This window comes from Hemitrygon akajei, unplaced genomic scaffold (genome assembly GCF_048418815.1).
Source record: "Hemitrygon akajei unplaced genomic scaffold, sHemAka1.3 Scf000033, whole genome shotgun sequence".
NCBI classification, from domain to species: domain Eukaryota; kingdom Metazoa; phylum Chordata; class Chondrichthyes; order Myliobatiformes; family Dasyatidae; genus Hemitrygon; species Hemitrygon akajei.
The window spans coordinates 9595661-9667749 of NW_027331919.1; the positions used below are offsets into that span (position 1 = coordinate 9595661).

General features: G+C 51.5%; 1 protein-coding gene across 1 annotated transcript; it reads left to right on the forward strand.

The window, feature by feature from the left end:
• The first annotated feature begins 18165 nt into the window (after positions 1–18165).
• On the forward strand, positions 18166–29371 carry LOC140719906 (NACHT, LRR and PYD domains-containing protein 3-like). Its single transcript, XM_073034832.1, has 10 exons — positions 18166–18268; positions 18846–19012; positions 20110–20281; positions 20382–20447; positions 22026–23760; positions 27256–27342; positions 27498–27668; positions 27824–27994; positions 28150–28317; positions 28482–29371. Exons 2-10 carry the CDS (start codon positions 18971–18973, stop codon positions 28567–28569), a joined length of 2700 nt encoding a protein of 899 aa, XP_072890933.1. The 5' UTR covers positions 18166–18268; positions 18846–18970; the 3' UTR covers positions 28570–29371.
• The last annotated feature ends 42718 nt before the right edge of the window (positions 29372–72089 follow it).

Sequence of the window (72089 nt, forward strand, 5' to 3'; positions counted from 1 at the left end):
TGGGGAAATCACCCTCTACACTGCCCAGTAGGACATCGTATCTGTCAAGTATTTTGGATATTATTTAAGAGTTCACTAGGGAGTTGGGTGAAGTTGTGCAGTGATGTTGTTTATCTGAACTTTGTTAAAGTCTGTAACATGATCCCGCATGGCAGCTGATCGGGAAGGTTCGGTCACGTGGGATTCACGGGGAGCTGGCGAGGAGGATTCACTCCGGGCTCGAGAACAAGAAGCAGAGGGAGATGATTGAAGATGGTTTTAGCGAATGGAGGGTGTGTGTCAGTGTTGAGACCTCTGTAATTCACTATTCATGCCATTGATTTGTGTATGAATCAACATGGCTACACAGAGTATTATGTACAGTTGTGTTCACCCTACTGTAGTAAATATATTTACAAACTGGAGAGGGTGCGGAAGAGATTACTGAAGATGTTGCCTGGACTACTGGGCCGAGTCATAGGAAGCGTTTGACCCAACTGGATCTTTATTCCAGAGGAGAATGAGGGTGACATTGTAGGAGCTGATGGAATCAAGAGGGAGTTTAGATAATGTGGATGGTCGTGGTATTCTCCCCAGGGTTCCAGATCCAAAATTGTTTTATGTCACTCCAGTACACAAGTCTGAAGGAGAAGAAAATAATTGTTACTCTGGATCCAAAGCAAGACAGAAAAAGAAAAATGATGGAGACCACAATAATAGACAAAACACGATACATAAAGTATGATCGTTTAAAAATATTGATTGTATGTCCATAAAGTGAGGTTAAGCACAGGAGTGTCTGGACATCTGAGACTGACATTGATTCTTCTTCTGCATGTGACTTGCGCCTTACATGCCTGGCCGATCATGACTCTCCACATCCAATGATCCCTCACAGCGTCGATGATACCTCGCACACTTAGATCTGTTAATCACACTTAGCACACTTAGATCTGTTAATTCTTTCACAGTGTCCATATATTTTCTTCTTTGCCTTCCTCTGTCACGTTTCCCAGGCATACGGTCTTGCAATGTAAGACATTCTATTTCTCCCTTTCTAATGACATGGCCCAGGAATTGAAGTTTCCTCTCAGGTAATATCCTCATTAACGATCTTTTTGTCTGGGCATGTTGAAGTACTGTCTCATTAGTTACCCCATCTCTAGATGATATTTTCAGAATTCTTCTGAGAAACCACATTTCTGTTGCTTCTAAGTTTCTTTGGAGTTCTGATGTTACAGTCCATGTTTCGGAAGCATACAGTAAGATTGACCAGATGTAGCATTTTAGTAGCCGAAGCCTTCTTGTCACAGAAATGTGTCTGTTGGGAAAAATAGATTTCATTTTTTGGAAGTTGTTTTTGGCAATGGCAATTCTTCTTTTTATTTCTACTTTACTTCTAGCATCTTGTGATATAAAGCTACCATGGTAATTACAGCTGGTCTTTTGTTCAATCTCTTTTGTTACCGATGGACAATTGGCACTTGGGAGAATTCTGCTCTTCTGATGTGACGATATATTTGGATTTTTTTTTACAATTGATGGTCAGACCAAAATCTGCACTTGTTTGTACTACTTTGTCCAGGAGTATTTGTAGGCCTTCTGCAGCACTTGCTATTCGGGTGGTATCATCTGTATATCTCATATTGTTGATGTTAACACCTCCAATTTCTATCCCATTTAGGTCTTCTATTTCTTTGAAAATCATTTCAGTATAGATATTAAATAATTTCAGTGAGGCAACGCATCTCTAACTCCTGTTTGAATTTTGGTGCAAATGCTTATTAAATCATCAATTTTTACCTCCACCATTTGATTCCAATATACCGGTACATTTTGAAGAGATTATTGGTCCCTTCCGTCAATGTTTAGTTTAGTGAGAATTTGAAATAATTTTTCACGCTGATTTTGTCGAATGCTTTAGTGAACTCAATAAATCATAAAAATACATCATTTTGATATTCAATTGCCCTTTCTGAAAGTATTCGTAGTATGACAATTGCGTTCCTAGCTCCTCTATCATAAATAGACCCTTATTGCAGTTTAGAAATGTCTGGCCTTAACTTGTTTTTGATTCGACTCAGAACAATTCTCAACAAAATCCTTATTATGTAATTCACAAGACTGATTCTTCTATAATTTTCACAGTCAATAGTTCCAGGAATTTTGGGCAGAGTTATAAACACTGATTTCAAGAGATCGTCAGGGAATACACCAGACTCATATACGCCATTAAACACTTCAGAAAGAATGTCTATGCCCAGATCTTCTTGGGCGTGTATCAGTTCCATTGATATTTCATCAGGTCCAGTGGCTTTACCATGATTCATGCTTTTCATTGCTTTAGTTATTTCTTCTTTGGCAATCGGTGGGCCAGAATTAGAGTGTTTAATATCTGGGGGTTCCCCTCTATTATCTTCAGAAAAAGCTGCTCTCTATACTGAATCCAGCTCTCACATACTTTATTGATCTGTTATGCATCCTGTAGAGGAGGTTTCCTTAATCCCAGTAATTTCCTTTTTTTGTGCATATCTTTGCTGTTGTTAATATAGCCTTCTACTCGATTGCATTTTTGAATCAGCGATTCTTCCTTTGCAGTATTGCACAATTGTCTGGTCTGTGACATTGATTCTATGTTCATAAGTTGACGTTGGGTACAGGAATGTCTGGACATACGGAGAGTGACATTGATTGTCTGTCCATAAAGTGACGTTAGGCACAAGAATGTCTAGACATATGGAGACTGACATTGATTGTCTGTCCATAAAGTGGCGTTAGGCACAGGAATGTCTGGACATACGGAGATGGACATTGATTGTCTGTCCATAAAGTAACGTTAGGCACAGGAGTGTCTGGAACTGTCATGAAATATTAAACTGGTAGTGGGTGAGGTGTGGAGCGTGGGTTGGTGAGTAGAGGTGTTGATCAGGCTTACTACTTGGGGAAAATAACTGTTTTGAGCCTGATTGTCCTGGTGTGGGTGTTATAGATCCACAAATCCTTTAAGGTAGCACCAGAGTCACAAAGAGAGTTTTGGGCAGATTGACCTTCACAACGCAGGCTATTACGAAGAGGGGTTGAGATATTAATGCTAAAGTTGTAAAGGGTACCGTGATTCTAAAATAGGCAGAATTGTCTGCAGTTCTGGTCAGCTACTTGGAGGAAAGTTACCGATAAGCGTGACAGAGTGCAGAGAAAATTACACGGACATTGCTGGTATTTCAGGAATTAATTAAAGTGATAGTTTGAACAGGTGAAACTTTATTACATGGAATACAAGGGAATGACGGGGTACCCTAGCAGGGTTCCAACTTTTCTAAGCCATTTGCCCCTACAATTAAAGGAAGGGTCTATGGACCCCAAGTTGGGAACCCCTGCTAGAGATACAGAAATCTATGATGCTATAAGCTGGGTGAATGCAGGGAGACATTTTCCCCTCAGGCTGGGTAAGATCATGGATTTGGGGCAAAAACTGACCCATTGAAGGGGAATCTGAGGGGGAACTACTTCACTCACTGGGTGGTGCGAATGCGGAACAAGCTCCCAGCAGAAGTGAGAGATGAAGGTTCGATTGTGGTATTTGAGCGATGTTTGGTTGGGTATCTAGATGAGAGAGGTATAGAGGGCTGTGGTCTGTGTACAGGGGGATGGGACCACACCGAACATGGCACGGACTGGATTGGCTAACAGTCCTGTGTCTGTGCTCTAAGGACTCTGCGAATCTCAATTGAAACTTCTGCACATCATCGACATTTGTTGCAGAAGGGTCGTATCCAACAATTTGCTTTTATGTTGGACCAGCATCTGCGCCGCTGAGAGTTCTGTAGAGCTGGAATCACGATGAGATTTACCGAATTCACCTCGACAGGGTAAAAACAACCACCGGAATTTTAGTGTCACCATTACAAAATGGCTGAATGTTCAGTTAATCTTCGTCACAATGAAACTGAGAACATGTCACACTGAGTTTGTTATTTCCCCGCTCGGTTATCTTTGCGAGCCACTTCCTCCGTCGCCAGGGCAACAGCTCACCAGAGCTGCAGAGAGTGTTGAACATGTTTCTCGCTCTCTGGTTGCTGACTCTCAGAGGAGAGAGAGTGGCCTCAGAGACGAGGATGCTTTGAGCATTTACTGTCCGGGATGGAATGAAGAAGATTGCAGGGATAGTATTTATGCAATTCTGTTCTGGGTGTCAAACGTCTTGCAGTCAGTGAATCGTTTCTGCGTCAAAAGAACAAAAAAAATCTCCTGTACTGAGTGCTATATTTTCAATTTTATATTTAAAACATTTTGTTCCTGTTACACGACGAGGAAAGGGGCTGCTAATTGTCCTGGGCTACACCGCACTCAACAGTAAAATAATGAACAACTGTGCTCAATGTAACTGCGGAGACAAGTACCAGCGCCCTCTTTGTGACCCAATGCCCACGTTTCCCGGCTGATCCCCGTCCAGACAAAGGATCATCAGGCTCCAGTTCTGCCATGGGTTGGTGTGGGAGTGTACGTTTTTGAACTGGGATTAGCTGAGACACTGCCGCATAATACCGGCAGCAAAGAGCCCTGAGAGAGTTGGTGCTTGAGGTACAATCTTGGGATGGGGGCTCCAAGAATATGGAACTGGCAGTGTCTGGACTTCGGTCTGCGTCGAGCTTTTACAGACGCGGCTTGATGTTCCTCCTTCCGCAATGACGCAGACGTCTCCGGGGGCTGGATATTAGTAGCATGAATCTCTCATTGTGAGATGTGGGAACTCCCAGTGTGAGGTGTGGGAAAGATGAGAGAGTCTCTCGGTGTGAGATGTGGGAACTCCCAGTGTGAGGTGTGGGAGAGATGTGAGAGTCTCTCGGTGTGAGATGTGGGAACTCCCAGTGTGAGGTGTGGGAAAGATGTGAGAGTCTCTCAGTGTGAGATTTGGGAACTCCCAGTGTGAAGTGTAGGAACTCCCAGTGTGAGGTGTGGGAACTCCCAGTGTGAGGTGTGGGAACACCCAGTGTGAGGTGTGGGAAAGATGTGAGAGTCTCTCGGTGTGAGATGTGGGAACACCCAGTGTGAGGTGTGGGAAAGATGTGAGAGTCTCTCGGTGTGGGCTGTGGGAACTCCCTGTGTGAGGTGTGGGAAAGATGTGAGAGTCTCTCGGTGTGGGCTGTGACCCTCTGAGGTTGGACCTGGGATACCACACCTGATCTGATCCAGATAAAATGAGTCAGGGGATCAAGCTGTCCGGGTTTATGAGATGCGGAGCGAGTATTTCTGTTCTGTGCTCAGGTGTTTGGTTGTGAAGTTCCTTTGGAAGCAAAGCAGAGAACGAGTCCCCATTCCATCCCTCACAGGGAGAGGCTGTGGTTAAATACGCTGTTTTGTGTTTGCACCGGTGGAATGAGACCGGGGTTTCAGAATTCAATTCGTATATGGAAATTCCCCCTGACTGTCACCTGTCCATCTGCCAGTGGGAGTCAAAGAGAAACTCAAAATGCTGAAGATAGAACAGAACATGGAACAGTACATCGCAGGAACAGGCCTTCCCGCCACAATGGTGTGTCAAACCAGCGGAAAAGTAAATCAACACCCCCCGAAATATAGTAATGACTCCCTCCTACACAATGTCCATAACCTCTCAATCTTCGTCACACCCATGTGCTTATCTAAACTTCACTTAAAAGCCCCCATTGTATTTGCTTCCACCTCCATAACAGACAGGGCAATCCAGCCATCCACATCACTTTGAGTAGAACAACTTACCCACTGTCTGAATCAGAGTTTCCATTGACTCACTCAGGAGGAAGTTTGGTGAGTCTCATTTACTCAAACGCTAGTTCTTTAGACATTACATTTCTGTACCAAGGAAGGTAGAAAATAGCTGGAGTCAGACTGAATAAGCCTAGAAATACCATTTATGCCTCTATCAGTCTCATTCGCAATCATTGCAGATGTCAGCATCAGCTCTGCGAAGCCACGCACATTCCCTCACATTGCTTGTCCATTTCCAACATCACCTCTGACCTTTCCTTGCTTCGTCTGTGTTACGTCACAATTATCTCAAAATGCGTGGAGAATCTCCTCCCGTCAGGAGACGCCGCTGTTGTTTCCTGCTGCAGTGATTGCAGAAATGTGGAATCACCATGAACTACAGCAACATGTCATTGACTCCTCCGTCTATTGCAAGCTGCAATGATATACTTGCCCTCGAGTATATCGGCGTGCGAGCCTCTGCTGAGAGCAAACCCCCTTGAAGCCAAATGTCCCAACACTACATTTCATTCAGTCCTAACTAGCAAATGCCAACCAATAATTTACATTTCAATACCCTGTCGTCATCAAGTGCTTTTCTACTAATAAATTTTCAGAACCTGCGAATCTGTGATTAAGCAGAATTACGTTTTACAATGAAGTTATGTTCCTGTTTGACCCTGTACCAAAGGCCTGAAAATTAGGACCATCTCAGTGCACACTGTGGTCAGCATTGTCTCGATGGGCTGAAGGGTCAGTATCCGTGATCTGTTGCTCTGTGCCTCTATCGGAAGGATGCTCCAGATATCACTGGACAGACATACAGACATGGTTTGGGAGTTGATGCGAACTGCGGCTCTGATACAGAGAATGGCTGTACTGTCACATTTGCAAAGTAATCCAACTCTCTCTGACTCACTGTCTGCTTGTTGTGTGTAATTCAGGTCATCACCAGCAGGTGGGGCTGTCCAGCACCGGGATCAGAGTGTAAACAAGACAACGACAATTAACAACCGTCAGTCAGAATCAAAATGGCTACAGGTATGTTCACCTGGATCTTTATAACTAAACTTCTGCCCTGTTGGTGCACAATAGTTCAGATGAAGAACCTTACACAGGCGCTAACAGGGCAGAGAAAAAGTTTCATCAAGCAGTGTTATTGATCCCACTGGTAAAGTGCCTTTGTGTAATCGATCGGTCCAACAGTTCCAGCGAAGGGACCTGACACCAATAATGGTCGAATGACTCCACTCACCAGGCAAAGCTTCACCTGAGTGAAAGGAGCCGGAGACCCTGAATCAGCAGGTTGAGAGTGAAACACGAACAGGAATGTGACAGCGGTGTTGTTTGTTACGTAAAAGTCTACAGACAGACGGACATACTTTATTGATCCCGAGGGAAATTGGATTTCGTTACAGCCGCACCAACCACGGGTAGTGTAGAAGTATAGCAATATAAAACCATAAATAATAATAATTTAATCATGCCAAGTGGAAATAAGTCCAAGACCCGCCTATTGGCTCAGGGTGTCTGACACTCCGAGGGAGGAGTTGTAAAGTTTGATGACAACAGGCAGGAATGACTTCCTATGACGCTCAGTGTTGCATCTCGGTGGAATGAGTCTCTGGCTGAATGTACTCCTGTGCCTAACCAGTACATTGTGGAGTGGATGGGAGATATTGTACAAGAGGGCATGCAACTTGGACAGCATCCTCCTTTCAAACACCACCGTCAGAGAGTCCAGTTCCACCCCTACAACATCACTGGCCTTATGAATGAGTTTGTTGATTCTGTTGGTATCTGCTATCATCAGCCTGCTGCCCAAGCACACAACAGCAAACATGATAGCACTGGCCACTGTCTGGTATGGAGGGGCAACTGCACAGGACCGAGAAGCTGCCGGAAGTTGTAAATATTCAGGGAGCGGTGTCTCAGAAAGGCAGCATCCATTATTAAGGACGTCCAGCACCCAGGGCATGCCCTTTTCTCACTGTTACCATCAGGGAGCAGGTACAGAAGCCTGAATGCACACACTCAGCGATTCAGGAACAGATTCGTCCTCTCTGCCATCCCATTCCTAAATGGACATTGAATCTTTGGACACTACCTTACTTTGTTCAAAATATACAGTCTTTCTGTTTTTGCACATTTAAAAAAAATCTATTCAATATACATAATTGGTTTACTTGTGTACTTATTTTTTTAAATTTTAATCATTATTATTTTTTCCCTGCTAGATTACCTATTGCATTGAACTGCTGCTGTTAAGTTAACAAATTTCACGTCACATGCCGGTGATAATAAACCTGATTCTGATTCTGTTTTACGTGTGCAAGTTTACCCTTCAAGCTCCCGTGTTCCGGGGCAAACTGTCCCAGCCGAACCAGATAACAAACAACCCCATCCGGTAACGTACTTGTGAATCTCCCCGACACTCTTTCCAGCTGAGTCACATCCATCCTGTAGATTGTTAGCAACTGCATCCTTAGCAAATGCAAAGCTCTCTCAGCGAGACTTTGTTTAGCTACTGGAACTGCACGCAAGACTCTCCCTTTGCCAATGACTTGTATAGTTGCTACGTGACAATTATTATCCAGGAGACGTGATGGGACCCAGGGGACCAGGCATCCTGGGCTTCAAGGTTATGTTCAATCTGTAACCCAGGGGACTGAACGTTGTCCATCTCAAGGCAGAGGTCAGTCTTTGACCCAGGGGACAAGACAGTGTGTGACATAGCAACCGGAGAACGTGTGATCTGGAGGATCGGACCACGAGTAATCCAGTGGCTTGTCTGTGAGTGATACAGGTGACTGGACAGTTTGTGATCCAGGGAGATTTATGTTTGTGGGAGATAATCCCAGTGATAATTCCCGGTATCTGCTGATGCCATTCCATTAATAACCGCTGGTTATTGGTGTGTTCAGTTAATGCGTAGTCGGGGATCAGTATTACTGTGTCTATCCAGTTCTTTGACTGGGAGTGGATGTGTCCACTCACTGGCAAATCGGGGTAGTCACCTGGCAGGAGGTATGGTTCACATTCACCAGCACAGTCCCACTCCAAATCCGGTCAGCCGGAGTCCTGGCTCCATTGCAGACACCTGTTGTGAATCCTTGTTCGAGTATAAATCACTCTAAACCTGCAATTCATCATTTACTGCAGGTGCGAAATTAAATCTGGTACAGAAAGTACTCAAGAGGCTTTTACCAGGCAGCTCATCTAGGGAAGATGATCCGGACACGGGAAGCAAGGATCCAAAGCAGGGTCAGATTGAGAGCAATGTCCCAATGGAATGCGGTCCGGCCGCAGAGGAGGAGGAGCAAATTCAGCCCAGAGTCAGTGACGTCAGAGACACTGAGCAGGACCCTGGACCCAGCACAAGTGAGGCGACTGTCTGTCAGCCCAGAGACAGTGACGTCAAAGACACTGAGCGGGACCCTGGAACCGGCACAAGTGAGGCGACTGCCTGTCAGCCCATAGACAGTGACGTCAGAGACACTGAGCGGGACCCTGGAACCGGTACAAGTGAGGCGACTGTCTGTCAGCCCAGAGACAGTGACGTCAGAGACACCGAGCAGGACCCTGGAACCGCTACAAGTGAGGCGACTGACTGTCAGCCCAGAGACAGTGACGTCAGAGACACTGAGCAGGACCCTGGAACCGGCACAAGTGAGGCGACTGCCTGTCAGCCCAGAGACAGTGACGTCAGAGACACTGAGCGGGACCCTGGAACCAGCACAAGTGAGGCGACTGCCTGTCAGCCCAGAGACAGTGACGTCAGAGAAACTGAGCAGGACCATGGAACCGGCACAAGTGAGGCGACTGCCTGTCAGCCCATAGACAGTGACGTCAGAGACACTGAGCGGGACCCTGGAACCGGTACAAGTGAGGCGACTGTCTGTCAGCCCAGAGACAGTGACGTCAGAGACACCGAGCAGGACCCTGGAACCGCTACAAGTGAGGCGACTGACTGTCAGCCCAGAGACAGTGACGTCAGAGACACTGAGCAGGACCCTGGAACCGGCACAAGTGAGGCGACTGCCTGTCAGCCCAGAGACAGTGACGTCAGAGACACTGAGCGGGACCCTGGAACCAGCACAAGTGAGGCGACTGCCTGTCAGCCCAGAGACAGTGACGTCAGAGAAACTGAGCAGGACCATGGAACCGGCACAAGTGAGGCGACTGCCTGTCAGCCCAGAGACAGTGACGTCAGAGACACTGAGCAGGACCCTGGAACCGGCACAAGTGAGGCGACTGCCTGTCAGCACAGAGACAGTGACGTCAGAGACACTGAGCAGGACCCTGGAACCGGCACAAGTGAGGCGACTGTCTGTCAGGCCAGAGACAGTGACGTCAGAGACACAGAGCGGGACCCTGGAACCGGCACAAGTGAGGCGACTGCCTGTCAGCACAGAGACAGTGACGTCAGAGACACTGAGCAGGATCTTGGAACCAGCACAAGTGAGGCGACTGCCTGTCAGCCAAGAGACAGTGACGTCAGAGAAACTGAGCAGGACCATGGAACCGGCACAAGTGAGGCGACTGCCTGTCAGCCCAGAGACAGTGACGTCAGAGACACTGAGCGGGACCCTGGAACCGGCACAAGTGAGGCGACTGCCTGTCAGCACAGAGACAGTGACGTCAGAGACACTGAGCAGGACCCTGGAACCGGCACAAGTGAGGCGACTGTCTGTCAGGCCAGAGACAGTGACGTCAGAGACACAGAGCGGGACACTGGAACCGGCACAAGTGAGGCGACTGCCTGTCAGCACAGAGACAGTGACGTCAGAGACACTGAGCAGGATCTTGGAACCAGCACAAGTGAGGCGACTTCCTGTCAGCCCAGAGACAGTGACGTCAGAGACACTGAGCGGGACCCTGGAACCGGCACAAGTGAGGCGACTGCCTGTCAGCCCAGAGACAGTGACGTCAGAGACACTGAGCAGGACCCTGGACCCAGCACAAGTGAGGCGACTGCCTGTCAGCCCAGAGACAGTGACGTCAGAGACACTGAGCAGGACCCTGGACCCGGCACAAGTGAGGCGACTGACTGTCAGCCCAGAGACAGTGACGTCAGAGAAACTGAGCAGGACCCTGGAACCGGCACAAGTGAGGCGACTGTCTGTCAGGCCAGAGACAGTGACGTCAGAGACACTGAGCAGGACCCTGGAACCGGTACAAGTGAGACGACTGCCTGTCAGCCCAGAGACAATGACGTCAGAGACACTGAGCAGGACCCTGGACCCAGCACAAGTGAGGCGACTGTCTGTCAGGCCAGAGACTGTGACGTCAGAGACACTGAGCGGGACCCTGGAACCAGCACAAGTGAGGCGACTGTCTGTCAGCCCAGATACAGTGACGTCAGCGACACTTAGCAGGACCCTGGAACCGGCACAAGTGAGGCGACTGTCTGTCAGCCCAGAGACAGTGACGTCAGAGACACTGAGCGGGAACCTGGAACCAGCACAAGTGAGGCGAATGTCTGTCAGCCCAGAGACAGTGACGTCAGAGACACTGAGCGGGAACCTGGAACCGGTACAAGTGAGGCGACTGTCTGTCAGCCCAGAGACAGTGACGTCAGAGACACTGAGCGGGACCCTGGAACCGGTACAAGTGAGGCGACTGCCTGTCAGCCCAGAGACAGTGACGTCAGAGACAATAAGCGCGACCCTGGAACCGGTACAAGTGAGGCGACTGCCTGTCAGCCCAGAGACAGTGACGTCAGAGACAATGAGCGGGACCCGGGAACCGGTACAAGTGAGGCGACTGCCTGTCAGCCCAGAGACAGTGACGTCAGAGACACTGAGCGGGACCCTGGACCCGGCACAAGTGAGGCGACTGCCTGTCAGCCCAGAGACAGTGACGTCAGAGACACTGAGCGGGACCCTGGAACCGGCACAAGTGAGGCGACTGCTTCTCAGCCCAGAGACAGTGACGTCAGAGACACGTAGCAGGACCCTGGAACCAGCACAAGTGAGGCGAAAGCCTGTCAGCACAGAGACAGTGACGTCAGAGACACTGAGCGGGACCTTGGAACCGGCACGTGAGGCGACAGCCTGTCAGCACAGAGACAGTGACGTCAGAGACACTGAGCGGGACACTGGAACCGGCACAAGTGAGGCGACTGCCTGTCAGCACAGAGACAGTGACGTCAGAGACACTGAGCGGGACCCTGGACCCAGCACAAGTGTTGCGACTGCCTGTCAGCCCCGAGACTGTGACGTCAGAGACACTGAGCAGGACCCTGGAACCGGCACAAGTGAGGCGACTGCCTGTCAGCCCAGAGACAGTGACGTCAGAGACACTGAGCAGGACCCTGGAACCGGTACAAGTGAGGCGACTGTCTGTCAGCCCAGAGACAGTGACGTCAGAGACACTGAGCAGGGCCCTGGAACTGGTACAAGTGAGGCGACTGTCTGTCAGCCCAGAGACAGTGACGGCAGAGACACTGAGCAGGACCCTGGAACCAGCACAAGTGAGGCGACTGCCTGTCAGCTCAGAGACAGTGACGTCAGAGACACTGAGCAGGGCCCTGGAACCAGCACAAGTGAGGCGACTGCCTGTCAGCTCAGAGACAGTGACGCGTGACCCTGGAACCGGCACAAGTGAGGCGACTGCCTGTCAGCCCAGAGACAGTGACGTCAGAGACACTGAGCAGGACCCTGGACCCGGCACAAGTGAGGCGACTGACTGTCAGCCCAGAGACAGTGATGTCAGAGACACTGAGCTGGATCTTGGAACAGGCACAAGTGAGGCGACTGTCTGTCAGCCCAGAGACAGTGACGTCAGAGACACTGAGCAGGACCCTGGAACCGGTACAAGTGAGACGACTGCCTGTCAGCCCAGAGACAATGACGTCAGAGACACTGAGCAGGACCCTGGACCCAGCACAAGTGAGGCGACTGTCTGTCAGGCCAGAGACTGTGACGTCAGAGACACTGAGCGGGACCCTGGAACCAGCACAAGTGAGGCGACTGTCTGTCAGCCCAGATACAGTGACGTCAGCGACACTTAGCAGGACCCTGGAACCGGCACAAGTGAGGCGACTGTCTGTCAGCCCAGAGACAGTGACGTCAGAGACACTGAGCGGGAACCTGGAACCAGCACAAGTGAGGCGAATGTCTGTCAGCCCAGAGACAGTGACGTCAGAGACACTGAGCGGGAACCTGGAACCGGTACAAGTGAGGCGACTGTCTGTCAGCCCAGAGACAGTGACGTCAGAGACACTGAGCGGGACCCTGGAACCGGTACAAGTGAGGCGACTGCCTGTCAGCCCAGAGACAGTGACGTCAGAGACAATAAGCGCGACCCTGGAACCGGTACAAGTGAGGCGACTGCCTGTCAGCCCAGAGACAGTGACGTCAGAGACAATGAGCGGGACCCGGGAACCGGTACAAGTGAGGCGACTGCCTGTCAGCCCAGAGACAGTGACGTCAGAGACACTGAGCGGGACCTTGGAACCGGCACGTGAGGCGACTGCCTGTCAGCCCAGAGACAGTGACGTCAGAGACACTGAGCGGGACACTGGAACCGGCACAAGTGAGGCGACTGCCTGTCAGCACAGAGACAGTGACGTCAGAGACACTGAGCGGGACCCTGGACCCAGCACAAGTGTTGCGACTGCCTGTCAGCCCCGAGACTGTGACGTCAGAGACACTGAGCAGGACCCTGGAACCGGCACAAGTGAGGCGACTGCCTGTCAGCCCAGAGACAGTGACGTCAGAGACACTGAGCAGGACCCTGGAACCGGTACAAGTGAGGCGACTGTCTGTCAGCCCAGAGACAGTGACGTCAGAGACACTGAGCAGGGCCCTGGAACTGGTACAAGTGAGGCGACTGTCTGTCAGCCCAGAGACAGTGACGGCAGAGACACTGAGCAGGACCCTGGAACCAGCACAAGTGAGGCGACTGCCTGTCAGCTCAGAGACAGTGACGTCAGAGACACTGAGCAGGGCCCTGGAACCAGCACAAGTGAGGCGACTGCCTGTCAGCTCAGAGACAGTGACGCGTGACCCTGGAACCGGCACAAGTGAGGCGACTGCCTGTCAGCCCAGAGACAGTGACGTCAGAGACACTGAGCAGGACCCTGGACCCGGCACAAGTGAGGCGACTGACTGTCAGCCCAGAGACAGTGATGTCAGAGACACTGAGCTGGATCTTGGAACAGGCACAAGTGAGGCGACTGTCTGTCAGCCCAGAGACAGTGACGTCAGAGACACTGTGCAGGACCCTGGAACCGGTACAAGTGAGGCGACTGTCTGTCAGCCCAGAGACAGTGACGTCAGAGACACTGAGCGAGACCCTGGAACCGGCACAAGTGAGGCGACTGCCTGTCAGCCCAGAGACAGTGACGTCAGAGACACTGAGCGGGACACTGGAACCAGCACAAGTGAGGCGACTGCCTGTCAGCCCAGAGACAGTGACGTCAGAGACACTGAACGGGATCCTGGAACCGGCACAAGTGAGGCGACTGTCTGTCAGCCCAGAGACAGTGACGTCAGAGACACTGAGCGGGACCCTGGAACCGGTACAAGTGAGGCGACTGCCTGTCAGCCCAGAGACAGTGACGTCAGAGACACTGAGCAGGACCCTGGAACCAGCACAAGTGAGGCGACTGCCTGTCAGCCCAGAGACAGTGACGTCAGAGACACTGAGCGGGACCCTGGACCCGGCACAAGTGAGGCGACTGACTGTCAGCCCAGAGACAGTGATGTCAGAGACACTGAGCAGGATCTTGGAACAGGCACAAGTGAGGCGACTGTCTGTCAGCCCAGAGACAGTGACGTCAGAAACACTGAGCAGGACCCTGGAACCGGCACAAGTGAGGCGACTGACTGTCAGCCCAGAGACAGTGACGTCAGAGACACTGAGCAGGACCCTGGAACCGGCACAAGTGAGGCGACTGCCTGTCAGCCCAGAGACAGTGACGTCAGAGACACTGAGCGGGACCCTGGAACCGGTACAAGTGAGGCGACTGCCTGTCAGCCCAGAGACAGTGACGTCAGAGACACTGAGCGGGACCCTGGACCCGGCACAAGTGAGGCGACTGACTGTCAGCCCAGAGACAGTGATGTCAGAGACACTGAGCAGGATCTTGGAACAGGCACAAGTGAGGCGACTGTCTGTCAGCCCAGAGACAGTGACGTCAGAAACACTGAGCAGGACCCTGGAACCGGCACAAGTGAGGCGACTGTCTGTCAGCCCAGAGACAGTGACGTCAGAGACACTGAGCAGGACCCTGGAACCGGCACAAGTGAGGCGACTGCCTGTCAGCCCAGAGACAGTGACGTCAGAGACACTGAGCGGGACCCTGGAACCGGTACAAGTGAGGCGACTGTCTGTCAGCCCAGAGACAGTGACGTCAGAGACACTGAGCAGGGCCCTGGAACCGGTACAAGTGAGGCGACTGACTGTCAGCCCAGAGACAGTGACGTCAGAGACACTGAGCAGGACCCTGGAACCGGTACAAGTGAGACGACTGACTGTCAGCCCAGAGACAGTGACGTCAGAGACACTGAGCAGGACCCTGGAACCGGTACAAGTGAGGCGACTGTCTGTCAGCCCAGAGACAGTGACGTCAGAGACACTGAGCAGGACCCTGGAACCGGTACAAGTGAGGCGACTGTCTGTCAGCCCAGAGACAGTGACGTCAGAGACACTGAGCAGGACCCTGCAACCGGTACAAGTGAGGCGACTGTCTGTCAGCCCAGAGACAGTGACGTCAGAGACACTGATCGGGACCCTGGAACCGGCACAAGTGAGGTGACTGTCTGTCAGCCCAGAGACAGTGACGTCAGAGACACTGAGCAGGACCCTGGAACCGGCACAAGTGAGGCGACTGTCTGTCAGCCCAGAGACAGTGACGTCAGAGACACTGAGCAGGACCCTGGAACCGGCACAAGTGAGGCGACTGTCTGTCAGCCCAGAGACATTGACGTCAGAGACACTGAGCAGGACCCTGGAACCGGCACAAGTGAGGCGACTGCTTCTCAGCCCAGATAGAGTGACGTCAGAGACACTGAGCAGAACCCTGGAACCGGCACAAGTGAGGCGACTGCTTCTCAGCCCAGATAGAGTGACGTCAGAGACACTGAGCAGGACCCTGGAACCGGCACAAGTGAGGCGACTGCTTCTCAGCCCAGAGACAGTGACGTCAGAGACACTGAGCAGGACACTGGAACGAGCACAATTGAGGCGACTGCCTGTCAGCCCAGAGACAGTGACGTCAGAGACACTGAGCAGGACCCTGGAACCAGCACAAGTGAGTCGACTGCCTGTCAGCCCATAGACAGTGACGTCAGCGTCACTGAGCAGGACCTTGGAACCAGCACAAGTGAGGCGACTGCCTGTCAGCCCAGAGACAGTGACGTCAGCGTCACTGAGCAGGACCCTGGAACCTGCACAAGTGAGGCGACTGCCTGTCAGCCCAGAGACAGTGACGTCAGAGTCACTGAGCAGGACCTTGGAACCAGCACAAGTGAGGCGACTGCCTGTCAGCCCAGAGACTGTGTCGTCAGAGACACTGAGTAGGACCCTGGAACCAGCACAAGTGAGGCGACTGCCTGTCAGCCCAGAGACAGTGACGTCTGTGTCACTGAGCTGGACCTTGGAACCAGCACAAGTGAGGCGACTGCCTGTCAGCCCAGAGACAGTGACGTCAGAGTCACTGAGCAGGACCTTGAAACCAGCACAAGTGAGGCGACTGCCTGTCAGCCCAGAGACAGTGTCGTCAGAGTCACTGAGCGGGACCCTGGAACCGGCACAACTGAGGCGACTGCCTGTCAGCCCAGAGACAGTGACGTCAGAGACACTGAGCGGGACCCTGGAACCGGCACAACTGAGGCGACTGCCTGTTAGCCGGGAGACAGTGACGTCAGAGACACTGAGCAGGACCTTGAAACCAGCACAAGTGAGGCGACTGCCTCTCAGCCCAGAGACACTGACGTCAGAGATACTGAGCAGGATCTTGGAACCGGCACAAGTGAAGTGACTGCCTGTCAGCCCAGAGACAGTGACGTCAGAGACACTGAGCAGGACCCTGGAACCGGCACAAGTGAGGTGACTGCCTGTCAGCCCAGAGACAGTGACGTCAGAGACACTGAGCAGGACCTTGAAACCAGCACAAGTGAGGAGACTGCCTGTCAGCCCAGAGACACTGACGTCAGAGACACTGAGCATGACCCTGGAAACGGCACAACTGAGGCGACTGCCTGTCAGCCCAGAGACAGTGACGTCAGAGACACTGAGCATGACCCTGGAACCGGCACAAGTGAGGCGACTGCCTGTCAGTCCAGAGACAGTGACGTCAGAGACACTGAGCAGGACCCTGGAACCGGCACAAGTGAGGCGACTGCCTGTCAGTCCAGAGACAGTGACGTCAGAGACACTGAGCAGGACCCTGGAACCGGCACAAGTGAGGCGACTGTCTGTCATCCCAGAGACAGTGACGTCAGAGACACTGAGCAGGACCCTGGAACCGGCACAAGTGAGGCGACTGTCTGTCAGCCCAGAGACAATGACGTCAGAGACACTGAGCAGGACCCTGGAACCGGCACAAGTGAGGTGACTGCCTGTCAGCCCAGAGACAGTGACGTCAGAGACACTGAGCAGGACCTTGAAACCAGCACAAGTGAGGCGACTGCCTGTCAGCCCAGAGACAGTGACGTCAGAGACACTGAGCAGGACCCTGGAACCGGCACAAGTGAGGCGACTGTCTGTCAGCCCAGAGACAGTGACGTCAGAGACACTGAGCAGGACCCTGGAACCGGCACACGTGAGGCGACTGTCTGTCAGCCCAGAGACAGTGACGTCAGAGACACTGAGCATGACCCTGGAAACGGCACAACTGAGGCGACTGCCTGTCAGCCCAGAGACAGTGACGTCAGAGACACTGAGCAGGACCCTGGAACCGGCACAAGTGAGGCGACTGTCTGTCAGCCCAGAGACAGTGACGTCAGAGACACTGAGCAGGACCCTGGAACCGGCACAAGTGAGGCGACTGTCTGTCAGCCCAGAGACAGTGACGTCAGAGACACTGAGCATGACCCTGGAAACGGCACAACTGAGGCGACTGCCTGTCAGCCCAGAGACAGTGACGTCAGAGACACTGAGCAGGACCCTGGAACCGGCACAAGTGAGGCGACTGTCTGTCAGCCCAGAGACAGTGACGTCAGAGACACTGAGCAGGACCCTGGAACCGGCACAAGTGAGGCGACTGCCTGTCAGCCCAGAGACAGTGACGTCAGAGACACTGAGCAGGACCCTGGAACCGGCACAAGTGAAGCGACTGCCTGTCAGCCCAGAGACAGTGACGTCAGAGACACTGAGCAGGACCCTGGAACCGGCACAAGTGAGGCGACTGCCTGACAGCCCGTAGACAGTGACGTCTGAGACACTGAGCAGGACCCTGGAACCGGTACAAGTGAGGCGACTGCCTGTCAGCCCAGAGACAGTGACGTTAGAGACACTGAGCAGGACCCTGGAACCGGCACAAGTGAGGCGACTGCCTGTCAGCTCGGAAACTCATTAAACACGGAATTGTCAAGTGCCCAACAGGGTGTGGGTGAGTGAAACATGAGGGTGATGTGTTCGCGGAATGAGTTGGGAAGTGGGTAAATGTGATTCCTTGTTGGATCAAGGAATCTTGATTGGTCAGAGAGAGGAAAAGTGTGGGCGTGGTGCATGCGGTGTAGTGTGGCACCGGTTACCGCACTACAGGAAATGTCCTACGTGTTCTGAGGATTTCCAGGATGTGTATCGGAGGAAATACAGCTCTCCGGATAAGAGAGAATTTCCAGGATATGAGTTATGGGAAATGTATTTGCCAAGATAGAGAGAGTATCTCTGGAAAGCGACAGTCCCAACATTTATTGCCCATTTTAAACTGAAATCGGTGAGTGGATTGCACGGTGGGAGAGACAGGTTTCTGGTGAATGGGTTCCTTCTGGGAACGTCTAGCCCAGCGCATTGATGGGTCGGTTTTTTAAGGCCAGTGTTGGAGATTAGGGCAAAATGCTTGTTTCCAGCTTAAAGCAGGTAAACACTGAGGTTCAAGACATGACTGGTTTGTTGAGTTGGGTGAAGCAGTGGAAACAAGCGATATTTGAGTTTGTGACTACATTCTCATTTTATATTCACAGAGACAGAGTTTACAATCTCTGACCTCCTGGCAGAGGGGGGCGAGTATCGACTGTACCAACTGACCAAGTTCTACAGGGACAGACTCAAACATGCAATTGAAGAAAAAGTTGAAAGGCTCGGTTGGATGCTGACAAAGGAGGGACATTTCAGTAGAGAAGAAAATGAGGTGAGTGTATTTAGTGTATTGTCACCGAACTGTTGGTATCAGAGGGAATAGTGATCGATATTAATCTCTGCACGTTCTAGTTGTTCTACATGGCAATAGAGACTTTGATCTGTGACTTGACTTCGGAAGATCTGTTTCAGGTGGAGTTTAATGCTGTTAAGTGTGAGGTGCTATATTTTTGTAGGACTAATCAAAGTAGGACAAGCATGGTAAATGGTAGGGCATTGAAGAGTGCAGTATGACTGAGTGATCTAGTAATAATGGTGTATAGTTCCATGAAGGTGGAATATCATGCGGATAGGGTGGTGAAAAAAAGCTTTTGGTATGCTGGCCTTTATAAATCAGAGCATTGAGTACAGGAGTTGGGAAGTAAAGTTAAAATTGTACAAGGCATAGGTAAGGCCAAATTTGGAGTATTGTGTACAGTTCTCGCCATCGAATTATAGGAAAAATGTCAACAAAATATAGAGTGTACAGAGGAGATTTATTGGAATGTTACCTGTGTCTCAGCACCTAAGTACAGAGAAAGGTTGAACAAGTTAAGTCTTTATTCTTTAGTGCGTTGAAGTTTGAGGGGAGGGGGTCTTGATAGAGGCATTTAAAATTATGAGGGGATAGGTAGAGTTGACGTGGATAGGCTTTTTTCCATTGAGAGCAGGGGAGATTCAAACAAGAGGACATGAGTTGAGAGTTGGAGGCAGAAGTTTAGGGTTAACACGAGGGGGAACTTCTTTACTCAGAGAGTGGTAACTGTGTGGAATGAGCTTACAGTAGAAGTGGCAAAGGCAGGTTCAATATTGTCATTTTAAAAATTGGATATGTAAATGGACAGGAAAGGAATGGAGGGTTATGGGCTGAGTGCAGGTCGGCACAGACTGTGTTACTGTGCTGTAATAGTCATATCGTTGTATGACATAAGTGCAAGGGCTGCATATCTGGACTATTGAAGAAGCATTCAGTCTAAAATTAATTTTGCATCTTATCAGCACCGTCGGTCAAACTCACCTCAGCTCATTAATCCGGGATGAATATTAAGCTGTGAGATTCGCCATGTCTGTCCATCTACTCCACAATAAATTAATTGTTTGCTTTTATAGAAAGTCACTGAACTGACAGAAAAGGGAAACCGGACAGAGAGTTCCAGACTCTTCCTCAGTTTGGTGAATGGCAAAGGCTCCCGGGCCCGGAGGGCGATGTGGGAATCCTTTCTGATGTGGAGGACTGAGTTACCGAAGTTGGACAGGATACTGAGGGAAATACAGGAGCTCGGTATGTTAAAAACACGCACTGAACACAAAGGCACATTGAACTAAATAGTTGTAATTATTTTAGTTCTGTTTTCATGAACTCTTTTTTTTTATTTAAACAGGTCCTGACCCAGAGGAATACGTAAACATCGCACAAGGGTTGTCTGAGTTACCCACTGAACTGACAGGTGAGTGATGAAATGCTCAGTTCAAACCACATCTCAAATGTTAGACTGTGACTTGGCAGAAGCTGGGAACGAAAATCAACCATTAATAATTTGCTGATCTCTGGTTTCAGGTTACAATTCAGATCATCTCTCGTTGAAGCCTGAACATTGTAAAATGTATTTTTCCAGCTGTTCCAGCTGTTAATGTATTAATCCAGCCCTTGTGTCTCTGAACCCTCCACTCCGGGTCCTAACGCTCTGGGAATCCCCACACACCCCAGACAGGCTCCTGACACACTGTATGACCCAGTCCAGGTGACCTTTCTCTCTTCAGACCTTTCAGGTTCCGAAGCACCTTCTCCTTCGTAATAGCAGCTGCACTCAATTCTGTCCGCTGATGCTCTTTATAATTTGGAATTCTGTTAGTGACTTCCACAGAGTATGTCTGACATTTTCTTTTCACCCGTTACTAAATCTACAACTTCATTTTCCAGCGGTCCGATATCAACCCTCTACTTTTTTTACTCTTTATATATCTGGGAAAGAACAAAAGAAACACTTTGTTATCCTCTCTTATGCTATTGACCATACCCTCGCATTTCCTGCACATTCATGTATCTCTTGGAGCATCTATAACATAGTTGCCTCCAACACGACCCAGGCTGTAAATTCCAGGCACACACCACTCAGTGAAAAATCTGCCCACATGTACTCTAAATTTATCCCATTTCAACTTTACCAAATGTCCTCTGCTATGAGTCATCAATCCCAAGTTGAAAGTAAAATACAGGCTCTCTACCCCAAATCTTATCTCTCAATCTTAAAAACATCAGACAGATCTCTATTCTAACTCCAGAATAAACAATCCAAGTTTCTCAAACCTCTACTTGCCTCACATGGCACCGAATCCAAGCAACATCCTGGTGAACCTGTTCTGCACCCTCTCCAATCATCCCCAGTGCTGGACAATAAGAAGTGAACACAATACTCTAGATGCTCCCTAAAACCATAAGACTTAGGAAGATAATTAAGCCATTCAGCTCAGTGAATTTGCTTCGCAATTTTTCTTAACCCCATTATCCTGCCTTCTCTGAATGCTGACGCTCTTCCGAATCAGGAACATCTCTGAGTAAAGAGACCCCCATTTCCAGCATGTTCTGTTCCTGTTTTGACACCATTGGTGTTTGCAGTGGACACCTGTGACTCCCCAGTGTGTAGCTTTGCCAAAATGCACATTGTCCTGCTCTCCATATTTCCTCACCAGGTCAGCAATAACATCGTCTGTTAATGATGCAAACAATGCTTTAAATATAGTGAAATATTGTAACTGAAGTGCAGTCAGGATTGCAATAGGATATCAGGGGAATGTTCACCTTCATCAGTAATTAGTGTCAGAATATGAGGATTGGACATTTTTCTGAGACAACCATCGCTGTTAGTTCCTGTGTCTGTGAACAGAATTTTACTTTCTGTCCTAATATCCATCGAAGCATTGAATTAATTCATATAATCTCAAACACTGAATATTGAAATGTAGTTATAAAGTTCATTGTCAGTTGAGCTAGTTAACATTTTGAATATGTTTTTGTTCCCATGAAGATGTTCAACAGAAACACAAGGAGACTCTGCGGGCACAAACTGAAACTCTGAGAGTGAACACGATCCTAATGAGGGAGAAGGTGAAGGTTTTCCAGCTGGATGATCGATACACAAAGCTCACGGTCATTTCTACTGTTCGAGATCGGAGACTGGTGGAACACGAGCTGCTGGCAAGAGGAAGAGACCACGAGGATTATAGAGAGAAACATCTCCGTAGAGCGTTAGAAAAAATACAGACTGTTCAGTTATTCCACAGCAGTTTTTCCCGTAGTAAATCCAAATCTGGGAGTTCCGCAGCAGTAGCCGGAGTGCCAGGAATAGGGAAAACAACAATGGTACAAAAGATTATTTATGACTGGGCCGCGGGGAAAATATTCCAACAATTCCAGTTTGTCTTCAGTTTCAAATTCCGGGATTTAAACTCTATTAACTGCAGAATAAACCTGAGGGAACTGATTCTGGATCAGTATCCCTACTTTGGGAATATCCTGAGAGAGGTCTGGAAGAACCGAGAGGGATTGCTGTTTATATTCGATGGTTTGGATGAGTTCAAGCACAGAATTGATTTTGCGGACAGTCGGAGAGATACAGAACCCAAGCACCAGTGCCCAGATCCCGAGTGGTGGTGTGAAGTGTCTGACATAGTGTACAGTTTAATCCAGGGCAAGCTGCTCCCAGGGTGTTCAGTGCTGGTGACTACCCGCCCCACTGTGTTACATTTCTTGGAAAAAGCGAAGATCGGTGTCTGGGCTGAAATCCTGGGATTTGTTGGTGAGGAACGGAAGGAATATTTCATCAAGCATTTTGAAGATCAGACGGTGGCAGCAGCTGTTTTCAAACACGTCCAGGAGAACGAGATCCTGTACACCATGAGCTACAACCCCTCCTACTGCTGGATCCTCGCTCTGGCACTGGGCCCCTTCTTCACACAAAGAGTCAGGGACCCGCAGCGAGTTCCGAAGACCATCACTCAACTGTACTCCTACTATATTTACAACATCCTGAAAAATCACGGCCGTGAGATTGAGAGCCCCCGTGATGTGTTACTCAGGGTGGGTCAGATGGCCTACAGAGGAGTGTTCGAGAAGAAGATTGTGTTTACAGATGGAGATTTGATCAACTACAATCTGCAGCCTTCCCAGTTCCTGTCCGGGTTCCTGATGGAGCTTTTGGAGAGAGAGGATTCTGCCCAGAGCGTGGTGTACACATTCCCACACCTCACCATCCAAGAGTTTGTAGCTGCAGTCGCACAATTCCTGAATCCACATCCCGGGGATATCCTGAAATTCCTCACTGAAGCCCACAACACGACAGATGGGCGATTTGAGGTATTTCTCCGTTTTGTTGCTGGTCTCTCCAACCCAATGACAGCTCGGGGCCTGGAGGAGTTTCTGGGTCCATTTCCTCATCAAACAACCTGCCGGGTGATTGACTGGTTGAAGAACAACGTTAAACACCAGAGTAGATACACGGGTGACAGTGGTAGAAGGAGACTCCTGAACACATTGCACTATCTGTTTGAGTCTCAGAATCGTGGACTGGCTCAGGCCGCACTGGGATCTCTGAAAACACTTTCACTCCGTGGAATGACACTGACCCCGGTTGACTGCGCAGTCCTGTCTCATGCCATCGGACTGTGTAATACAATAAAAGATCTCAACCTGGAGGAATGCAACATTCAGTGTGAAGCAATCCAGCGGCTGGGACCCGGGCTGCACAAGTGCCAGGAGTTGAGGTAACTTGATGTATCTGTCACTAAGAACTGTGAAACTGTTCCATTGTGCAGTTTCAAAGTAAACGGATTTGGGTAAAACTGCAGTAAATCAGATTGAGATGAATTGTGACAAATGCCACCCCCCTTCATCCTGTGCAATCACTCTTCCCCATCCCACTTTTTCCTGTTGGATTTCTCTTAGCCATTACCCTTCCTCTTGACAGATTTCTCTTCCACACCCGTATTCCTGCTGTGGGATCTCTCTTACCAACCCCTTCCTCCTATGGGATCGCCTTTACCCATCACACTTCCTCCTGTGGGATCTCTCTTCACCATCCCCCCTTCTCCTGTGGGATCTCTTTTCCGCTACTCAATTCCACCTGCAGGATCTCTTTTCCTCATCCCCTCCCTCCTGTGGGAACTCTCTTCCCGATCTCCTTCCTCCCATGGCATCTCTCTTCCTGATTCAGCTTCGTACTGCGGGATCTCTCTTCCCCATTCCCCTTCCTCCTGTGGGATCTCTCTTCCCGATCCCTTTCCTCCTGTGGGATCTCTCTTCCCTATCACCCTTCCTCCTGTGGGATCTCTCTTCCCCTTTCTCCTTTCTCCAGTGGGATCTCTCTTCCCCATCCCCTTCCTCCTGTGGGATCTCTCTTCCCCATCACTCTTCCTCCTGTTGGATCTATTTTTACCATCCCCCTTCCTCCTGTGGGATCTCTCCTTCCCATTCCCTTTCTCCCGTAGGATCTATCTTTTCTATCCCCCTTCGACCTGTGGGAACTCTGTCCCCATCCCACTTCCTCCCCTGGGAACGGTCTTCCCCATCCCCCATCCTTCTGTGGGACCTCTTCCCCATCCCCCTTCCTCCTGTGGGATCTGTCTTCCCCATCCCCCATCCTTCTGTGGGATCTCTCTTCCCCAGCCCCTTCCTCCTGGGGGATCTCTCTTCCCCATCCCCCTTCCTCCTGTGGGATCTCTCTTCCCCATCACCTTCCTCCTATAGGACATTTTCCCCATCCGCCTTCCTCCTGTGGGATCACTCCTTCCCATTCCCCTTCCTCCCGTAGGATCGCTCTTTCCTATCCCCCTTCCTCGAGTGGGATCACTCTTCCCCAAAACCCCAACTCCTCTGGGATCTCTTCTCCCCATCCCACTTCTTCCTGCGGGATTTCAATTCCTCATCCCCTCCCTCCTGTGGGATGTTTCTGTCTTTCCAGTCCCCCATCCTCCTATGGGATCTCTTTTCCCCATTCCTTTCTTCCTGCAGGATCTCTCTTTCCTATCCCCCTTCCACCTGTGGGAACTCTCTTCCCTATCCCCCCATAACTGTGGTATCTCATTTCCCCATCCCATTTCCTACTGCGCGATCACTTTTCCACATCCCGCTTCCTCCTGTGGGATCTCTCTTCCCCATTCACCTTCCTGCTGAGGAATCTCTTTTCGCGATCTCCTTCCTCCTGTGGATATCTCTTCCCCATTCCTTTCTTCCTGTAAGATCTCTCTTCCCCATTCACCTTCCTCCTGTGATCTCTTTTCGCGATCTCCTTCCTCCTGTGGGATATCTCTTCCCCATTCCTTTCTTCCTGTGGGATCTCTCTTCCCCATCCGCTTCGCCATGTAGATTTCTTTTCCCGATCTCCTTCCTCCCGTTCGATCTCTCTTCCTGATCCAGCTTCCTACTGCGGGATCTCTCATCTATATGCACTTCCTCGTCTGGGATGTCTCTTTCCCATCCTCTTCCTCCTGTAGGATCTTGCCTTCCCATTCCCCTTGCTCACGTAAGATCTCTCTTTCCTATCCCAAATCCTCCTGTGGGATTTCTCTTCCCCATCCACCTTCCTCCTGTGGGATCTCTTTTCCCCAGCCACTTTCCTCCTGTGGGATCTCTCTTCCCCATTTCTTTCGTCCTGTGGGATAGCTTTTGCTATCTTCCTTTATATTCCTGGCTAGCTTGCGTTCATACCTCATTTTTTCTCCCCGTATTGCCTTTTTAGTTAAGTTCTGTTGTTCCTTAAAAACATCCCAATCATCTGTCCTCCCACTCACCTTAGCTCTGTCATACTTCCTTTTTTTTAATGCTATGCAATCTCTGACTTCCTTTGTCAACCACTGTGGCCCCTTTCCCCCCTTTGAATCCTTCCTTCTCTGGGGATGAACTGATTTTGCAAATTGTGTATTATTCCCAAGAATACCTGCCATTGCTGTTCCACTGTCTTTTCTGCTAGACTATCCGTCCAGTCAACTTTGGCCAGCTCCTCCCTCATGGCTCCATAGTTTCCCCTGTTCAACTGCAACACTGACACCTCCGAGCTGCCCTTATCCTTCTCAAACTACAGATAAAAACATATCATGTTATGGTCACTACCTCCTGATGGCTCCTTTACTTCAAGATCGCTTATCAAATCCTGTTCATTACACAAGACTAAATCCAGAACAGCCTCGGCCCCGGTCGGCTCTCGTAAAAGCTGTTTCAAGAATGCGTACCGTAGGCACTCTACAAACTCCCTATCCTGGGGTCCAGCACCAACCTGTTTCTCACAGTTCACCTGCATGTTGAAATTCCCCATCCCCCTTCCTCCTGTGGGATCTCTTTTTCCCCATCCATTTCCGCCTGTGGGATCTCACCTTCCCATTCCCTTCCTCCTGCCGGAACTCTCTTCCCCATCGCCTTCCTCCTGCGGGATCTCTCTTCCACATCCCCCTTCCTCCTGTGGGATCATTCTTCCCATCCCCATTCCTCCTGTGGGATCGCTCTTCCCAATCCCCTTCCTCCTGTAAGATTTCTCTTCCCAATCACCCTTCCTCATGTAGGAACTCTCTTCTCCATCCCCTTCCTCTTGTGGGATCTCTCTTCTCCATCCCCCAACATCCAGTTGGATCTCTCTTCCTGATCCTGCTTCCTACTGTGGGATCTCCCTTCCCAATACCCCCAACTCCTGTGGGATCTCTTTTCCCCATCCCACTTCTTCCTGCGGGATCTCTTTTCCCCAGCCCCCTTCCTCCTGTGGGATCTCTCTTCCCCATCCCCCTTCATCCTGTGGGATCTCTCTTCCCCATCCCCCTTCATCCTGTGGGATCTCTCTTCCCCATCCCACTTCCTCCTGTGGGAACTCTTTCCCCCATCCCTTTCCTCTTGCGTCTTTCCATCCGTTCCCTCAGATGGGGTCGCTTCCTCCATCTCCCATCGACAATTCCCGATTCACAAAGCTTCCTCACTGTGGGGCTATATCACCTTCAACCCTGCCCCTTCTGACACTCTGCGGTCATTAACACTTTTCTAGCCAACGGAGAACGAGACAGAATATGTGGAGTTCACAGGGTCACAGCAACAGACTAAATGACTGACATTGGGTGAATACCCTGGAGCTGGGCAGTGAGGGACATTGACCATGATGGGAACTCCGATCAGTGATTTACGGAAGGGTTTAATGTTTCCTGATATATCCGCTTGAGAGAATTACCCTCAGACACACGGTTTGAATTACTTTGTTCATCAATTTGTCTGTTTGTGTTTAGACTTGGGAAGAATGACCTGGGAGATTCAGGAGTGAAACTGGTGTTGTCGGCTCTGGGGAACACGGAGTGTAAAATACAGAAACTGGAGTAAGTACCAGACTGTGTGAGATTGTGTTTACAATCACTAGGTGTCTGACACTGAACATTAATGTGATCAGTAATACTGTTACTGATAAACACTGGGGATTTGTACCGTCTCCTGTCTCTCTGTGTCCTTCACCCTCACTCTCTCTCATCTCCAGGCTGAACAATGTCGGTCTCACAGATTCTGGGGCTGAGGATCTCGCCTCCGCTCTCAGTACAAAACCATCACTAACGGGGCTGGACCTGGGTGGTAATGAACTGGGAGATTCAGGAGTGAAACTGGTGTCTGCGGCTCTGGGGAACCCGGAGTGTAAAATACAGAAACTGTGGTAAGTTCCAGACTGTGGGAGGTTGTGTTTACAGTCACTGGGTGTCTGACACTGAACATTAATGTAATCAGTAATTGTGTTACTGATTATCACTGGGGATCTGTACCGTCTCCTGTCTCTCTGTGTCCTTCACCCTCACTCTCTCTCATCTCCAGGCTGAACAATGTCGGTCTCACAGATTCTGGTGCCGAGGATCTCGCCTCCGCTCTCAGTAGAAAACCATCACTGACGGAGCTGAACCTGAGTGATAATAAACTGGGAGATTCAGGAGTGAAACTGGTGTCTTCGGCTCTGGTGAACACGGACTGTAAAATACAGAGACTGTGGTAAGTACCAGACTGTGGGAGATTGTGTTTACAATCACTGGGTGTCTGACACTGAACATTAATATGATCAGTAATTGTTTTACTGATAAACACTGGGGATTTGTACCGTCTCCTCTCTCTCTGTGTCCTTCACCCTCACTCTCTCTCATCTCCAGGATGAGGAAGGTCGGTCTCACAGATTCTGGGGCCGAGGATCTCGTCTCCGCTCTCAGTACAAAACCATCACTGATGGAGCTGGACCTGGGATACAACTCTCTGACAGACGGATCTGTTCCCGCTCTCCGCCACCTCATACTGACCCTCCGGAGTCTGGAGCGGATCGAGTGAGTGTTTGTGTTAATGTTCAATGTGATAAAATATCAGTGGATCCGCGGGATTTCTGGTGATATTTGTCTGTGAGTGTTGTTGAAACATTAATCCCGGTCCCCTGTTACAGACACCGTTGTGTAAACTGTTTATTCCATCTTCATTCTCCCATCTGTTTCAGGCTGTGGAACAATCGGTTCAGTGAGACCAGGGGGAAGGAACTGAGATCTCTGCGGGGAGTCAGACCCGGACTGGGAGTGTGGATCTGAACATCTGAATGTGTGAACATCCCCGTCCGCGGGATGGAGCCGATTCCCCGCCCTCCCCTTTAACTTCCCCTCCCCTTTAAATCGCGCCCTTACCTGAGTGGCCGCGCGCCGGGGTTAATTCCCAACGGTTTTAACGGAACTGGCTCCGGTCTCGAGATTGGCGATATCGGAAGCGCTCCCGCAGTGACGTATTTCCGCCCGTTGTCCAACGGCGCCACTTCCGCCGGATGTGCCGGTTCGAGACTCTCCCGCGTGAGACCCCGGGGAATTACCCGGACAGGAGGAGCCCGGGGGTCCGGGGCTCAGTCTGGGACACCGGTGTCCCGGGAGAGAATCCTTTTGCTGCCTTTGCTGAGGACGGTACATTCGGCTGTCTGGCCGATATAATGATGTTAAATTGACAAATCCCTCGGCAATGGCCTCGGATCCGCAGCGATGCTGGACACGGACCTGAACTGTGATTTTTTAATCATCGCTAACGCGATGCAGAGTGACGGTGAGAGACGGGACTGATTAATCTACCGGTCACCCGTTATCGCCGGTCAGTTAATTGTGTGTGACTGTGAGCGAGTCAGGAACAGTGTGGCGACCCACTTTCTGCGCAGGCGCACCGGGTCACAAATAGCCAGGGATTAAATGCCAGCCCCGTGAATTTTGAATAAACTAGTCTGGAACAGACTTACCGACTGCGTGTCGTTGTCTCTAACTCTGCATGTAGTACATCGCTACAACAGCTTATTTATTCCCGCAACTCAGCAGCTCACATACTGTTTAATTTGTATTGATCATGATGAAATCAATAAACCGCTGTAACTTCCTGCCTTGGTGTCCGACTTGAGTTTTATTTGAGGTTCCTGCTGCCCGCCCCCCAACCCTGTGCACTGTAACAGTGGGTCGGAGCTCATCACACTGACATAGTCGCGTCTCAGCTGACGAAGGTCGGACATTCCCGGGGTCAAATATAGAGTGAATCTCCCTCCACACGGTCCCATCACACACTCCGGGGGTCAGGCACAGAGTGAATCTCCCTCCACATCGTCCCATCACACACTCCCGGGGTCAGACACAGAGTGAATCTCCTTCCACTCCGTCCCATCACACAAACGAGATCCCACTCCTTGGCGTTCTCTCTCACTGTCCGTACTCCTAACGGGTCGCCTTCCCTCCCGTCCACTCACACAGGCCTCGCTCTCTATCAAAGACCATCTTTTCTCATTCATTCCCACCACCCGCAATCCTAACGGGATGCACCTCTACCTATTCGCTGCCATCGTCCGAGCACCGTCTGCATTCCAAATAGGATCCACCCCTTCCCATTCATTCTCACCGTCCGCATTCCCGATAAACCCTACCCCTTCCCATTCACTGCTTCCATTTGCATTCCTAACGGGACGCACCCCCACCCATTCGCTCCCGTCGTCCAAACATTCCAACTGGATCCCACTCTTTCCCTTTCACTCCCAATGTGACCCACCCCTTCCCGTTCGCTCCGAATGTGACCTACCCATTCCCGTTCTCTCCCCATGAGACCCACCTCTTCCCGTTCACTCCCAATGGAACCCAGCCCTTCCTGTTCACTCCCATTGTGACCCACCCCTTCCCGTTCACTCCCAATGTGATCCAGCCCTTCCTGTTGTCTCCTGATGGGACCCAGCCCGTCCCATTCACTCCCAATGGGTCCCAGCCCTTCGTGTTCACTCCCAATGGGTCCCAGCCCGTCCCATGCCCTCCCAATGTGACCCAGCCCTTCGTGTTCACTCCCAATGGGACCCAGCCCGTCCCATTCACTCCCAATGGGTCCCAGCCCGTCCCATTCACTCCCAATGGGACCCAGCCCTTCCTGTTGTCTCCCGATGGGACCCAGCCCGTCGAATTCACTGCCAATGGGACCCAGCCCTTCGTGTTCACTCCCAATGGGACCCAGCCCTTCCTATTCACTCGCACCATCTGCCTTCCAACGAGACCCCTTCCAGTTAATTTCCAACGGGTCTGTCAACCTGGGAATTTGGGTGGACGCCGGAATTCCGAGTTTAACAGAACACGGGGCTGCGTTTACGGAATTTGACGAGAACGCCGATGGTTTAACGGTTATAAGGAGAGTCGAGGGTCGAGTGGATGTCGACGACTTTGTAAAACTGACGAGGTTCTGACTTCTGGCGGAGATGGCGGAAATGATAAGACTTCAGGAACTTCGGCACGCCTTCCTGAAGCTGCGGGGAGGGGTGTGCGTCTGAGAGAGGTTTATGGTTTCCGTGTCCCCGGGCTGAGTGATTCCCTGTGTCCACATAGCACATTCTCGGTTAACGTGGCCGCCATGGATGGAGTGAGGCGCTGACTTACACTGGCCACAGTCGCACACAGAGTCTATGGCGAAGGAACATGCGGTGCCCTAGGATGCATTCCCGGGATCCAGTGTGTTACTGATTGTAATAACAGTTCTTTAATTTGTGTTTTATGTCGTCTTTGGTATTGCATATATGTTTTAATTCTAAAAACTGTCGTTAAATGGAATGATGTGTATATCTCAGATATTCGCACATGGATGTGGGTTTAGGGGAGGAGGGGTGAGGGGTTTGGGTGAAAGAGGAGTGATGGGATGAGGAGTGGACTGATAAGACGTGAACATAGCGAAGTCACTGATTGAATAGGGGATGAAAAGGGGAAGGGCGGAAGTTCCTGTCACAAACTGCTGGCCGAAGTAGATAAGATAAAGGCGGGGTGAGGAGGACTGAAACGACAGGAAGGGTGCGGGAGTGATGGAAAGGGGAGGGAGGGGAAGTGCTGGAACGGGGAGGGAGTAGAAGTGATGGAACTGAAAGGCAGGGGAAGTGATGAAACGGGGCGGGAGGGGATGTGATGGAACAGGGAGGGAGGGGAAGAGATGGGACTGGGACGGATCAGGACTGATAGGATGGAGAGGGAGGATAAGTGATGGCTCGGGGAGGGGCGGGAGGGACGGGACACGGAGGGAGGGGAAGTGATGGGACTGGGAGGGAGCGGACGTGATGGAAAGGGGCGAGGATGTAATGGGACGGGGAGGGAAGTGAATGGATGGGACTGGGAGGCAGGTTAATTGACGAAATGGGGAGGGAAGGTAGGTGATGAAACGGGGGTGGCAGAGGAAGTCATTGAAAAGGGAAGGAGAGGAAGTGATGGGACGGGAAGAGAGGGGATGGAATGGGACAGAGAAGGTGAAGTGATGGGACGGGGTGAGAGGGGATGGAATGGGACAGGGAAGTTGAAGTGATGGGACAGGGAGAGAGGGGATGGAATGGGACAGGGAAGGTGAAGTGATGGGACGGGGAGAGAGGGGATTGAATGGGCCAGGGAAGGAGGTGAAGTGATGGGAGGGGGAGAGAGGGGATGGAATGGGACAGGGAAGGTGAAGTGATGGGACAGGGAGAGAGGGGATGGAATGGGACAGGGAAGGTGAAGTGATGGGATGGGGAGAGAGGGGGTGGAATGGGACAGGGAAGGTGAAGAGATGGGACGGGGAGAGAGGGGAAGGAATGGGACAGGGAAGGAGAGGAAGTGATGGGACGGGGAGAGAGGGGAAGGAATGGGACAGGGAAGGAGAGGAAGTGATGGGACGGGAAGAGAGGGGAAGGAATGGGACAGGGAAGGTGAAGTGATGGGGCGGAGCGAGAGCGGATGGAATGGGACAGGGAAGGTGAAGTGATGGGACGGGGAGAGAGGGGAAGGAATGGGACAGGGAAGGAGAGGAAGTGATGGGACGGGGAGAGAGGGGATGGAATGGGACAGGGAAGGTGAAGTGATGGGACAGGGAGAGAGGGGATGGAATGGGACAGGGAAGGTGAAGTGATGGGATGGGGAGAGAGGGGATTGAATGGGCCAGGGAAGGAGGTGAAGTGATGGGAGAGGGAGAGAGGGGATGGAATGGGACAGGGAAGGTGAAGTGATGGGACGGGGAGAGAGGTGATGGAATGGGACAGGGAAGGTGAAGAGATGGGACGGGGAGAGAGGGGAAGGAATGGGACAGGGAAGGTTAAGTGATGGGGCGGAGAGAGAGGGGATGGAATGGGACAAGGAAGGTGAAGTGATGGGACGGGGAGAGAGGGGAAGGAATGGGACAGGGAAGGTGAAGTGATGGGACGGGGAGAGAGGGGATGGAATGGGACAGGGAAGGTGAAGTGATGGGACGGGGAGAGAGGGGATGGAATGGGACAGGGAAGGAGGTGAAGTGATGGGACGGAGAGAGAGTGGAAGAGATGGGACTGGGACGGATCGGGAGTGATGGGATGGAGAGGGAGGATAAGTGATGGCTCGGGGAGGGGCGGGAGGGACGGGACACGGAGGGAGGGGAAGTGATGGGACGGGGAGAGAGGGGATGTAATGGGACAGGGAAGCAGAGGAAGTGATGGGACGTGGAGAGAGGGGAAGGCATGGGACAGGGAAGGAGAGGAAGTTATGGGACGGGGAGAGAGGTGATGGAATGGGACAGGGAAGGTGAAGTGATGGGACGTGGAGAGAGGGGAAGGAATGGGACAGGGAAGGAGAGGAAGTGATGGGACGGGGAGAGAGGGGAAGGAATGGGACAGGGAAGGAGGTGAAGTGATTGGACGTGGAGAGAGGGGAAGGAATGGGACAGGGAAGGTGAAGTGATGGGACTTGGATAGAGGGGAAGGAAGGGGACAGGGAAGGAGAGGAAGTGATGGGACGGGGAGAGAGGGGAAGGAATGGGACAGGGAAGGAGGAGAAGTGATGGGACGGGGAGAGAGGGGAAGGAATGGGACAGGGAAGGAGAGGAGGTGATGGGACGGGGAGAGAGGGGAAGGAATGGGACAGGGAAGGTGAAGTGATGGGACAGGGAGAGAGGGGATGGAATGGGACAGGGAAGGTGAAGTGATGGGACGGGGAGAGAGGGGAAGGAATGGGACAGGGAAGGAGAGGAAGTGATGTGACGGGGAGAGAGTGGAAGGAATGGGACAGGGAAGGAGGTGAAGTGATGGGACGGAGAGAGAGGGGAAGGAATGGGACAGGGAAGGAGGTGAAGTGATGGGACGGAGAGAGAGGGGATGGAATGGGACAGGGAAGGTGAAGTGATTGGACGTGGAGAGAGGGGAAGGAATGGGACAGGGAAGGTGAAGTGATGGGACGTGGAGAGAGGGGATGGAATGGGACAGGGAAGGTGAAGTGATGGGACGTGGAGAGAGGGGATGGAATGGGACAGGGAAGGTGAAGAGATGGGACGGGGAGAGAGGGGAAGGAATGGGACAGGGAAGGTTAAGTGATGGGGCGGAGAGAGAGGGGATGGAATGGGACAGGGAAGGTTAAGTGATGGGGCGGAGAGAGAGGGGATGGAATGGGACAGGGAAGGTGAAGTGATTGGACGTGGAGAGAGGGGAAGGAATGGGACAGGGAATGTGAGGAAGTTATGTGACGGGGAGAGAGGGGAAGGAATGGGACAGGGAAGGAGGTGAAGTGATGGGACGGAGAGAGAGGGGATGGAATGGGACAGGGAAGGTGAAGTGATTGGACGTGGAGAGAGGGGAAGGAATGGGACAGGGAAGGTGAAGTGATGGGACGTGGAGAAAGGGGAAGGAATGGGACAGGGAAAGAGAGGAAGTGATGGGACGGGGAGAGAGGTGATGGAATGGGACAGGGAAGGTGAAGTGATGGGACGTGGAGAGAGGGGAAGGAATGGGACAGGGAAGGAGAGGAAGTGATGGGACGGGGAGTGAGGGGAAGGAATGGGACAGGGAAGGAGGTGAAGTGATTGGACGTGGAGAGAGGGGAAGGAATGGGACAGGGAAGGTGAAGTTATGGGACGTGGAGAGAGTGGAAGGCATTGGACAGGGAAGGAGAGGAAGTGATGGGACGGGGAGATAGGTGATGGAATGGGACAGGGAAGGTGAAGTGATGGGACGTGGAGAGAGGGGAAGGAATGGGACAGGGAAGGAGAGGAAGTGATGGGACGGGGAGAGAGGGGAAAGAATGGGACAGGGAAGGAGGTGAAGTGATTGGACGTGGAGAGAGGGGAAGGAATGGGACAGGGAAGGAGGTGAAGTGATGGGACGGGGAGAGAGGGGAAGGAATGGGACAGGGAAGGTTAAGTGATGGGGCGGAGAGAGAGGGGATGGAATGGGACAGGGAAGGAGGTTAAGTGATGGGACGGGGAGAGAGGGGAAGGAATGGGACAGGGAAGGTTAAGTGATGGGGCGGAGAGAGAGGGGATGGAATGGGACAGGGAAGGTTAAGTGATGGGGCGGAGAGAGAGGGGATGGAATGGGACAGGGAAGGTGAAGTGATTGGACGTGGAGAGAGGGGAAGGAATGGGACAGGGAATGTGAGGAAGTTATGTGACGGGGAGAGAGGGGAAGGAATGGGACAGGGAAGGAGGTGAAGTGATGGGACGGAGAGAGAGGGGATGGAATGGGACAGGGAAGGTGAAGTGATTGGACGTGGAGAGAGGGGAAGGAATGGGACAGGGAAGGTGAAGTGATGGGACGTGGAGAAAGGGGAAGGAATGGGACAGGGAAAGAGAGGAAGTGATGGGACGGGGAGAGAGGTGATGGAATGGGACAGGGAAGGTGAAGTGATGGGACGTGGAGAGAGGGGAAGGAATGGGACAGGGAAGGAGAGGAAGTGATGGGACGGGGAGTGAGGGGAAGGAATGGGACAGGGAAGGAGGTGAAGTGATTGGACGTGGAGAGCGGGGAAGGAATGGGACAGGGAAGGTGAAGTTATGGGACGTGGAGAGAGTGGAAGGCATTGGACAGGGAAGGAGAGGAAGTGATGGGACGGGGAGATAGGTGATGGAATGGGACAGGGAAGGTGAAGTGATGGGACGTGGAGAGAGGGGAAGGAATGGGACAGGGAAGGAGAGGAAGTGATGGGACGGGGAGAGAGGGGAAAGAATGGGACAGGGAAGGAGGTGAAGTGATTGGACGTGGAGAGAGGGGAAGGAATGGGACAGGGAAGGAGGTGAAGTGATGGGACGGGGAGAGAGGGGAAGGAATGGGACAGGGAAGGAGGTGAAGTGATGGGACGGAGAGATTGGGTATGGAATGGGACAGGGAAGGTGAAGTGATGTGACGGGGAGAGAGGGGAAGGAATGGGACAGGGAAGGAGGTGAAGTGATGGGACGGAGAGAGAGGGGATGGAATGGGACAGGGAAGGTGAAGTGATGGGACGGGGAGAGAGGGGATGGAATGGGACAGGGATGGTGAAGTGATGGGACGGGGAGAGAGGGGAAGGAATGGGACAGGGAAGGTGAAGTGATGGGACGGGGAGAGAGGGGAAGGAATGGGACAGAGAAGGAGGTGAAGTGATGGGGCTGGGAGAGAGTGGAAGGAATAGGACGGAAGGGAGGTGGACTGATTGGGCAGGATGGGGAGTTTGGGGCTGTGACATCCTCAACAATGGAGGATAGTTGGGTGGTGATAGTTCCTACGCAAATTAACTGGACGGAAAGAAAAGGGAGGCGTGTGCTCGAGGATTAAAGGGGGAGCGAATGGTCGGGGACGCGGTCAGCGCTGATGGGACGGAGAGTTGAGTGTTGCAACGGAGGGAGAGCGGAGAATCAACGACGGGGGGAAGTGATTGGGCAGGGGAGCGAAATTTCCCATCAGAATATGGATGGCGGGATAAAGGGCAAGGGGTCAGAGAGCGGAGGGTGTCTGGAGTGATGGGCTCAGTAGGGGTGTGACTCACTGGGTAGCAGAGAGAGAGAGGTCGATGAGGAGAGGCAAAATTTGGCATCGCAGTGTGGTAGCCACCCAGCGTAAGGTGCACAACATCGAGGTCGTGGGGAGGGGAAAGCGAGGGAAGGGAGTGAAAGGGTTTGCGAAAGATGGGTTGGAATTGAGGGTGACAAATGGTGAGTGTGAGGGAGTGAAACAGTGGTGGAGGAAATGCGGGGGGGGGGGGGGGGCTCACGCCCTGTCACAGAATGGCTGTAGGCAGATGATTAAATGGAGAGTTAGAAGAGCGGGGGCAGCGAGGGAAAGCAGAGGAGGAATCGGGAGTTGAGTTGGAACAAACAAGGAGGGAAGTGAGTGGACGGTGACCAAAAGTGTGCAACAGTCGGCGATTTTTCAAGAGGGTTGTCCATCATCCCCACCACAAAATGGCCGCCAGCCAGTGTGAGATGGGCGGACATCATCATAGCCTGTCACACCAGACCGCCAACCACTCTAGTGATTCGCTGGTCTTTAAACCCCATATTGTCACCGTATTGTCTCCCGTCCTACAAACTCCCGCTCTCGCTCTGGTGAGATTGCACCGCCTCCGTCTGTCCAACAGTGTCCTCGTCTGGCAACGTTTCTGTGGGTCTGGCGCTGTCTTGTTTGGTGGGATTCTGGCTTCTGTTTGTGGCCAGAGGTCAGCCCTGTATGTTTGTGGCCAGAGGTCAGCCCTGTTTGTTTGTGGCCAGAGGTCAGCCCTGTATGTTTGTGACCAGAGGTCAGCCCGGTATGTTTGTGACCAGAGGTCAGCCCCGTATGTTTGTGGCCAGAGGTCAGCCCCGTATGTTTGTGGCCAGAGGTCAGCCCTGTATGTTTGTGACCAGAGGTCAGCCTTGTATGTCTGGGGTCGGGGTTGGGGAAGGGGGTGAAGTTCCGTCAGGCAGTTCCTCCACTGTATCACAGTTTTCCTCGATTTTAGGCGGATGGAAACTGGCACCTGATGGTGTAGTGAGTGTCCTGGATCCGAGTTCAGTTTCCCTTTTTAAATTTTTGTTGTAGTGTGTCTTCGGATGTCTGGGGGAGCAATGCCTGCAAGTCTGTAAATGGTGTCAGTGGGTGCGGGGCGCAGTGTGGCCCTGATTATTCGGCACGCTTCGTTAAGCAACGGGTCTACTTTCTTCACAGGGGCTGATCTGCCCCACACAGGTGCACAGTATTGTGCGGGTGCATAGCAGAGTGCTAGGGTAGTTGATCTAAGTGTGTGAGCATTGGCTCTCCATTTCGTGCCTGCTATTTTTTTTTCAAGGGAGAATTGCGAGAGCCGACATTCCCTCGGGGTGTTTGGAAGTGGGTGGCAAATGAGAGCGTCCTATTCAGTGTCAAGCCCAGGTAAATCGGAGTGGGATGGTGTTCGAGCTCCTTCCCACACCAGAAGATGTGGAGTTTCCGAGCTGATTCTCGATTCCTCAGGGGGAATGCACACACTTGAGTTTTTGATGGATTTGTGTTCAGAGACCATTTTTCATAATACTGCTCATTTCCTCGAGGACTGCTGTAAGTCGTACTTCAACTTCTTGGAAGGATTAGCTTGTGTTGCTAAGCATAGGTCGTCTGCACAGATAGACCTGCGTGTGTTAGGAGAGGTTGGTTGGTCGTCTGTGTAAACATTAAATAGTAGAGGTGTCAGGACTGATCCCTGTGCTAATCCGTTCTTTTGTGGAGGCCACCTACTCTTAATTCCATTCATGTCTACATAAAGTCTAAGATTTTCTAGGAGGTTTCTTATTACTTTCACTGTGGTTTCATTCTTTAACATTTTAGATAACTTCAGTAGATGGCCTCTGTGATTCACAGTGTCCTATGCTATTGTTAAGTCAACGAATACTGCCCCTGTAATTTGTCACATTTCGAAGCCATCCTCAGTATACTGGGTTACGTTCAGGACTTGACGGCAGCAAGAGCGGCCTGGCCTGAACCCGGCTCGGTCTGGTGTTAGAAGAACTTCGACTAAGAGGGAAATTCTTATCAGTATGAGTCTCTGGTAGAGTTCATAGCGGGTGCAATGCAAGTAATCGCTCCATACTTTTTAGGAATTGTGGGATCTTTATCAGGTTTTAGGAGAACAGTTTTGACTCTTCTCCACTCTTTAGGTAATTTTAATGATCTTAGTCAGCTGTTCAAAAGGAACAGAAGCCAGTGAGTTGCTTTAGGTCCAAGCTGTTTCCGGAATTCATTAAGAATCCCATCTGTGCCAGCAGCATTGGTAGATTTTAGCTGTGATACCTCATCTTTTAATTCTTCCATGGGGACAGGTGGGAAGTTGTTATTACCGCTTGAGACAGACGACTCCATCTCCGGATGTTGCGCCTCTGTCAATAATCCCATCGGGCCCTGGGGTTTATCCACCTTAATGCTGTTTAAAAGTCCAAAGTTATCTCCTCAATTACTTCAAAATACTCCAGCATATTAATACTCTTTGCCTTGATCTCCACATGCTCCATGTTCATGTCTTTGGTAAATGATCGCCTCCCCCTTTGCACTGGAGTGTTCGCACTCTCTCCCTTGTTATCCTCTTCCTCCTGATGTCTGCATACAGTGCTTTGAGATTCTCTGTCATCATACTTGCCGAGAAGTTTTCTTGGGTCGCAATGGCTCTCCTAATTCACCTCGAGTTTGTTTTTTCATTAGAGTTCTTTTCTGTCTTCATATTCACCCTCCAATTCTCCGTTTTATTCTAGCTTCCTAAGCATTACCTACTTTCTGTTGTATTCCGGACTACATCCATGACATCTCTCAGCATCCCTGGTTCTCTACCTTGCCATCCTTGTCCTTCCTTCTGACTGGAACGTTCCTGTCCTGTCCTCTGTGCAGTTCGACTTCAAACACCCTTCACATGTTGGATGTGGACTTGCTCAGAAACAGCTGTTCCCTGTTAACACTCCCTCCTTCCTGCCTCATCTCTCGTAATTTGCCCTGCTCCAGTTTAATACTCACCCGCAAGGTCTATGCTTATTCCCCTCTGTACTTTTCCATTCTCCCCGTACTTTGCTGCATTCACCATTAAATTATTTCCACTCACAACCACCATTTCTGCCCTGGGGAAAAGTCTCTATCTGTCCACACGATCATCTTGTGCACCTCTATCAAGTCAGCTCTCCTCCGCCTTTGGTCCAAAAAGAAACACCCTCTCTCGCTCAAAGTATCATCAGAGAACATGCTCTCTAATCCAGGCAGCATCCTGGTGAATCTCCTCTGCACCCTCTCTAATCCAGGCAGCACCCTGGTGAATCTCCTCTGCACACTCTGTAATCCAGGCAGCATCCTGGTAAACATCATTCCTGGAATCATTCTAGCAAATCTTCCCCGAACCCTCTCAAAGGTCAGCAGATTCTTTCTTCGATAAGGCGCCCAAAACTACACACAATACTCCAATTGAGGTCTTACCAGAGCGTCAACATCACATCCCTGCTCCTATACTCTATTTCTCTAGAAATGAATGCCAACTTTGCATTCGCCTTCTTCACCACCGACTTAATCTGGAGGTTAACCGTAAGGGTATCCTGCACACGGACTCCCAGGTCCCGTGGTGTGGAAGCGCAAGACCGGCCTGTCCACAAGGAACTGTGACGAGGCTCAGAACCGAGAGATCGACATCCGGAGGAGCGGGTTGGGTGTTGTAACACCAGACCTCAGCTCTTCCCCTTCCTCCCCCAGAATTCCAGATGAACAGAGGGGTGTAGAGCAGAAAGAGTGTTGGTGGAACCGTGGAGAGTGTAGGGGAAGGAGCGGGTTGGGTGTTGCAACACCAGGCCTCAGCTCTTCCCCTTCCTCCCCCAGAATTCCAGATGGACAGAGGGGTGCAGAGCAGAAAGAGTGTTGGTGGAACCGTGGAGAGTGTAGGGGAAGGAGCGGGTTGGGTGTTGTAACACCAGACCTCAGCTCTTCCCGTTCCTCCCCCAGAATTCCAGATGGACAGAGGGGTGCAGAGCAGAAAGAGTGTTGGTGGAACCGTGGAGAGTGTAGGGGAAGGAGCGGGTTGGGTGTTGCAACACCAGGCCTCAGCTCTTCCCGTTCCTCCCCCAGAATTCCAGATGGACAGAGCGGTGCAGAGCAGAAAGAGTGTTGGTGGAACCGTGGAGAGTGTAGGGGAAGGAGCAGGTTGGGTGTTGCAACACCAGGCCTCAGCTCTTCCCGTTCCTCCCCCAGAATTCCAGATGGACAGAGGGGTGCAGAGCAGAAAGAGTGTTGGTGGAACCGTGGGGAGTGTAGGGGAAGGAGCGGGTTGGGTGTCGCAACACCAGGCCTCAGCTCTTCCCGTTCCTCCCCCAGAATTCCAGATGGACAGAGGGGTGCAGAGCAGAAAGAGTGTTGGTGGAACCGTGGAGAGTGTAGGGGAAGGAGCGGGTTTGATGTTGTAACACCAGTCCTCAGCTCTTCCCCTTCCTACCCCAGAATTCCAGATGGACAGAGGGGAGTAGAGCAGAAAGAGTGTTGGTGGAACCGTGGAGAGTGTTGGGGAAGGATCGGGTTGGGTGTTGTAACACCAGACCTCAGCTCTTCCCCTTCCTCCCCCAGAATTCCAGATGGACAGAGGGGTGTAGAGCAGAAAGCTTGTTTGTGGAACCGTGGGGAGTGTAGGGGAAGGAGCGGGTTGGGTGTGGTGACACCAGACCTCAGCTCTTCCCCTTCCTCCCCCAGAATTCCAGATGGACAGAGGGGTGTAGAGCAGAAAGCGTGTTTGTGGAACCGTGGGGAGTGTAGGGGAAGGAGCGGGTTGGGTGTTGTAACACCAGACCTCAGCTCTTCCGCTTCCTCCCCCAGAATTCCAGATGGACAGAGGGGTGTAGAGCAGAAAGAGTGTTGGTGGAACCGTGGAGAGTGTAAGGGAAGGAGCGGGTTGGGTGTTGTAACACCAGATCTCATCTCTTCCCCTTCCTCCCCCAGAATTCCGGATGGACAGTGGGGGGTAGAGCAGAATGCGTGTTGGTGGAACCGTGGAGAGTGTAGGGGAAGGAGCGGGTTGGGTGTTGTAACACCAGACATCAGCTCTTCCCCTTCGTCCCCCAGAATTCCAGATGGACAGAGGGGTGTAGAGCAGAAAGAGTTTTGGTGGGACCGTGGAGAGTGTATGGGAAGGAGCGGGTCAGGGAGATGGGGGAGAAGATGGGAAAGGTGGAGATATCGGTGACGGAAGGAGTGTAGGGGAAGGAGCGGGTCAGGGAGATGGGGGAGAAGATGGGAAAGGAGGAGATATCGGTGACGGAAGGAGTGTAGGGGAAGGTGCGGGTCAGGGAGACGGGGGAGAAGATGGGGAAGGAGGAGATATCGGTGACGGAAGGAGTGTAGGGGAAGGAGCGGGTCAGGGAGACGGGGGAGAAGATGGGGAAGGAGGAGATATCGGTGACGGAAGGAGTGCAGGGGAAGGAGCGGGTCAGGGAGATGGGGGAGAAGATGGGGAAGGAGGAGATATCGGTGACGGGAAGGAGTGTAGGGGAAGGAGCGGGTCAGGGAGACGGGGGAGAAGATGGGGAAGGAGGAGATATCGGAGACCAAAATGTAGCACCTCACACTTATCAGCATTAAACTCCTTCTGCCATCTTATGGAAATGTGGATAATGTGGGGAATGCGGTAGATGGGTCGGGCAGCGTGTGAGGGGAGAGGAACAGAGTCACCCGTTCAGGTGGGAGTCCCTCCACCCGTGACCTGATCCCGTTTCCTGTTTACGTTTTTCCGCAGATCTGCAGCATCTGCGGGTCTCTGCTCTACGTGCACGTGTAGCTTCACCTTTCGCCCGTTCATACAAGTCAGTGAGATCCGGACAATGTCAGTGAGATCCGGATTGTGGGTGGACAATGTTTTTACTGATGATGAACTACAGTAAAAACATAAATTAGAAAAAAAAAGAAAGGGTCCCGAGGAGTTTCACAAGGAACTTTCCTGGATTGGGGAGCATGCCTCATGAACTCAGATTGAGTTAACACAGCTTTTTCTCCTTGGTGCGAAGGAGGGTGAGAGGTGACCTGATAGTGGTGTATAAGTCGATGAGAAGCATTGATCGTGTGGATAGTCACAGGCATTTTCCCAGGCCTGAAATGTTTGCCACAAGAGGACACAAGTTTAACGTGCTGTGGAGTAGGTACAGAGGAGATGTCAGTGGAAAGTGTTTTACGCAGAGAGTGGTGAATGCGTGGAATGGGCTGCCGGAAACGGTGGTGGAGGTGGATACGATCGGGTCTTTTAAGAGCCTTTTGGATAGGTACATGGAGCTTAGAAAACTAGAAGGCTATGCGTAAGCCTAGTAATTTCTAAGGTAGGGTCATGTTCGGCACAACTTTGTGGGCCGAAGGGCCTGTATCGTATTGTAGATTTTCTATGTTTCTATGTTTCCACCCGTAAAGACTCACTTTGACGAGTTGTCTTGTCTGTTCTGACTGTGCTTTGTGGTGACATTTGCTCAGCCCTGTAATGTCACCCCCTCCTCCTGTAATTCCTTCCGCTTTCTCCCGTCTGAAAATAGGAAAACCCGAAATATCGTGCTGTCCCGCTTGCTCCTCCTACACCCCATTCTCAATAATGACTGCAATTCAGTGTGTTGATTCATACCCCGAGCTCAACTGCGCTTCTTAGAAGCTTCCTGCATTGAAATATACGGAGCTCAGGGCACCAGTCGATTGATGCACAATCTTTTGATTCCTGACTTTTTCTGAGGTCTCAACAACATCTGTCTCCATATCGACTCCGCTGTCTGCTCTCGAACTCTGAATCCCATCCCCCGCAAATCGAGTTCAATTCTGGAGATCTCCCACCTACACCGGCACTTGAGCCACGTGGTAAACTGTATGCTCTTCATACATCTTGTCACACTGGGACGGGTGGTGGTCCTGTCCTTTAATTTAACAGCTAAATCCCTGACCTCACTTTGCAATACCTCGTTTCCACACATACCGATTTCATTGGTACATATCTGCTGCTCACTCGCCCACTTTAAGAATCATGGAGAAGGAATGATGTGCCGAGAAAAGGGGAAGGAAGGGGAGGAGAGTGGGGCCACAGAAAGGTTGTTCAGGTTGCAGCCGTTGGAGCTGAACTTGTGAGGCACCATTTTCTTGCCTCTTGTTTTTGTTTTTTAAACGCCGAAATCCACTGACCCATGACTAGGAGTCAGAGACTGTGCGAAAACCCTTCCATACAATCCCATCACACACTCCTGGAAACATACACTGAGTAACTCTCCCTCGGCAACGATCTATTACAGACTGCGGGAGTCAGACACAGAGTGCAGCTCCCTCCACACTGTCCCAACAAACATGCAGCTCTGTCCACACCGTCCCATCACACACTTTCACGGTCAGATAATCAGCGAAGCTCCCTATATATTATACCATAACTCTCCCGGGTCAGACATTTAAAGTACCTCCCACAACATCGCAGCACACTCTACTAAACTCAGAAAAAGTACGAAACCCTCTCCCTCCTCCGGTCACCCCACTCACCAATACCCAGGCATTCGGCTTTCCAGCAGTCTCGAACTGTGTGTGTCACTCGGAGATGGTGTGTGTGTGTGAGCGGACTGTGTGCTGCCGTTAGAGGAAGGAAGGGGAGGAGAGAGGAGGCCAGGGAAAGGGCAGTGAGAATGTAAACACTGATGCAAGTGGTGTGGAATCACATGACCGGCCTGCCTGTGCATGCAGATTTGTGGAGAGATTCAGATCCTGGTGATAGATATCCGGTGAAAAGGGGGAGGGGCGTAACACCAGACGTCAACCCTCCCTCATACTCCCCTCAATTGCCTGTGACACAGAGTGGGGGCAGAGCGTAGGGGCGACGAAGATGGGGAACGTTTAGCAGGCGGACTGTATCACGGAGATTGTGCGGAGCGTATGGGTACGTACGGGAAGATGGAGACGGCGAAGTGTGCAGGTCACAGAGACGGGGTTGCTTGTAGGGGAGGGATGGGTGAGGGAGACGAGAGTGGTGCACTCTGGAGACTGTGTGACCGTGACGGGGAATAGTGTAGGAGAGGGAGAGTTTGATGGATTCGGGGAGGAGTTTTGGAGAGGGATGGTGTTATCCATAAGGGGAGGAGTGTTTCCGAGTTACAGTGCAGGGCCTGAGTCTGTGTTGGTATCGTTGAGTGGTGAGATCCTGCTCTGGTGCAGAGCCTGTCAGTGTGTCAGTGTCGCGATGAGGCGCATGTTCGTGTCAAACGTGGGTTGTGGCAGTGACACCGAAACACTTTCAGAGCCCCATTGGAGAACATCTGCGTGTCACAGTGAGGGCTGTCTGTCTCGTTCACAGCTTATGCAATCGGTGCTGTCCCGCCTGCTTCTAGACTCACTAATATTTACAGTGTCAGGATCAGAGGCGTTGACCCTTGAACCGAGCGCACTGCGAAAAATACTTCCTGCATTGAAACGTATGCTGCTCAGAAAATTAGTCCGCGCAGGCTCCACCGTTTCCTTCCTGACTTTGTCTGAGGTCTTAAAAACATCTGTCCCAACAACCACTCAACTGTTTGGGATGGCGTTCTTGTTTTCATCTGCCTGCAACTCTAGCTTATACCACCACTCCACCCTTTTAATGGCAATCATTACCGCTGGGATATTAGTTCCAATCCAGTTCAGGTGTAAACTGAGAGAGTTGCTGATGAGAGAAAATGAAGCAGCTGAGTAAAGTGGCGGCGGTGAGGCGCTGCCTCCAGGCAGGAGTCTGTGCTGCCCCCCAGTGTTCGCTCCTCAGAAGACAATCTCTGTTGTGAACAATTGTAGATTACCGTGGCATTCCGTGTGTGTGTGTGTGTGTGTGTGTGTGTGTGTGTGTGTGCGTGTGTGTGCGCGTGTGTGCGTGCGCGCGCGCGCGCGTGTGTGTGTGTGCGTGTGCGTGTACATAATGCGTGAAAGTATTTTACTGATATCATCCATATGCTTGCTATCTTTCTATAATATACACAATATGTGTGCTTTGTGCCGTGTGGGACTGTTGGTGTTCTGTTTAGCAGCTTGATCCTGGCTGTATTCATAGTCATTCCTGTGTGATGGAATTAAAATTAAATGGAATTGAATTGAATTGATATGAAACCGTGCCGTCTATAGAGGTCGCATTTCCGTAGAAGAGAGACCGATGATGAACGTATCTGAAGACCTAACTCTTTAGCCACTTCTTAAACTAAATGATCTTTATAATTTTGGCCTCACAAGCACACACATAAGTTTGCAGAACGAGCTCCCTCTTCCTACCTATATAATGGTGCTTATCATGACCACTACCACCGAAAAATTTCGTTCTCGTCCACCGTACCACCTTTTTGTTTCCCTAACAAAGAAACACCATCGAGACAGCTCACCACATCACACCCAAATCCGTTCTGAGCCACAGAACCATAGTCAGTGCCAGGGACCTGACCGGTGAGACTTTCCCCTGCTTGATCATTTGCACCTCTCTCCTCCCATCCAGAAGTACCCAAAGTGTCCTGTTATTGAGCGGTTTGGCCACAAGGTGGCTCTGGCTGTTTACCCCCTTTCACCTTTCTGTCTGTCACCACGTTTCCTGTACCGTGGTCGTAAATATGTTCTCCCTGTCACCCCCTCATCTTCCCGAATGATCCCGAGTACATCCAGTTCCAGTTCCAACTGGGTCAGATGGGCAGTGAAGCGCACTCCACACCGTCCCATCACACAGTCCCTGGTTCAGAGGAGCAGGTAAGCGCACTCCATACCGTCCCATCACACAGTCCCTGGGTCAGAGGAGCAGTGAAGCGCACTCCATACCGTCCCATCACACTGTCCTGGGGTCAGAGCAGCAGTGAAGCGCACTCCACACGGTCCCATCACACTGTCCCTGGGTCAGAGGAGCAGTGAAGCGCACGCCATACCGTCCCATCACACAGTCCCTGGGTCAGAGGAGCAGTGAAGCGCACTCCACACGGTCCCATCACACAGTCCCTGGGTCAGAGGAGCAGTGAAGCGCACGCCATACCGTCCCATCACACAGTCCCTGGGTCAGAGGAGCAGTGAAGCGCACTCCATAACGTCCCATCACACAGTCCCTGGGTCAGAGGAGCAGGGAAGCCCAAATCGATATGCACTCACAAAAACGTGGAGACTACAACCCTAAATTTGCTATCCCTAAAAAGGTGCGCACCTTTTCAGAGCACTCCCCTAAATCAGTTTGCAACCCTTTATTAGAGAACGCTCCTAAATCTAGGCATAACCCCAGATCCACATGCAACCCATATTCGACGACAAAAATAAAACTGCGCAATCGCAAGTTCAGTGCGCACCCTAAACCAGCGGACTCCGCCACTTGTACATCAGATTTTCCCGGAGCAACAATCAATAAAAAACAATTGAGAAAATCCGTCAACTCACCATGATCGAAAAGGCAACACAAATCAGCGAACATCACCATGTGCATCGTCAAATTGGTGCGCATCACCATGCGCAGCCCAAACACGCTGAAACCCCCACATTCATTTGTGGGGCTCGTTGCACACAGATTTTGTCATCTTGTGAATGTCTGAAATTTTTCTTTTGAGATAATCTAATTAGCGGGTGTGTGTCCACGGTTTTGATGTTGTGGGGATATATTTGCATTTGGAGATGCACACGGATTTCTCACGTATTTGGGGTGCCTGCGGTTTGGAGGTGTGCCGAATCTCAAAGATTTTCATTTCGATCACGTGAATAATGAATTTAATTTGAAATTTGACGTGAAGTATTTTAAATGATACTTCCTCTGGGATAGTCTAATGTGCAAGTGGGTTTCTCCGCGGGTGTGACATTCACATGAATTTTAGGGTGCGCTCCTAGTTGATGTGGTGCCCATATTTGAGGTGTACACGGATTTGGGATTGTGTACATGTAAACACGGATTTGGGGTGAGATAAAGATTTGGGCGTGTTGGCGGATCTGAAGTTGTACATGAATTTTGGGCTGTGTGCGGATTTTAATGTTGAGGAATGAATTCTTGAAAGGATTCTAAACTGCATGTCAGGATGTTAGCGGTTTTGGGGTGCGCACTGAGTTGGGTCGTGCAGAGATTGGGCAGTGCGGAGAATAAGGGGTGCCCACTGCTATGGTGTGAACTTGGATTTGGGAATGCGCATGGATTTAAAATTGAGTCCTCAAATATATGGGGTGAGCACTGATTTTGGGTGTGCGTAGATTTAGGGTTTGGCGGCAAATATGCACAAGGATTTGGGGATACGCGCCAATTTAGGGGTCTGCAGTCAATTAAGGGGACGTAATTAGATGTTGTGATGTTCGTATATTCCGGGGGCTGTTTGTTTACCAATCAACATTTGCAATCATATTTTCGGGTGGTGCGAATTTTAAATGTTGAAACAGCCATTTTCTGAACTGGTGGACATGAATTCTGCTTTGGATTGTCTATTATATATGTGGTGTGTCAGTGTGTTTGGAGTGCGCACTGATTTGGTGATATGCACATGTTTTGTGGATTCATGGCGGGAAGTTTTGATTTATCGATACAAAGCCTCTGCTAAAGTAAATTCCGATAATCCGGAGCGCTGGGCAACTTTACAGACTATTGGTCTAATTCTTAATCAATACTGTAATATATTTTAAATTTACATTTAAAGTTACTGCGCTGCGCATTTAGAAATTGCTGCAATTTAAGAGAATGCGAGAAAAAGAACCGCCGGTGAGATTGAAGGAAGAAACTTAGACATCACTCGAAATTTAGTCTCAAAAATGGCCGTGCACACGTATTTGGGGATACACATAGATTTGGGTGTGTTGGCCGATCAAGATTTGCAAACGAATATGTTGAGTGCGGATTGTTGACGTCGAGGCTGCCATTTTCTCAACTGTTTCGAATGCATCTTGCTCGGAAAAATCTCATGGGCATGTGGGGGTGTCAGCGGGTTTAGGGTGCGGGCTGCACTGGGTATTGGGTATTGCGTGTTAGCGAAAATGGGTTGCACAGGGTCTCGGGGTGCATCTGGATGCACACCGATTTTGTGGTTTGTTCTTGTTATGGGGATGCGCTCGTATTTGGGGATAGCATGTTTGGGGGTTTGTCGGCGAATATGGAGTTGCCACGTTTCTGTGGGTGTATCTGGGAGTTCATAAGGATTTGGGTTGATCGGCGGATTTGGTGATGTGCTCACGACCTTTGGGATGCGTGGGGCTTTGAATGTCAAGGCAGCCATTTTGTGTCTGAAATGATTCTTCGTCTGGGTCGCCGAATGTGCGTCCTTACTTGGGGAAGTGCGCAGATTTTGGGACTCACGCGCATTTTCGAGATACGTGCATACTGCCGCTGAGTATGAGGGTGCACATGAATTTGACCATCATTGACCATGATGATAATGTTGTTGTCTCTGGAGCCTTAACACTGACCGGTGTGATAATGTAACACCGTGTCCCGGTCATTCACAGGAATGCATTCCTAAGACACCCATATTTTAACTTCCTCCCCTGTGCATATAATTCAACTGGAGATTTACCCAACTCCTTGAGTCGGCTGAATGCCATTAGCTGGAACAAAGGTATATACAGTCTTGTATGCTGTACATTACTGCCCCATATAACTGAATACCTAACAAAACGGGGGAGTGGGGTGGTTGATTAGTCCATCTGCTGGAGAAATTTCTCAGGCCAGGCAGCATTATGGTAAAGTACACAATCGACGTTTCGGGCCGAAGCCCTTCAGCAGGACTGGAGGGGAAAAAAAGCAGAGGAGTAGATTTGAAAGGTGATGTGAGGGGAAAGAGAATCGCCAGACGACAGGTGAAACTTGGAGGTGGATGGATGAAGCAAAGTGCCAGGAAGTTGATTGCTGACAGAGTCAGAAGGCTATGGAGGAGAGAAAATGGGGCGAGGGGAGCTGGACCATAGGGAGGCTATGGCGGGCAAGGAGATATTAAGTGAAAGGGACAAAGGGGTGGAAAATGGTGAAGGAGAGGTTTGAGAAAGCAATGTCCATGCCATCAGGTAAGAAGCTAACCAAAAGGATTATGAGCTGTTGCTCCTCGCACCTAAGTGTGGCCTTATCGTGACAGTGGAGGATCTCAGGAATGTAGATATCGGAATGGGAATGGGTAGTGGAATCAAAATGTGTGACCACTTGGTGATACCGCCTGTTCGGCGGATGGAGTGTAGATGCGCAGACCCCCAATCGGTTTGCAACCCTTTATCGGAGAAGAAACCCTTCAGTCTGCGCAACTTCCAATTAAGTTCGCATCTCTTTTAGCTTTTCTAATTTCTTGAAACCATGGTTCTCGCAAACGTTTATCCTTTCCTTTCAACCTAACAGGAACATAAAGATTCCGTACCCTAAAATGTCACCTTTAAATGACCTCCATTTCTCTATTGTATCCTTTCCAGAAAACAAATTGTTCCAATCCACTGCTTCTAAATCCTTTCGCATCTCCTCAAAGTTAGACTTTCTCCAATTAAAAATCCCTATCCTGGGTTCAGACCTGTCCTTCTGCATAATTATATTGAAACCAAAAATCCATGCAACAGCCTTGTAAATCTCCTCTGCACCCTTTCTGTGGTTTCCATGTCTTTCCTGTAGTGAAGGCGACCAGAATTGAACACAGTACTCCATGTGGGATTTGACCAGCGTCCTATATAGTTGCAACATTACCTCTCGGCTCTTAATTGTTTATAAATGATCTGGATGTTCTGGAAGAATTCAGATGAATGTAGATCAGTTACAGATATGGTTTGGAGATCGGGCAGATGGAGTTTAACTCGGACAAACATAAAATGTTGCACCGTGACAGGCAACGTCATAGGTCAAATGAAAGAAATTACACATTAGCAAAGCCAAGACCCTGAACGGTGTTGAGACATAGACACGTGGAAATCCTACAGCACAAAACAGGCCCTTCGAAGCACAATGCTCTGCTGAACATGTCTTTACTTTGAATGGTCAGAGGATCTTGGAGTCCATGTTCACAGCTCGCTGAACGTGGTTGCACAGTTTGAGGGGATGGTTATGTCATTCGTGCCTTTATGATTCGGGGCATTGAGTACAAACATCAGGGATTATGTTGCAACTGTATTAAAACTACTAGTTCGGCAGAATCAGGCGCATCGTATACAGTTCTGGTCACCCCATTATCGGAAGGAAGTCGGGGTGTTGGGGAGCCTCCGGAGAGGTTTAACAGGACTCTGCCGGGATTCGATGCCATGTATTACAACGAGAGGTCGGACACCTGGGTTGCTTCCTCTGGAGCGGAGGAGGCTCAGGGGAGATCTGACTGATCTCTGGAATCCGTCAGACACCTGTCAGCCTTTCCCAAGTCTAGGAATTTGGTCTCTCGGCGATGACGGCTGAAAGTAGATGAGATTGAGATAGGGAGAGGGTGATCGTGGTGGAGGGAGAGAGCAGGGATGTTGGGTGGGAGGGAGTCTCAGTGAGGGTCACAGCTGAATTCACGCACACGCTGAATGGTCTTTCTACAGGTCCGCAGACAGAGCAGCCGAAAGATAAAATCAGAAATAAACCGTATCGGGAAGACCTGCATACTCTGCCTAGTTACGTCCGTCCTCATCGCGATCGCGGCTGGGCTCTCGATCTATGGTGAGTCGACCGGGCTCCGAGTGCAGTTAGACTGTAAACCAACAGAGTGCAATGAAACGTGAGCTTAAAACAACACAATGACACGCACTCGCCACTCAGCGAGGCACTGACACACTATGCACCGTGACACCAAAACGCACCTCGCCGTGACACCGACACGCCCTCATGGTGAAACTGACACTACCGTCACATTGACAGGGACACAACTCCCACCATGACTCCATTATGCCCACACCGTGATGCCGACTCGCACCTGTCCGTGACGCTGAATTTCACCTCACCGTGACGCCGTGATTCCATCACTGTGATAACAACATGGTGAAACGACATGCCCCAAATCGTAACACCGGAAGCCCCGTCACTGTGACACCGATACGCGCAAACACGTTGCACGGTCACGATCCGACCCGTGACACTGACACACACCTCACTGTGAAACCAACTCCCTGAAACTGACGGGCTCCGTATCGTGAAAACTGCATTCCATTCAACGTGACACCGACACCCGCCTCAATGAGACACTGACATTCCCCTCACCGTAACAAAAACACGACCCTCATAGTGGCACTGACACAGCCTTCCTTGTGACTCTTACACAACTCTCATCGTGACACGGACCGTCAGCTCACCTTGACGCCGACAAGCACCTGACCGTGACACCGCCGATCCTCTACCCATGACACCGACACAGCCCGCTCTGTGACACCACAATGGAATGAGGGTGGATTTGGGAAGTGTAGACTGGGAACGCAGACAATATAGTGGGACTGTTGAGAAACAGGGGTAGACTTTCAAAGAGATTTTTCACAGTGCTCAACAAAAGTATATTCTAGTTAAGGGCAAGGACAATCAGTGAAGACAGGACAATCATCGTGACACGGTCTAGTCGATCACGGTGAAGTGGACAGCGCCTCAGTGTGACACCAACACACTACTCAACCTAACACTGACACGCCACTCACCTTGACAACTACACGTCACTTACTGTGACACCGACACACCATGAACCGTGATACCCACACGCCACTCACTGTAACACCGACACACGACTTACTATCACTCTCAGTATCACAGATTCGTCACTCTCTGATCACCTGCGACCGAGACCACCAGGAACTTTGTGAACAATATCAGGAGATGAACAGGACCCAGCGGCAATGTCGACCAGGAAAATGAGTTAAACTCAACCCCTGAATCCAGCATAGCCGAGAATTCCAGCCTGGCTGTCTCCCGGAACACCTGTCTCAAGAATATCTCCGTCCTCAACGAGACCCTCTCAAACCTGGAAAGCAAATTATTCGACATCGAAAATGGAAACTCCGTCCTGAACACCCATCTCACCGATCTGAAGCAAACAAAAACTAATCTCCGTCAAAATATCACTGACATCGGAATTAAGTACAGGACCCTGACAGCAGAGAAGGGTCAAATCTGTCAACTGCTGACCACCAGAAAAGGTGAGTTAACACATCATCCTCAAAGCCACCATCTCCTGCTACTCATCATATTGCAGAGAAATAAGAAGCTATAATCTGTGCCTGATCCAGGGTGTGTGTGATAGGACAGTGGGGAGGCAGATTCACTCTGTGTCTGACTCCGGGAGTGTGTGAGGGAACGGTGTGGAGGGAGATTCACACTGTGTCTGACACCGGGAGTGTGTGATCGGACCGTATGAGGGGAGAGTCACTCTGTGTCTGATCCCGGGAGTGTGATGGGACGGTGCGGAGGGAGATTCACTCTGTGTCTGAGCCCCGGAGTGTGTGATGGGACGGTGTGGAGGGAGATTCACTCTGTGTCTGACTCCGGGAGTGTGTGATGGGATGGCGTGGAGGGAGATTCGCTCTGTGTCTGACTCCAGAAGTGTGTGATGGCGCGGTGTGGAGGGTGATTCACACTGTGTCTGACTTAGGGAGTGTGTGATGAGACGGTGTGGAGGGAGATTCACTCTGTGTCTGACCCCGGAGGTGTGTGATTGGACGGTGTGGAGGGAGATTCACTCTGTGTCTGACCCCGGAGGTGTGTGATGGGATGGTGTGGAGGGAGATTCACTCTGTTTCTGACCCCGGGAGTGTGTGATGGGACGGTGTGGAGGGTGATTCACTCTGTGTCTGACCCCGGAGGTGTGTGACGGGACGGTGTGGAGGGAGATTCACTCCGTGTCTGTCTCCAGGAGTGTGTGATGGGATGGTGTGGAGGGAGATTCACACTGTGTCTGACTTAGGGAGTGTGTGATGAGACGGTGTGGAGGGAGATTCACTCTGTGTCTGACCCCGGAGGTGTGTGATGGGACGGTGTGGAGGGAGATTCACTCTGAGTCTGACCCCGGGAGTGTGTGATGGGACGGTGTGGAGGGAGATTCACTCTGTTTCTGACCCCGGGAGTGTGTGATGGGACGGTGTGGAGGGAGATTCACTCTGTGTCTTATCCCGGGAGTGTGTGATGGGACGGTGCGGAGGGAGATTCACTCTGTGTCTGACCCCGTGAGTGTGTTATGTTACGGTGTGGAGGGAGATTCACTCTGGGTCTGACTACGAGAGACTGTGATGGGACGGTGTGGAGGGAGATTCACTCTGTGTCTGACCCCGGGAGTGTGTGATGGGACGGTGTGGAGGGAGATTCACTCTGTGTCTGATCCCGGGAGTGTCTGATGGGACGGTGTAGAGGGAGATTCACACTGTGTCTGATTCCGGGAGTCTGTGATGGGACGGTGTGGAGGGAGATTCACTCTGTGTCTTATCCCGGGAGTGTGTGATGGGACGGTGCGGAGGGAGATTCACTCTGTGTCTGACCCCGTGAGTGTGTTATGTTACGGTGTGGAGGGAGATTCACTCTGGGTCTGACTACGAGAGACTGTGATGGGACGGTGTGGAGGGAGATTCACTCTGTGTCTGATCCCGGGAGTGTGTGATGGGACGGTGTGGAGGGAGATTCACTCTGTGTCTGATCCCGGGAGTGTGTGATGGGACGGTGTAGAGGGAGATTCACACTGTGTCTGATTCCGGGAGTCTGTGATGGGACGGTGTGGAGGGAGATTCACTCTGTGTTTGACCCCGGGAGTGTCTGATGGGACGGTGTGGTGGTAGCTACACTCTGTGTTTGACCCCGGGAGTGTCTGATGGGACCGTGTGGAGGTAGCTACACTCTGTGTCTGACCCCGGGAGTGTCTGATGGGACGGTGTGGAGGGAGCTACACTTTGTGTTTGACCCCAGGAATGTGCGATCAGGCAGTATGGGGGGAATTACACCCTGAGACTGACATCGGGAGCGTGTGATGGGACTTCGTGGATGGAGCTTCACCATGTGTCTGAAAGCACATTGTTTGTACCTCCACACCGGAGGTAGAATAACTCCGCATCTGACCCCGTTAGTATGTGTCGTGACTGTGAATAAAATGCAGCAACACGTGTCTGACCCCGGGGAAGTGTGATGGGACGGTTTGGAGAGAGCCTCAATATGTGTCTAACCACGGGAGTGTGTGATGGTTCGATTTGCAGGGAGCTTCACTCTGTGTCTGACCACGGGAGTGTGTGATGGGACGGTGTGGAGGGATATTCCCTCTGTGTTTGTCCCCGGGAGTGTGTGATGGGACGGTGTGGAGGAAGTTTCACTCTATGTCTGACCACGGGAGTGTGTGATCGGACGGTGTGGAGGGGGATTCACTCTGTGTCTGACCCCGGGAGTGTGCAATGGGACGGTGTGTAGGGCGATTTTCTCTGTCTCTGACCCCGGGAGTGTGTAATGGGACGGTGTGGAGGAAGATTCAATCTGTGTCTGACCACGGGAGTGTGTGATGGGGCGGTGTGGAGGGGGATTCACTCTGTGTCTGACCCCGGGAGTGTGTGATGGGACGGTGTGGAGGGTGATTCACTCTGTGTTTGACCCCAGGAGTGTGCGATCAGGCAGTATGGGGGAATTACCGTTCCATTACAAACTCCCGGGGTCAGACACAGAGTGAATCTCCCTCCGCACCGTCCCATCACACAACCCCGGGGTCAGACACAGAGTGAATTTCCATCCACACCGTCTAATCATACACTCCCGGTGTCAGACACAGAGTGAATCTCCCTCCACACCGTTCCATTACACACCTCCGGGGTCAGACACACAGTGAATCTCCCTCCACACCGTTCCATTACACACCTCCGGGGTCAGACCCACAGTGAATCTCCCTCCACACCGTTTCATTACACACCTCCGGGGTCAGACACACAGTGAATCTCCCTCCACACCGTTCCATTACACACTCCCGGGGTCAGACACAGGGCGAAGCTCCGAGCACACCGTTGGTGTTATTTCCGCTCATTTCCACCGGATATCGATCTCTCGGTTCTCAGCTGCTCTACGTCTCTGCGAGTACAGGCCGGCCGTGTGGTTTCACACCCCTTTCTCCTAGTGACTGCAAACTCACCACCCCTCCACAGCCCTCACTCCCCTCCCCCTTCCTCCTCAGTTCTAGTTCTGGCCTCACTCATACCTATTACCTCTGAGACAGACACACTGTTCGAGACTGCAGGGACACTGAAGTGCAGATGATTGGTGAGAGGGGAGCTAGGGACTGAGGGGGGGGGGGGATTCGCTTTCTTTCTGAATCCATTACCGTGTGATCGGACGGTAAGGCGGCAGATTCACTCTGTGTCTGATCCCGTGAGTGTGAGATAAGCCGGTGTGGACGAGAGTTCACTCTTTGTCTGACCGAGGGTCTGTGCGCGGGGGCGGAGTTGACGGACCTTCAATCTGGTCCTGACCCCGGTACATGGTGTTGGGACAATGCGCAGTGGAGGCTCATTCAGGGTCTAACCCCGCAAGCGTGTGATGGAAAGGTGTGGAGGGAGATTCACTCTGTGTCTGACCCTGGGAGTGTGTGATGGGACGGTGTGGAGGGAGATTCACTCTGTGTCTGACCCCGGGAGTGTGTGATGGGACGGTGTGGAGGGAGATTCACTCTGTGTCTGACCCCGGGAGTGTGTGCTGGGACGGTGTGGAGGGAGATTCACTCTGTGTCTGACCCTGGGAGTGTGTGAAGGGAGTGTGAGGAGGGAGATTCACTCTGTGTCTGACCCCGGGAGTGTGTGAAGGGACGGTGAGGACTGAGATTCACTCTTTGTCTGACCCCGGGAGTGTTTGATGGGACGGTGTGGAGCGAGCTCCTCTGTGCGTCTGACCGCGGAATTAGGGAATGGTATGGACTGGAGGGAGTTTCTGTCTTGTGTGTATGTATCTTTTGTGTGTCTCACACACACCTCGTCTGTGTTGTGAATGTATTTCCAGACGCTTTGAAACAGAATTAGAACAATGCTGCTTCGCTGCATCGTCTGTTCTAGAAAATAGGACCAATGAGCAGTAAATCCGTCTCCAAACCTTTAATTCCATCCGCAGGTCGTCGGAAACTGAATGGGGATCTTTCACACCGGCCCATCAGTTTCCCGGTGTCATTTGTAAGGTGAAGATCCCTCCGAAATGTCCGATCACATAGACTTGTCCGGGATAGAGACAGAGTGAAGCTCTCTCTGCACTGTACCATCAAATAGTCCTGTTGTCAGACACACAGAGAAGACTCCAACACAGTTTCCCAAACAAATTCCTGGGATCAGACACAAATTCAAGATCCCAAAACACAATCCCAGCACATACAAACAGCGTTAGGCACAGAGTAAAGCTGCTTCCACACCGTCCCATCACACACTCCCGGGGTCAGACACAGAGTGAAACTCCCTCCACACCGTCCCATCACACACACCTGCGTGGTCCGACAGAGACTGAAGCTCCTCCACAAAGTCCCGTCACTCACAATGGGCGAACTCTCTCTACATCGTCTCATCACACAGCTCCGGGTTCAGACACAAGTGAATCTCCGTCAAACTTCACACACACACAATCACACAATCACGTTTCAGATACAGAGTGTAACTCCCGACACAATTTCCAAACACACCTTTCCGGGTCAGACCCAGAGTAAATCTCCCTCCAGATCCCCTAGTGTCAGTCATAGAGTGAATCGCCCTCCACACCGTCCCGTCACACGCTTCCGTAGTCAGACACAGAGTGATTCTCTCTCCGCACCGGCGATTCAGGCGAAGATGCAGGCCTGGGTTGCCGGCAAGGCTTCACACGTGGGTAGCCGGCAAACGTTCAGGCGTGGGTAGCCGGCAAACGTTCAGGCCTGGGTTGCCGGCAAAGGTTCACACGTGGGTAGCCGGCAAGGCTTCACACGTGGGTAGCCGGCAAACGTTCAGGCGTGGGTAGCCGGCAAACGTTCAGGCCTGGGTTGCCGGCAAAGGTTCACACGTGGGTTGCCGGCAAGGCTTCAGGCGTGGGTTGCCGGCAGCATTACAGGTGTAGGTCGCAGGCAGGACTTCAGGCCAGGCTTCAGAGGGAAGGAAGGGAACAGTCCAGCCTCAGGGTAACAGCAAAGTCGGCCTGGCTTACCCAACGGAGGCAAGGACAGGGAGGGACAGATCCCACTGTAGGGTAATGGCAAGGGCAGGATTGGACTGATCCCACCGTAGGGTAACGGCAAGGACTGGAAGGGACAGATCCCACCGTAGGGTAACGGCAAGGACGGCCTGGCTTACCCAACGGAGGCAAGGACAGGAAGGGACTGATCCCACCGTAGGGTAACGGCAAGGACGGCCTGGCTTACCCAACGGAGGCAAGGACAGGAAGGGACTGATCCCACCGTAGGGTAACGGCAAGGACAGGGAGGGACAGATCCCACCGTAGGGTAACGGCAAGGACGGCCTGACTTACCCCACGGAAACAAGGACAGGAAGGGACAGATCCCACCGTAGGGTAACGGCAAGGACGGCCTGGCTTACCCAACAGAGGCAAGGAAAGGAAGGGACTGATCCAACCGTAGGGTAACGGCAAGGACTGGAAGGGACAGATCCCACCGTAGGGTAACGGCAAGGACAGGAAGGGACAGATCCCACCGTAGGGTAACGGCAAGGACGGCCTGGCTTACCCAACGGAGGCAAGGACAGGAAGGGACAGATCCCACCGTAGGGTAACGGCAAGGACGGCCTGGCTTACCCAACGGAGGCAAGGACAGGAAGGGACAGATCCCACCGTAGGGTAACGGCAAGGACAGGGAGGGACAGATCCCACCGTAGGGTAACGGAAAGCACAGGAAGGGACAGATCCCACCGTAGGGTAACGGCAAGGACAGGATTGGACTGATCCCACCGTAGGGTAACGGCAAGGACGGCCTGACTTACCACACGGAAACAAGGACAGGAAGGGACAGATCCCACCGTAGGGTAACTGGAAGGACAGGGAGGGACAGATCCCACCGTAGGGTAACGGAAAGCACAGGAAGGGACAGATCCCACTGTAGGGTAACGGCAAGGACAGGGAGGGACAGATCCCACCGTAGGGTAACGGCAAGGACAGGAAGGGACAGATCCCACTGTAGGGTAACGGCAAGGACAGGAAGGGACAGATCCCACCGTAGGGTAACGGCAAGGACAGGAAGGGACAGATCCCACCGTAGGGTAACGGCAAGGACAGGATTGGACTGATCCCACCGTAGGGTAACGGCAAGGACGGCCTGACTAACCCCACGGAAACAAGGGCAGGGAGGGACAGATCCCACCGTAGGGTAACGGCAAGGACAGCCTGATTTACCCCACGGAAACAAGGGCAGGGAGGGACTGATCCCACCGTAGGGTAACGGAAAGCACAGGGAGGGACAGATCCCACTGTAGGGTAACGGCAAGGACGGCCTGACTTACCCCACGGAAACAAGGACAGGAAGGGACTGATCCCACCGTAGGGTAAAGGCAAGGACGGCCTGACATACCCCATAGAAGCCGAGGACAGCATACCGACGAGACGAACCAGCCACCACACTCGAACCGAGGGCACTTTCATTGCAGCCACAACATGAGGATCAAGTGCCTGTGATTAAGCCCAACTGAAACAACGGACAGCCATAAGACTTGGAGTCCGGATTCCACGGAGCGGACCGTGAACTGGAACACGGACCTTACGGACCGGAACATGACATCTTCCTTCCTTTCAAAGAATAAAGCCCCAGCTCCCTTAATCTCTGATCATAATGAATACACTCTAAACAAGGCAGTATCAAGGTAAATCTACTTCGTACCCTTTCCAGTGCTTCCACATCCTTCCCATAGTGAAGCAACGAGAACTGGACAATGTACTCCAATAAACAAACGGAACACAAATCAACAACAGTTCTGCGCCTCTCTCACCTGAGAAATCCCCTCCTTGAAGATTCAAAATATAATCTCACTAACTAGCACTCAAATGCGATTTCAAACCCGGGGTCGGACACAGAGTGAATCTCCTTCCACACCGTCTCATCATACACACCGGGGGTCAGACACTGAGTTAATGTCCCTCCACACTGTCCCATTACATATTCACGGGGTCAGATAGAGAGTGAATCTCCTTCCACACCGTCCCATCGCACAATCCCGGGGTCAGATATAGAGTTTAATTCCCTCCACGCCGTCAAATCACACACCTCCGGGGTCAGACACAGTGTCAAGCTCCTGGCCCACCGTTAGTGCTATTTCTGCTCATTTCCACCGGATATTGATCTCTCCGTTCTCAGCTTTTCTACGTCTCTGTGTGTACAGACCGGTCGAGTGGTTTCACACCTCTTTCTCCCAGTTACTGCAAACTCACCACCCCTCCACAGCCCTCACTCCCCGCCCCCCCCCCTCCTCTGTTCCACCACTGGTCTCACACACAGTTATTATGTCAGAGACACTCAGTTTGAGATTACAGAAACGCCGAATTGCTGGTGAGTGATGAGAGGGGAGAGAGAGAGAGTGAAGAGGGAAATTCGCGCTTTTTCTGAATCCGTTACAGTGTTATCGGACTGTGAGGCGGCAGATTCAATCTGTGTCTGACCCCGTGAGTGTGTAACAGCGCGGTGTGGACGAGAGTTCACTCTTTGTCTGACCGAGGGACTGTGCGCTGGGGCGGAGTGGACGACCTTCAATCTGATCCTGACCCCGGGCGTTTGTGGTGGGACCGTGCGCAGGGGAGGTTCATTCAGTGTCTAATCCCTCAAATGTATGATCTAACGGTGTGGAGGGAGTTTCACTCTGTGTCTGACCTCGGGACTGTAATGGGATGGGGTGGAGGGAGCTTCACCCTGCATCTGACCACGGGATTGAGTGATGGGACGGTGTAGGGGGAGCTTCACTCTGTGTCTGATCCCGTGTGTGTGTGACGGGACGGTGTGTATGGAGCTTCAGTCTTTATCTGACACCGGGAGATTGTGAGGGGATGATGTGGAAGGAGATTGACTCCGCGTCTGACCACGGGAGAGTGTGATGGAACGGGGTGTAGGGAGCTTGTCTCTGCGTCTGATCCCGGGGATGTGTGATGGGACTGTGTGGAGGGAGATTCAATCTGTGTCTGACCACAGGTGAGTGTGATAGGACGGGGTTTAGGGAGCTTGTCTCTGTGTCTGATTCCGGGGGTGTGTGGTGGGACTGTGCGGAGAGAGCTTCACTCTGTGTCTGATCCCGTGTGTGTGTGACGGGACGGTGTGTATGGAGCTTCAGTCTTTATCTGACACCGGGAGATTGTGAGGGGATGATGTGGAGGGAGATTGACTCCGAGTCTGACCACGGGAGAGTGTGATGGAACGGGGTGTAGGGAGCTTCTCTCTGTGTCTGATCCCGGGGATGTGTGATGGGACTGTGTGGAGGGAGATTCAATCTGTGTCTGACACCGGGAGTGTGTGATGGGACGGGGTTTAGGGAGCTTCTCTCTGTGTCTGATCCCGGGGATGTGTGATGGGACTGTGTGGAGGGAGATTCACTCTGTGTCTGACCACAGGAGAGTGTGATAGGACGGGGTTTAGGGAGCTTGACTCTGTGTCTGATCCCGGGGATGTGTGATGGGACTGTGCGGAGAGAGCTTCACTCCAAGCTCGACCCTGGGGATTGAGAGATGGGATGGTGCCGAGGGAGATGCACTCTGTGCCTGACCACGGTAGTTTGAAATGGGACGGTGTGGCAGCAGCTTTCCTCTGTGTCTAAACCTGTTTGTATATGCTGGGACTGTGCCTTGAGATCTTCGCTCCACGTCTGATCCCGGGAATGTGTATTGGGACAGTGTTTCGGGAATTTCCCTTTAACTCTGTCAACAGGACTATTTGATGGGAGAGTGCAGAGGAAGCTTCACCCTGTTTCTAAACCGCCGAGTCTGTGTGATCGGACGGTTCGGACGGATCTTCACATTACAACTGACGCCTGCAATGTGTGATGGGCCTGTGTGAAAGTATCCCTGTTTCTGTGTCTGTCTACCGGCGTATGTAATGGTCTGTGTGGAGAGAGATTCACTGTGCATTGGTCCCATTTTCCAGAACGGACGATGGGGCGAAGCAGCATTGTTTTATCTCTGTTTCAAAGCGTCTTGAAATAAATCCAAAAGAGGAAGAGGTATGTGTGAGCCACACAGAAGATTCATACACACCAGACTGAAGCTCCCTCCACTTCATCGAATTTCATAATTCTGGGGTCAGACACAGAGTGAGGCTCTCTCCACATCGTCCCATCACATAGTCCTAGGGCCTGAGACAGAGTGATTCCCCTCCACATCGACGCATCACACACTCCCGGGGTCAGACACAGAGGGAATTTCACTCCACAGCGTCCCATCACACTCTCCCGGTCTAAGACACAGACTGCGTCTCCCTCCACACCGTTCCATTACACACCTCCGGGGTCAGACACAGGGCCAAGCTCCGAGCACACCGTTGGTGTTATTTCCGCTCATTTCCACTGGATATAGATCTCTCGGTTCTCAGCTGGCCTACGTCTCTGCGAGTACAGGCAGGTCGTGTGGTTTCACACCCTTTCTCCTAGTGACTGCGAACTCACCACCCCTCCACAGCCCTCACTCCCCTCCCCCTTCCTCCTCAGCTCTACTTCTTGCCTCACTCATACCTATTACCTCTGAGACAGACACACTGTTCGAGACTGCAGGGACACTGAAGTGCAGATGATTGGTGAGAGGGGAGAGAGGGAGTGGGGGTGGGCGTTCGCTTTCTTTCCGAATCCATTACTGTGTGATCGGACGGTAAGGCGGCAGATTCACTCTGTGTCTGATCCCGTGAGTGTGAGATGAGCCGGTGTGAACGAGAGTTCACTTTTTGTCTGACCTAGGGGCTGTGCGCGGGGGCGGAGTTGACGGACCTTCAATCTGATCCTGACCCCGGGAGATGGTGTTGGGACAATGCGCAGTGGAGGCTCATTCAGGGTCTAACCCCGCAAGCGTGTGATGGAACGGTGTGGAGGGAAATTCACACTGTGTCTGACCCCGGGAGTGTGTGATGGGACGGTGTGGAGAAAACTCATGCTGTGTCTGACCCCGGGAGAGTGTGATGTGACGGTGTGGAGGGAACTTCACGCTGTGTCTGACCCCGGGAGTGTGTGATGGGACGGTGTGGAGGGAAATTCACTCTGTGTCTGACCCCGGGAGTGTGTGATGGAACGGTGTGGAGGGAGATTCACTCTGTGTCTGACCCCGGGAGAGTGTGATGGGACGGTGTGGAGAAAACTCATTCTGTGTCTGACCCCGGGAGAGTGTGATGGAACGGTGTGGAGGGAGATTCACTCTGTGTCTGACCCCGGGAGTGTGTGATGGGACGGTGTGGGGGGAGATTCACTCTGTGTCTGACCCCGGGAGTGTGTGTTGTGACCGTGCGGAGGGAAATTCACGCTGTGTCTGACCCCAGGAGTGTGTGATGGGACGGTGTGGAGGGAAATTCACTCTGTGTCTGACTCCGGGAGTGTGTGATGGGACGGTGTGGAGGGAGATTCACTCTGTGTCTGACCCCGGGAGTGTGTGATGGGACGGTGTGGAGGGAAATTCACTCTGTGTCTGACCCCGGGAGTGTGTGATGGGACGGTGTGGAGGGAGATTCACTCTGTGTCTGACCCCGGGAGTGTGTGATGGGACGGTGCGGAGGGAGATTCACTCTGTGTCTGACCCCGGGAGTGTGTGATGGGACGGTGTGGAGGGAGATTCACTCTGTATCTGACCCCGGGAGTGTGTGTTGGGACGGTGTGGAGGGAGATTCACTCTGTGTCTGACCCCGGGAGTGTGTGATGGGACGGTGTGGGGGGAGATTCACTCTGTGTCTGACATCGGGAGTGTGTGATGGGACGGTGTGGAGGGAGATTCACTCTGTGTCTGATCCCGGGAGTGTGTGTTGTGACCGTGTGGAGGGGATCTTCACTCTGTGTCTGACATCGGGAGTGTGTGATGGGACGGTGTGGGGGGAGATTCACTCTGTGTCTGATCCCAGGAGTGTGTGATGGGACGGTGTGGAGGGAGATTCACTCTGTGTCTGACCCCGGGAGTGTGTGATGGGACGGTGTGGAGGGAGATTCACTCTGTGTCTGACCCCGGGAGTGTGTGTTGTGACCGTGTGGAGGGGATCTTCACTCTGTGTCTGACATCGGGAGTGTGTGATGAACGGTTTGCAGGGAGCTTCACTCTGTATCTGATCCCGGTATTTTTAGATGGGGCGGTGTGTACGGAGATTCAGTCTATGACTGACCCCGGGTATGTGTGTGTGGTGAGAGGGAGTGGAGGGAGATTCTCTGTGTGTCTGACCCCGAAGTATAAATTCGGATGGAATGGAGGGAGCTTCTCCCTCGTGTGGAGATATTAAACATCTCTCTTTGCCTTTTGAATGTATTTCAAGATGCTTTGAAACAGAGTTAGAACAATGTTGCTTTGCCCCATCGTCTGCTCTGACAAATAGGGCCAATGAACAGTGAATATCTCTCCACACGGTCCATTACATACGCCGGTAGCCAGACACAGAAACTGGAATTCTTTCACACAGGCCCATCACACATTTCAGGCGTCAGATGTAAAGTGAAAATCCCTCCGAACCGTCTGATCAAACAGACTCGGCGGTTTAGAGTCAGAGTGAATCTCCGTCTGCACTCTCCCATCAAATAGTCCTGTTCGCAGACATAGAGTGAAGTTCCCAAAACACTCTCCTAAAACCCATTACTGTGATTAGACACAGCGTCAAGCTTCCAAAACTCAGTCCCAGCAGATACTAACTGCGCTAAACACAGTAAAGTTGCTTCCACACCGTCCCATCACACACTCCCGGGGTCAGACACAGAGTGAACTTCCCTCCACACGTCCCATCACAGACTCCTGGGTCTGACACAGAGTGAATCTCCCTCCATACCGTCCCATCACACACTCCAGGGGTCAGACACAGAGTGAATCTCCCTCCACACCGTCCCATCATACACTCCCGGGGTCAGACACAGAGTGAATCTCCCTCCACACCATCCCATCACACACTCCAGGGGTCAGACACATGGTCAAGCTCCTTGCAGACCGTTGGTGTTATTCTGCTCATTTCCACCGGATATCGATCTCTCGGTCCTCAGCTTCTCTACGTCTCTGCGAGTACAGGCAGGTCGTGTGGTCGTGACTGCCAACTCACCAGCCCTCCTCAGCTCTCACTTCCCTCCCCCTCCCTCCTCAGTTCTACCTCTGGTCTCTCACACACTTATTATCTCTGAGACAGACACACTGTTGGAGACTACAGGAACGGTGAAGTGCTGGTGATTGATGAGAGGGATAGAGGGAGTGAAGAGGGAGTGTCACTCTGTTTCTGAATCCGTTACTGTGCTACCGGACAGTGAGGCGTCAGATACAGTCTGTGTCTGTCCCCGGGATGTGTGATGGGCCCTCAACACCATTTCAAAAACCCCATTTCCTTTCACTTCCCCCCTTTGTTTTCTGTGGAGGATGTAACAAATCCCCACTGTCCAGTGGACCTCGACTTTCCAGGGAACCCAAACACGTCCCGGGCACATTTCACTCCGGTACCGTTCACCGTGAGCGGGAGAGATGGGAGTAGAGAGGGTGGGAAGACAAAAAGAGAAGTTTGGTGAGGAGGGCAGGGGAGCGACTGGGAGCGGATTAAAAAGGAGAGAGCTGGGGAGTGGGGCGAAAATGAATCTCTACAACAATCCCCCCTCTCTACCCCCTCTCCCCATTCTCTCCCAGTCCTTGCCTTCCCCTTCTTTCAGTGATACCCCTTTCTGACCCCTGTAAATCACGACTCTCTTTCCCCTGCCATACCCTACCCGTCCCCTCACTCCTCCCTCTGTTTCTCTCCACTCTCACTACTCTTCCCCCGCCACTCTCATCGGTCCAGACCCCCCCCTCTCACACCCTGAATGTCCTTTTCCCCCAGCGCTTCCTCCCCCTGCTCTCGGCTCCTCTCTTTATCAGCTGCTCAACTGGAGATTGTTTGTGTCGGACTGATCCCCTTGTCAACACGGGCATCCTCTGACAACGGTTACTTCCCCTCGCTGAGCTCAGAGACGCAGAGGATCCTCGACGGGATGAACGACAGAGGGACTTTCATGAATATGAAGTTCACCGAAAAGGACTCACCGTCTCCATCGGGAGGTGAGTGGGGCAGAGAAGGAGTGAGGGAGATTCAATCTCTTTCTAACCCAGGGAGTGTGTGATGGGGGTTTGTGGAGGGAGCTTCACTCTGTCTCTGATCCCGGGAGTGTGGGATGAGAACGCGTGGAGGGAACTTCACTCTGTCTCAGACCCCGGGATTGCTTGATTGCACGGTGTGGAGGTAGATTCACTTTGTGTCTGACACCGGGAGTGTGTGATGGGACGGTGTGGAGAGAGCCTCACCCAGTTTCTGACACCGGGAGTGTGTGATGTGACGTAGTGGAGAGAGATTCTCTCTGTGTCTGACCCCGGTAGTATGTGATGGGACGGTGTGGAGGGAGATCACTCTGTGTACTGACCCCGGTACTATGTGATGGGTGGGTGTGGCGGGAGCCTCACCCTGTTTCTGACTCTCACTGTTCTGCCCCCAGATGAACCTGATGTATCGTATGTGGAACTTCATTTCAAGACCCTCTCTGTTCCCCGGGTCCGGACGAATAGAGGTCGGTTTCACTTTGTTGGTTTGACTCTACTCACTGATGTGTCTTTCCTGTTGAGAAATGTCATCGCAAGCGCACTGTTAACCCTAATGATTCCCTGTGAGACAATAAGTCAAAGGTAAAGTGTGCGAGACTCGATGAGCTACGAGCTTAATGGGAGGGTCGGTGAGGAGGGAGCACTCTGGGAAGGGTCGCAGTGGAGGCAGAGAAACAGACGGGGCGGTATAGAGGGAGGCCTGTGGAACGGGATGAGGAGTTTCTCTGGGTGTGGTCGCTGCAGAGAACGCCATGAGATTTTTTGTGTGGTGGGAGTACCGTGAGAGGCGATTAAACTAGGGGCGCTGAGGAAGGAGAGCTGTGCAAGGAAGGACAGAGGCAATTTCAGTGAGGAACGTGAACTTTGTAAAATGTGCACAACACTCTCCCCGTTCTATCCCCACTCTCATCACTCCCTCTGCTTTCTCTCCACTGCCTCCCTTTTCTCCGCCATCTCTCACATGCTAATCTCTCATCCGCTTTTCTTCCTTTTTCGTCCACTTTTTCCTTTCTCTCACCCTCAATCTCACGCTCTCTCCCCTTCCCCAACCATTCTCTTTCTTTTCCACAACTCTCCCCTTCTACGGCTCCAGATCTCTCTGTTGCCATTTCCCCTCTATCTACTTCTCTTTCTCCACTCTCCCCTTTCCCACACTCTCTGCCGTCTCTCTTTCACACTCCTCCTCTCTAACGCTCTCTACAGACGAGCACCTTGATTGTCTAATTTACCAAGCACGTGAATTCATACACTAAGTACCTTGTGTCCACACGGGCTAACTCACCCTGACCTTCCATGCACGGTCAGAGAACAGAAAATATATCACCACGTGAAAGGGAGCTTCTGCTGCTGGTCACGTGTTTCCTTGTGAAGGGCTGGTCCTGTCTCACGAGCCTAATTGAGTTTTTTTTGAAGAGGTAAGGAAATAAATTGATGCTCGTAGGACTGTAGATGTGGTCTACATGTATTTAGTAAGGAATTTGACAAGGTCCCCACGAGAGACTCATCCAGAAAGTCATGCCGCATGGGATCAGTAGAATCTTGGTTGCTTGGATAAAAAGTTGTCTTACAGGAAGAAAGCAGAGGGTGGTAGTGGAAGGGAAGTGTTCCGCCTGCAGGTCGGTGACTAGTGGAGTGCCGGAAGGATCTGTCCTGGGGCCCCTGCTCTTTGTGATTTTTATAAATGACCTGGATGAAGAGGCAGAAGGATGGGTGAGTAAGTTTGCGGATGGCACGCAGATTGGAGGAGTTGTGGATGGAGCTCTAGCCTGTTGAAGGTTACAAGAGGATATAGGCAGGGTGATAGATATTGACAAGATTATGAGAGACATAGATAGGGTGGATAGCCAGTACCTGTTTCCCAGGGTACCAATAGCAAACACCACATGGCATATATGAAAAGTTAAGGGAGTGAAGTTTAGGGGAGACATCAGTGGTAAGTTATTTTTTTTTTAAATAGAGGGTTGTGGATGCCTGGAATGACTTGCCAGGGATGGTGGTGGAAACTAAAACATTAGGGGTATTTAAGAGCCTCTTGGACAGGCACGTGGATGAAAGAAAAATAAAGGGTTACGGGGTGGTTTGGGTTCAGTACTCGTTTTAAGGAATACATGGGTCGGCACAATATCGAGGACTGAAGGGCCTGTACTGTGCTGTAGTGTTCCAGTGTTCCTGTGTTCCAGTGCCCACTGCTCTGTCCCCGTCAGACCTTCTTGGCTCCTCCGTCAGCTCAGCATGTTCCTGTGGAACCCCGCCCATCTTTGCCGACGCACCACCGAAAGCATCCAATCACGATGCAGTTCGGCTTTGACGGGAACTGCTCAGTCAGTGACCGAAGGAAACTGTAAAGAGTCGTGGACACAGCTCATCAAATCAGGCCTCATCTCCCTTCTCACCGTTCCCGCCCTACTGCACTCTCTCCTGGCACAGTCCACCCTCCCCCTCTGTCTCTCACTCTTTCCCCCTTTCTTACCTTGTTGTCTTTCCCCATTGCTCTCGTATTTGCCCGTCCATTATCCCATCTCTCGCTCCGCATCCCTCTCCATCACTTTCACAATCTCTCCTCCTCTCTCTCTCCACCAATCCATTTGTCTCGCTGTCTCTCAACCCCTCGCTCCCCCTCGCTTACCCCATCTCTCTCTTCTGCTGTCTCTTCACTCTCGACGCGAATCTATCTCCCGTTCTCTACCCTTATCTCATTCTGTCCCTAATCAGTCTGTCCGACTCTCTCTCCCAGATGGTCTGACCTCCACCTACTCAGAGCTGAACTTTCGGAGAGACGAACCACTCACCGATGAGGACGAGGATCCTCCCATTGCCTCGGCACCCAGAATAGTGCCAACGACTGCACAAACAGGTCAGAGTTCACAGTAGTGACGCCTTTCTGGAAGCATCAGGTGTCATTTGCTCGAATGTTTCAAATGTTAATGTCTGCCTCGACCACTTCTCTGGGATCTCCTTCCACCTCCTGTCTGTGATGTATAGAAATGATCTGGCTGTAATTGTAGATGGGTGTGTTGGTGAATTGCCTGTGATGCGAAGATAGGTGCTCTTGTGGATCATGTTGAAAACCGGCAAAAATAGAATTCAACGGGAGAGAGATGAGTCACAGATCTGGTTGGAGAAATGGGTGAGTTCAGCCCGTCATCTATCCGATGTGTGGAAAAAGAACAAAGCTGGAAAACAGTAATACAGCTATGAAAAACAATAAACTCTGAATCCAGACGGTCACCTCCCCGTGGATCCCCTGTATCATAATCCTCTGGATCAGCCTCCCCTGAGGGACCCGGTCAAACGCCCAAAGGAAGTTCACGGAGACAGCACCCACGAATCCAATTTAGTCAATCGCGTACGAGAGAGGAAAACACCTGTGGAATTAATCAGACACTTCTCAGCCTTTTCCGAGTCAGGGAATGTGGACTCTCAACGACTCTCATGGACCTGATGGGATGCACGCTCACATCCCCTGCTTCACACTCCCATTCGGATATGTCCATACATGGCTCCCTCTACTGCCATGATGAGGCCAAACTCAGTTTGGAGGAGCAAAACCTCAATTACCGTCTGGGTAGCCTCCAGCCCCTTGGTATGAACATCGAATTATCCAACTCCGGGTAAATCCCTCCCTCTCCCTTCCCCATCCCACTTTCACTCTGCCTCCTTTTCCAGCTTGATTCTGACTTTACTACCCATAGTGCTTTCCCCTTACATTCCTTCTTCATCTCTCCTGCCTATCCCCTCCCGCACCCCTTGATCTATACTCTGATTTGTTTTTCACCTTCCACCCTCCCCCCACCTTCTTATAGCGCCCCTGCCCCCTCCTTCTTCAGTCCTGACGATGGGTCTCGGCCCGAAACGTTCACCTCTCGTTCCAATGGATGCTGCCCGATCTGCTGAGTCCATCCAGCTTGTTTGTACAGACTATTATTTAGCTGGTGAGAGAATTAAAAATGCAGAGCTGCAAACCGACTTGGGAGTGCTTGTCCAAGACAGCCTAAAGCTTAACCTCCATCTTCAGTTGGTGTTGAAGAAAGCGAAGGAAATGTTGACATTCATTTTTAGACGTATAGAATATAAGAGCAGGGATGTGATGTTGAGGCACCAAAAGACCCTCGTGAGACCACACTGAGAGTATTGTGTGCAGTTTTAGGCTCCTTATTTTGGACAGCACATACTGACATTGGAGAGGGTTCAGGGAAGATTCACAAGAATGATTCCAGGAATGAGAGGGTTGCTGTAGGAGGAACATCTGGCAGCTCCGGGGCTGTATTCCCTGGAGATCAGGAGAATGGGAGGGAAATCGTTATAGAAATATTCCGAATGTTGAAAGGCCTGAAAAGATCAGATATGGAAATTTTACTTCCCATGGTAATCGATTCTAGGACAAGAGGGTTGGATTTCCGGATTGAAGGAAACTTTTAGAACTGAGCTGCGGAGAAATTACTTCCATCAGAAGGAATTTGTTGCCACGAGAGGCTGTGAAAGCCAAGTCATTGGGAGCATTTAACGCAGAGAGAGATAGGCTCTTGATTTGCCCGGCCATCAACAGGTATGGGGAGCAGACAGTGGAGTGGGGTTGACTGGAAGAATTGGATAGGCCCATGATTAGATGGCGGGATAGACGCGATTGCCCGAATGGCTTCCTTCTGCTACTATATCTTATGATCTCCTGGTCTTGTGGTCTCCCCACAGCTGCGTATGACAGGGAATCGAAAGTGAAGATCGGAAATAGACCGCACCGTCAGATCTGCCTACTCTGCCTAGTTACGTCCGCCCTCATCGTGATAGTGGCCGGTCTCTCGATCCATGGTGAGTGGAACGGGCTCCGAGCGGAGTCAGACCATAAATAAAGAGAGTGGAATAAATTGTTAACATGCCCCTGACTGTCTCACTGATAAACTCCTCAAAGCTAAACCGAAACACGCCTCACAGTGACACCGACACGCTCTTCACCGTGGCACTGAGGTACCGTACACCGTGACACCTTCACGCTCCTCAGCGTGATCCGCTCTGCACCGCATCGTGACAAAGACTCACACGTCACTGTAACACACCTTACCGAGACAGTATCACCCCTCAACATAACACAGATGCATCGCTCACTGAGGCAATTACCCACACCTCACCCTGACACAGGCAAAATCCTGAACGTGATACAGACAGCTAAATTATCAATGACAACGACATAGTTCTCTCCATGACACCGTCACACAGCTCAGCGTTACACTCTCACACACACCGTGGCCATGACATGTCTCTCAACGTGAAACTCAAACATACGTGAGAACAGCACACCATGACACAAATGCTCCACCCACCGTGATCCCACTAACCCCTCACTCTGACATTTCCCTCGCCTTGACGTCGAGATACACTTCATTGTGATCTGGCACGCCTTTCGCCGGGGCACAGAAACACCTATCACAGTGACACCGACACGTTCCCCACAACAACTTTGACATGCCCCGCACGATACTGACGCAGACCCCCACTGCAACTTCAAGAAAATCTTCATCAGGGCATTGATATACCCTGCAGCGTGACACATACACGCCCCTCACGGTGGCGCCGACGCCTCTCACTGTGCCGCCAGATTATCCTTCACTGTGACACCCTTCACCGTGACACTGACACAACACTCTCTGTGACCCGTTCGGTAGCGTGACTCTGACTCACGTGTCACTGTAAACGCTAAACATCCTTCACCATCTCTCTCAGTATCACAGATTCGTCAGTCTAAGGAAACCTGCCACCGAAACTACCATGAGTTAAACTCAACCCTTCAATCCAGGCTTTCTGCGCTCAAGTCTAATCTATCCGTTTATAAACAAATACACAGCGATCTCCGTCACCAGTTCTGTAAATTTTTGACCAGCAGAAAAGGTGAGGCATCATCCCCCTCTTTCACCCGCTCGTCATCACAGGGCAGGCATGGAGAGAGGATGCGTCATTCTGTGCTTGACATCGGGAGTGTGTGAAGAGATGGTATGGAGGGTAATTCTCTCTGTGTTTGACCCGGTGAGTGTGTGATTGGAATGCGTGGAGGAAGTTTCACTCTATCAATGTATCCAGGAAATTCTGATTGGACGTTCAGGAGGTGGATTCACTCTGGGTCTGACCACGGGGTTGTGAGACGTAACATTACAGCTTCACTCGATGTCTCACTCCGGGAATGTCTGATGGGACAATATGGATCCACCTTCTCTCTGTATCTGACAGCGGGATTGTGTGATGGGAAAGTGCCCAGAGAGATTCACCCCATCTCTGACCCTTGAAGTGTGTTATGGCACCGTGGACAGAGAGTTTCACTGAGAATCCGGGACTGTGTGACGGGATGGTCATTCAATTTGTCACCCGATTGTGTGATCGGATGTTGTGGAGGGAGGCTGACCCCGTGGCTGTGCCATGGGACCTTGTGGGAGAAAGCTTGCTTTCTGTGAGAACACAGGGTAGCGCGATGAGTGGGTGCAGAGATAGCCTCACTCTGTGGCTCGCCAGGAAGTGTGTAATGGGACGTAAGGAGGGAGATTCACATTGTATTAAACTCGGAAGTTTGTGATGGGACCGTGTGCAGGCAACTACCCTCTGTGTCTGACACTTTGCTCTGTGTTGTGTTGAGAAGCTGTGGAGGGAGAATCACTCTCCCTCTGACGTTTGTCGAGTGTGCTGAGGGAGTTCCTTTCTGTGTCTGACCGCTGGAGTGTGTGTGGCGGCCGTGGAGAGTGCGATTCACACTGAGCCTGACCAAGGCTGTGTTATTGGACTTTGTGGAAGGATCTAAATTCTGTTGTCTGACCGCAGGAGTGTGTGATGAGATGGTGTGGAAAGAGTAATACTGAGCA

What these genes read in the sequence shown, in the direction of transcription:
- LOC140719906 (XM_073034832.1), top strand. Translation starts at nt 18,971, where the DNA reads ATGCTGACAAAGGAGGGACATTTCAGTAGAGAAGAAAATGAG. An exon ending in GAGGGAAATACAGGAGCTCG is followed by an intron (nt 20,282 to 20,381) that starts GTATGTTAAAAA and finishes TTATTTAAACAG; the next exon opens with GTCCTGACCCAGAGGAATAC. An exon ending in CGGAGTCTGGAGCGGATCGA is followed by an intron (nt 28,318 to 28,481) that starts GTGAGTGTTTGT and finishes CATCTGTTTCAG; the next exon opens with GCTGTGGAACAATCGGTTCA.